Source organism: Chelmon rostratus, chromosome 1 (assembly GCF_017976325.1).
Source record: "Chelmon rostratus isolate fCheRos1 chromosome 1, fCheRos1.pri, whole genome shotgun sequence".
Classification (NCBI taxonomy): Eukaryota; Metazoa; Chordata; class Actinopteri; order Chaetodontiformes; family Chaetodontidae; genus Chelmon; species Chelmon rostratus.
Genome location: NC_055658.1, coordinates 27,614,044 through 27,674,487, shown reverse-complemented (window position 1 = coordinate 27,674,487; position 60,444 = coordinate 27,614,044). Strand labels below are relative to the sequence as shown.

General features: G+C 42.1%; 3 protein-coding genes across 8 annotated transcripts; 1 reads left to right on the top strand and 2 right to left on the bottom strand.

Moving 5' to 3' along the window:
• Window positions 1–1,496: 1,496 nt before the first annotated feature.
• On the top strand, window positions 1,497–6,069 carry LOC121606549 (40S ribosomal protein S17-like). Its single transcript, XM_041936936.1, has 5 exons — window positions 1,497–1,583; window positions 2,563–2,714; window positions 4,859–4,964; window positions 5,529–5,594; window positions 5,952–6,069. Exons 1-5 carry the CDS (start codon window positions 1,581–1,583, stop codon window positions 6,027–6,029), a joined length of 405 nt encoding a protein of 134 aa, XP_041792870.1. The 5' UTR covers window positions 1,497–1,580; the 3' UTR covers window positions 6,030–6,069.
• Window positions 6,070–8,884: 2,815 nt separating this feature from the next.
• Window positions 8,885–20,669, bottom strand: cpeb1b (cytoplasmic polyadenylation element binding protein 1b). 3 transcript variants are annotated; one of them, XM_041934985.1, is made up of 12 exons: window positions 20,652–20,669; window positions 20,231–20,402; window positions 17,878–18,099; window positions 16,178–16,407; window positions 14,262–14,517; window positions 14,017–14,130; window positions 13,101–13,205; window positions 12,387–12,523; window positions 11,717–11,915; window positions 11,175–11,269; window positions 10,822–10,902; window positions 8,885–9,604 (listed from the first exon to the last, which is right to left on the bottom strand). In XM_041934985.1, the coding sequence occupies exons 1-12, from the start codon at window positions 20,664–20,666 to the stop codon at window positions 9,494–9,496; spliced, it is 1,737 nt and encodes a 578-aa protein (XP_041790919.1). In that variant the 5' UTR covers window positions 20,667–20,669; the 3' UTR covers window positions 8,885–9,493. The 3 variants fall into 3 exon arrangements, with proteins under 3 accessions (XP_041790919.1, XP_041790901.1, XP_041790909.1); XM_041934967.1 differs by lacking the exons at window positions 20,231–20,402; window positions 20,652–20,669 and having other exon boundaries at window positions 13,116–13,205; window positions 17,878–18,162; XM_041934975.1 differs by lacking the exons at window positions 20,231–20,402; window positions 20,652–20,669 and having other exon boundaries at window positions 13,152–13,205; window positions 17,878–18,162.
• Window positions 20,670–27,225: 6,556 nt separating this feature from the next.
• On the bottom strand, window positions 27,226–38,245 carry LOC121606351 (RNA-binding protein, mRNA-processing factor 2a). 4 transcript variants are annotated; one of them, XM_041936610.1, is made up of 8 exons: window positions 37,779–38,244; window positions 35,205–35,282; window positions 33,763–33,801; window positions 33,403–33,465; window positions 32,202–32,352; window positions 31,001–31,164; window positions 29,001–29,073; window positions 27,226–27,474 (listed from the first exon to the last, which is right to left on the bottom strand). In XM_041936610.1, the coding sequence occupies exons 1-7, from the start codon at window positions 38,043–38,045 to the stop codon at window positions 29,008–29,010; spliced, it is 828 nt and encodes a 275-aa protein (XP_041792544.1). In that variant the 5' UTR covers window positions 38,046–38,244; the 3' UTR covers window positions 27,226–27,474; window positions 29,001–29,007. The 4 variants fall into 4 exon arrangements, with proteins under 4 accessions (XP_041792544.1, XP_041792552.1, XP_041792562.1 ...); XM_041936618.1 differs by having other exon boundaries at window positions 31,016–31,164; window positions 37,779–38,242; XM_041936628.1 differs by lacking the exon at window positions 29,001–29,073 and having other exon boundaries at window positions 37,779–38,245.
• Window positions 38,246–60,444: the final 22,199 nt, after the last annotated feature.

Sequence of the window (60,444 nt, the reverse complement as noted above, 5' to 3'; positions counted from 1 at the left end):
TTTTTCCTTGTTGCTGTACTGTAGAATTGTCTTGGATTTACTGTATATTTTTCTTTGAGGGAGAGGTTTAGGGTGACATTTACTGCAATATTGTGATGATTATTTGAAAATTGTAAATTGTACAGAGTTCACAATTATACTCTTTGTTCTTTCTGTTGGGATTCCATATAAAGTATGTATTCTTCGATTTTTTTTTTTTTTCCCTCTCAGACTGTGGAAAATCAAATTGTACAGCTCCAAGAGTTTATCCTCTCCTCGGCATTGTTTTTTTTCAGAGCTATGATTAAGAGAAATCTTAAAACTGTAAATAAATATTATTGTGTTGAAATATGAATGTCACTTCAAAAATGTATTTGAATGAGTTAGTCAAGGGCTTCAAGAATGAAGGACCCACATTTCTTTTTTTTATGGTTTCATATTTTTAATTTACAGAAGGGTAAAGGTCCTTTTATCTGAGATGCCTATGTTTTTTTTTTTTTTCTCTTCCTTGGATTCATATAATACAATGTTTCACACATGAACCTTATAAAATCACTTTTTATTCCCTCCACACCTAAAGGGAAACTCCAGTTTGCACCCTTTTTTATGTAAAATAAAAGATCTCTCCACCTTGTGGGAATGTCTTTTGTGAGATGATTTCATACAAATTGCTTCAGATTCTGTATTCTGACGTTAATGAAATGGCAAATATACGTACGTGTAGATGATGGGTCCTACTAGTTTACATTCTTGTCAGAGTAGATTTATGATTTCAGATTGTATAGACTGTAAAAGAAACCATCTTGTGAAGAACTTGGTGTTAGAGCAAAAACAGTTTTAGTCATTTTTAGAGGCCTATGAACTGCTGACCTAGCAAGTAAAAATAAATATTGATAAATGAATGAGCTAAAAAAGCATCTCAAGGCTGAGACAACCTTAGTCCCATTGAATTGCATGATGATTGTCAGAAATAAACCTCTTGTCGCTATAAATTTGTAGTGGAACAGGTTGTCTGGAGATACTTTCCATCCAGGAGTGTGACCAAATTTTTCAGAGGTGGATAGTTACTAAGATTTAGTTCAGTTTACTGTATGAAAGATCACTGTTGACTTTTGTGTTTCTGGGGTCCACAAAGAATGATCAACTACTTATTGTTACATATCATTTCCTACAACTTAATAGTTTCATTGTTGATTGAAACTTAAATTCAGTATAATTGTTGCCTCAAAATTGGTCAAATAAATACACATTCATTAATACACATTAGCTAATTCACATTAAATTAATGCTTTTAAAAAACTCACATATTAGATATTCGTCCACTCAATATACATAAAACTCATGATCAATATAACAAAAGAAGGTAAAGACATATTGACCTATATTCGTTTTTTAAAACGTCAATAATAATGAAAACATTATGTACATAGTACAGTCAGCCCCTCGAACGCAACGTGTTATTTGTGGCCTTTCTTCCCTGCACTTCACACCTCCCGTCGCTAGTGGCCGGTGTCGCCCGCGTGTGCGTGACAGCGGCGGTTGTCAACTATAAACTTCCTGTATGAGCATTCGGTGCCTCTCTTCCACCGGTCCGAGTCAACATGGTGGGTACACCGCAGTACACTTCAGATCACCAGCCCTCACAATCACACTCAATCCTTACTGTCTGTCCGCCCAGCAAGCGGTTACAAGCATGAGTCTCCACACAAACAGTATAAAGATGTCTGAAAGAAGGATTTCGAAGTAATTCAGTGGAGTTAAATATATGTAAACACAGGCTATATGTTCCCGTGTTACTAGCTAACTCCACCAAACGGCTAAAAACAGCTAGAGCTCACCGGCACAGACGTAATAAAACTTGTATTTCTAAATGTAAAAGTGCTGGTGTGGTCCGCTCTTTGTGATTCTCTGCTTTTTAACTCTCACTAGACTTTGTTGACGATAGTTGCAGAAGAAAGTAGTTTTAGCGCTAAATGTTAGCGGGATTAATGTTAGAAGAGGGGTCCTGGAAGATTGTGCCGTGTTGCTATGATTTTCGTACAGAATTCATTCAGTCTTCCTTTTAGTATGTCACGCTCTACTTGGACAGGCTTCATTTTCAAGTATTCTCTGATTAAATCACTCTTAATATACATTCTGGTTTGGCATTAAAAAAGATGTAAATTCTAACAATGTGAGCTGAGGAAACCTGCAGCCACTTTGAGTATCAGGACTGCAGTAAAAAGCCCTCTGCTGTGTAATTGCATTAAATTCCTGTGTTTATAAAATTGTGGCAATTAATAGATTCACGAAGAACTAGTGGAAATTAATCATTGATTTCAGGCTGTTGACATTTATTGTAGATACAGTGGGAAATGTGATCTGTGTTTTTACATGACAAAGCAGGTAATTAATAAGAATGATTTCTAAAACACATTCCCTGCTCAAAACATTTACTTTGACCACTAATATACAATCCAGTGTTACTCATCAGCTAAACAACATCATGTGACTTTCCTCCACACTCCTCCAGCCTTCTGGTTATTTGGGGGAAAGTTTTCTGACTGCATTTCTCAGCTGTGTCTCTGATTGGTTTCTCTTCAGGGACGAGTCAGGACCAAGACGGTCAAGAAGGCCGCCAGGGTCATCATCGAGAAATACTACACCCGTCTGGGCAGTGACTTCCACACCAACAAGAGGGTGTGCGAGGAGATCGCCATCATCCCCAGCAAGCCTCTGCGCAACAAAATTGCAGGGTAAGTGAAATTTGCTGATATTTTGTGTGCGTGTAGCGCAGAGACGTGCACTCCTGCAGGCTGGCGTTCACTTGTTGACAGTTTTATCAGCTGTTTATGATTTGTCCGGCACAAGTGATTGTTTGTTGGAGCCTGTTTGCACCTTTTCACCTCAGACTTGATGGTGTCATGAAAATTCTTCAGCAGCATGAAACAGGCTGAGCGGAGGAGTCAGTGTTACATGATGGATTTCTGTCATTTTGGAGCAGACCTGCAATGATTAATTGATTAAAAATCGAAAGAAAATTAATCGCCAACTATTTTGACAATCAGTTAATCGATTCAGTCAAGTAAAAATGTCAAACATTTGCAGGTCCAAGCCAACAGAAGGATTTACTGCATTTCTTTATGATTGGGTTTCTGTTGGTTGGACAAAAGAACAATATGACAAGTTTTTTGATATTTGATTGACTAAACGATTAATGTTGAAAATAATTGTTAGTTATTTGTGTTTTTTGGAGTACCTCTAGCAACAGGATGCAAAAAAATGAACATGTTGTTGCCCTGAGCAGTTTTATTTGGATCCCAGTAATGACTTACTACGAAGTAATTTCATAACCTGGTTGAATTCATCTGATTGACACTTTAATTATTCTGAATGGTCAGTTGTTAAATTGTCTCATAACAAAATGACTTTGTAAAAATCATGACTGCAGCATGTTGCTGGTTTAGGTTGTATTTATCGTACCTTCACTGACTTTTCAGCATATTTTATGGACTCCTGACATGTTAATTATGCTTGTTAACACTCTTGTGTTTAGTTTTTATTTCCCTCACAGTGATGAGAAATATCAGAAAGTCCTTTCCTGGTTTCGCAGTTTTATATAGTGAGGAGCTCCTGTCTTCTCCTGGTAACGTTTGGCCTGGTTCACATCAGATGTTTGGTTGATGCAGACGTGTCTTTTATTGTGATGCACATTGGCTGTTGTGCATTCTTGGCTCTTGTAATTTGTAATCCTGATAAGTCTTAAAACAACAGAACTAAAAATACACTAGCACCTGTTCTGCAACATGTAGTTTGTTACTGATGCTTTTCCTTATCGTTTAAAAGCTGCGAGGTGTGTGCTGTCGATGTTCATATCACTGATTGAAGAGATGAACTCGCTGTGGCCACTGTGTTCTGCTCACTCTGATAACGTCCTCAGTTGAAGATGAAGTAAATGCAGCTGTATGTCTGTCAGCAGCGTCCTCTGCTCTGCAGCTTTGAGCCTTCAGGGCTTGATGTCGGAGTGAAGACTCCCAGTCGACCGCTGGTTTGTTTGAAGCCGGTGCAGAGAAGTTTCACAGTGAGTCAGCAGGCAGCACATTCCCACAGAGACCAGACTGAGGTAGTGTCCTGCAGCTGTTCATCTGAATTAAACATTTTACCCCACTTTACTGGGGTTATTCTTGGCTTTTTCTTGAGAAACTACATCTAATTGGCGGTGAAGTAACAGAGGTGCTGGCTTCTTCTACGGCTGCAGTTATTTATGTGTTTTAATTGAAGTGTTCTTAAAGCTCCCGCCCTTTGTGTGGACCAGACTTTCATTGTGATCTGTGCAGTCAGCTGGAGGTCAGTCGTGTGAAAGCTCAGCTCACATTGAACGCTGAGCACTTTAGTTGAATTAAACTGTTCGAGGGTTTTTTTGTACACTCAGCCTGTGGCACACCACAAAGTGATTGTGGTTGCTGAGTTGATGGATTTTGTTTGCTGTATATTGATGTGAAATGTAGAATAAACTGGGTGGCTCATCGACTGAAAATAACAGCTTGTGGTTACTAATTGAAAGTTTTCCCATCGTATTCATCGTCTCAGGGAACGTGTCTTCTCTGTTTTGTTTTTTGACTGATCTGAGGATTATGAATTTGAGAGCAGTTGCTCTGTAACCACTCACAATTAGGCTCAAATTCCAGCCACAGCTAACAGATGTTTTTAATATTAGACCATGAATTGTCAGAAATGTTGTTCAGTTATTTATGACTGAGAAAAATGGTAGTGGTGGTACAGTAAATCAAAATTGTAATCCATCACATGTCTCTAAATTGTCAGTCAACCCGTCCTTGTCCTGTAGTCTTTGCTGTCGGCTTGTTTTCTCACACTGGTCGTGTTCCTGTTTGTCTCTCAGGTATGTGACACACCTGATGAAGCGTATCCAGCGCGGTCCAGTCAGAGGAATCTCCATCAAGCTGCAGGAGGAGGAGAGAGAGAGGAGGGACAACTACGTGCCCGAGGTCTGTTCACAATGTCTCTGTCTCATCTGTTTCATGAGACAGCAAACAGTTTGGACACTCAAATGCTTGGTGCCGTTTTAAAAGTGGGACGAGTCATTCTGGAGGAAGATTGTCGATTAACATCTTCACAATAATTTTACATGTTTGCATGTTAGATCTCCCCTCCCCTCGTCCTGTGCGCCAGCATGAACGCCGCCTGTTGCTGATTGGCTGTAATAGTGTCGTGTAGCCACTTTCTCATATCCGGAACCAGAGCTGTGTTTTGTTTTTTTTTCAGCAGGCACAGAACAGACAGCTGGTAGATAATGAGCAGATATTCACCGAATTTCATTCAAACCCAACAAATGTCAACAGTCTTCTACAGAATGACTCACCCTGCCTTTAGTCGGTGATTTGGTTTGTTAGTTTTGCTGCATCGGGGTCCTCAGGTTTGATTCGTCATGTCGCAAAGCAGCTTTGGTTTAACAGAGACTGAACACCTTTTTAACTTGCCGGTTGTTGCTATCAAACTAACTTCTGAAAGCTTGAAAACACAATTCTAATTTTTTAAATGTCATCCTCTAGATTTCTGCCCTGGACCAGGAGCTCATCGAGGTGGATCCAGATACAAAGGAAATGCTCAAGATGCTGGTAAGTGTAAACAGATTTAGCTGCTTTAATGAGCTTTTGTTGTAACCCTGAAGATTCCCGCTTTGCAGACAGTCATTAAAGCCCCTTCTGAATATTAATAGTAATAAGACAATTTATTGAGCACGGTTAAACACAAATACTGACCAAAGTGTTTTAAAGAGACATTTACATTCAGATAAAAAACAATGTGTATTGGACAGGAAATGCATTCTGGTGTTATCACATTTAATTTAGGCGTATGTATTTGGCAGCATATAGATTAACTTTTCAGACGTCCCCAGACAGAAGTAAATAACCCTGTGATGACTAAAATCCATATTCATCTACCTGAACCGTGAAAACATCTTCCTCTTGTAGGATTTCGGTGGCCTTTCCAACCTTCAAGTCACTCAGCCAACTATTGGAATGAACTTCAAGACACCACGAGGACTGTAAAATCATGTCATAATCCTCTTTAATAAAAGAATTATTAAGAGTTTCCCTCCTGTCCTTTGTTATCCAGAAGTGATTTCCTGAGCAGTTAAACAGCCAGACAGTTGTTATGTTTAAGATAAGTTCAAACCTGAAGTCAGCATAACTGGTTATGTCTCACATTGTCTTGAGTTTTTAAGGCTTAACACTTACTCAGCTTTTCACTGTAGATGTGCTGCGACTCGAGCAGCTGATAGTTGGGTTAACTGAACAGTTTAATTGAAAAGCTTTTACAAGTCATGTATTAAAAGACAATTAATTTTGCCAATCGATTATATTTACCGCTGTCTTTAGTTTTATAAGGTTTATTACTTCCTCTTGCTGCTCTGAGGGTTAGATTAAAACACACATTACAAAATGGAACTACAAATAAAATTTAAGCCTTTTTAGAATCACTTTTGTTCAGTTTTAAAATTCAGTTAAGAAAAATAAGGAAATGGTTAAATAGCAACTGATTTTAGTTAAATGCATAATTCAAATTAAAATGTAATCAATTGATGAGCAGTTTAAATCAGGTCAACTGTTAAATGACCACTGTAAGGCGTTTACAGCAGCCAGGGCTGTCAATAGACTTGCTGGGGCCTGGGGACGAGAGACCATCATAGGGCCCCCAACTCTAGCCCTAATTCTCTGGCTTCTTGTCCCCCTTTTAAAATCTTCATTTTTTCTCGTTCACCTCTATGATCTTCCTCTCTTTTTTCTTTTCTGCGCACCTGATTTATGACGACTCACCATATTTAGAGTTCATAACAATGACAGATTTAAGTAAATTTCCTGCTTCAGGGCACGTATGTAGCGTAGCCTTAAGAGAGCGGGGCCAAACCATTCTCTGCTAAGATGGGGGGTAGGGGTGTTGTGCAAACATAGGAAAATATATATATTTAAATATTTAATATGTTAAAGTTTTTAAGTATATGTTGAGTAGAAAATAATATGTAATTCATCAGGCAATGATTTAATTAAAAAGAAATATGTGAATGTAAAGTAAAATAAATTAAGGGTCATTCAGGGGCCCCTATGGTCCTAAGGCCCTGGACAACATACCCGGTTGCCCCCCCCCGTTGACGGGCTTGATAGCAGCACACTCCAGGCTCCATGGGCATTAGCAAACAGGTTTGCATGGCATATGTCCTGCATTTAAACCACTATGCTTCCTAAAGTGACCAGTAAAATAAAAACCCCCTGTTCAGGACCGTGTTTAACCACCTATGAACCCTGTACTGACTGCTCAAGTTCACTACGCTGATGTTTGAGTTCATCCCTGGTGCGTTCTGTTCAGTGTGGCGGCAGCACCACCCTGCACAGTAACTGTTGAATTAAAAGTGGCTCCGTCGCCTGATGCTGACTAAACAGAAGCCCAGCATTAGTGATGCAGGTGGAAGCTGACTGGTTTCAGGAATATTCAGGTTAGATTGCGTCAGTCTGGCTGCTAATCGACTGAACAGTATTAAACACCTTCAAGGATGAAGTCAAACAGCATCCACAGAGCAACCAACCAGCCTCAGTTCTGAAGGTTGTGATGAAATGTAGTATTTTCCAAGTCATCGGATAAAAGTTAAAATGACCTTTGACCCAACATCTTAGCACTGAAAGGGCTCCACCTCCAGATTTCTACATGCATGTCAGTTTCAGTCACTGGGTCGTTTGTAAGAGCAAATTTGAAACGCCACAAATCTCAAAATGAATTTGGAGACAAATTAAATTTTACAGATCTGATACACTATTGAGTTACATGAGAAGTGTAGAATTCAGTGTTTTTGTAGCTTTGTAGCACCTTAGTTTCAGTCCCTGTTAACACAACCGCTGTTCAAATATATGTAGTACCCAAATTATTCAAGTGATGTCAGTGTCCAGAGACAGAAAATAAACTTAATGAATAAACACAATGACTAGAAACCTGGCATGTACTGATGCATGCTGCAGTATCTCTTTACAAACTAGCCTTTCCCTTTAAGCAGACGGGTAAATGAGGTTACAGATCACCTCCCCTCAGACACAAGACTGCAAACATTACAAGCTTCAAAACTCCATCAGGCTTTCACAGGGCCAGGATTTGTAAAGAACAACCCAGTTATATGAATGAAGAGTCCAGACGTGGCCGGTAATGCTTAAACACCTTTATTGTGCCCAATCTGAACATACTCCACAACTGTAAGTAGCAGCAAACTTGGCAGACCACAATGAGGTAGACTTTCAAAACTCTAAAAAGCAGCTGGGCTAAAGGGACAAGCTCAGCACGACAAACCTAATGGATAAAGAAAAGACACTTTGTCTTTGGCACACAGCTTATTATGCATTTATGTCCAACTGGAACAAGAAGGCAAAATGGGATAAGAAAGCGTGGCGTCATTTACTGGGGTCTACTCAAGCTCTGGATAGATTGAATTTATCATCAGCTAAGTGGAAGTTCTTACATTCAACAGGAAACAAGCAGCTGTTCTAACATAGGCGTGTCCCCCTGCTGATGTACAAAAGTGATTAAAAACCACTGCCACCGCTCCAAATGTGCAAATTAAAAAGTGCAAAAAATCAAACTATGTACAATCAAACTTTTCCACTCTCAACAGGGTCCATCATCATGCGTGAGAAATGACGGACTGCCAGTTGAAGTGTATCCAGTACTATTGTTACACACATTTAATATAAGTGGACCAACAAAGCAAGTTTAAAGTAGTACTTCCAACATTTTGTGCCCAATCAATTGAAATCTGGGAGGGCAAATTAAAAAAAAAAAAAAAGGAAAAAATGGCCACAGAAAAATGTATGAGAAAGGAAAAATAAAAGGGGGTTCTCTCATAAACAGCCGCCTGGTAGAATTCTGTTCAAAATTTTCATGTCATGACTTAAAACCGTTTGTGTACAAATTAGTAAAAAACTGCGTAAAAATGTCTGAAATGCGATTGGTTAAATGAAGCCCAACATTAAACTCCCAAAAGTAAGAATCACCAGTTGGCTTGCACAGGAAAAACAGACGCCAACTGGGGGTAGAGGAGGGAGGGAGGAGGGGGAAAAATAAAAATTTAAAGGCACTGTATGGCATTTGCCAATGAACGGCAATGAAACTTACGTGATTGCTCTTTACTATGCAACACATGTAAACAAAAAGAAAAAAAAATGGCATTTTCATCCACTTCTTAACCTTAGGCTGACCATCTTTCTGTCTGGCCACAAGTCTGGGAAAATGCATAAGTGTGAAGGGCCCCTGGTCTCTCCCAACAAAGTCACTGTGCATAGTGCCACTGTGAACAACAGCAAAAATGTAGCAAGTGCAAAAGTGAACATTTTCTACAGTGATATCCCCAGTGCCTGGTGGAGTGCCATGGTGCCCTCGTACCGAGAGACGTCTCGCGTGCTCTCCTTGGCGGGCAGCCTCGCCCCGTAGAGAGGGGCTTTCCTCTGGCCCTTCAGAGTCTTCGGATCCATCTGCTCTAGCTGGAGTCGCGGTTCTTCTGGTTGCGCATGAGGGGTCGGTGGTTGCTCAAGATGTCCATGGAGTGCTGCCAGTGCCAGCAAGAGCGGCAGTAGTACTTGAAGCAGGCCTGAGTGTCGACAGACAGTGATGCTGGTGAACACTTTCAGGTAAGAGCAACAAAACGAGCTGATTCGGGAGTGTGACAGAATTTATGTTGATAAACTTTGGACCTTTTTTGCGTGATACGGACAGATCTAACAGCCTCACACAGCAGAAATAAACGCCGCAGTCGTCAGTCTGCAGCCTCTCTGCAGGGCTGAGCTGATCACACAGAGTGGACAGCAGCGTTAGCTTCAGAGTAGAGCTCACAGCGCAGGGAATGAAACGCTTTAGGATATATATTACTGGAGTCAGCGACGATAACGCTCATTATCCATAGTTAAGACCAAAGGGGGGACAGTATGATCAACTTAACACCTGTTGAACAGGCAGAACAGAAATGTGACGTCTTCTGCCCGCAGTAACCTGCTGCCTCTTCATCCACACCCGCTTTGTTTTGAACAGCCACAATTTAAGCTAAAGTGCTGAAAGTGAACTCATGTATTCCTCCAAAGCTGAGGAAATGATTGACATAAAAGGTAACATGACCTCAGTAACATGGAAGAGGTTTGGATATCTCAAAAGTGTCAACGAAGCACGAAGACGGTCTGCAAAACATACTGTTCGTCACTGACAACCAAGACGGAAACACAGCAAATCTTTATCACTGACAAGGTCCCATCCCTTAAGTTACAAGCTAACTTGTTTTGTTATTCAATACACTTTATCACAAAATATATTCTAATATATTCCAAGCTGTGTTTGCACAGTTAAATGGTTTCTTCAGACTTCAGTAACTATCAAAGTATATATCAGGATGAATATCAATATTGATCAATACGGAAAAAAATAGTGATCATTTTTTGGCATATTGCATGGCCACACTTTCTGGCATTTCACTGCGTTTTTACGTGTATTAAACAGTAACTTAGTTGCCCATTTTATTTAATTGTATTGTACTTTGTGCTTATCTTGCCTTAACCAGACTTTTGTCTGTTCTGACCATCTGATGAAGAGTTTTTGGAAATATTAAGGAAGCGATTCTTCATCCTGATCTGTGGTAGAATACAAACAACTTCCCTTCTTACATTCACTCCAGGGGTCAAACAGATTTCATTCTCCGGGTAACAGAAATACCAAACTGTCACGGAATCTGGTCCGGGGAAGGAAGTACTGGACTGACCGCCTGACCCCGACCATCAACCCCACAGGGAGCAGGATTTCATCGAGCAGGTTTCCACTGACCTGGTCTCTGCAGAAGAAAGGTCCAGGTTGGCGAAGGCAGACTTGACACATGGAGTCTTCCAGGTAGGGGTCAATCTGGACCTGAGGAAAGACAAAGCCTTGTTTTGGGGGGGGGGGGCTTACACAAGTGAGAACCTGCTGATTCAGCATCAATGACTTTCAATATCAAAGATTAATTTAAACAGGGTTTTAGAGCTTTACAAGCAGATTTACAATATTTTTTTATTATTTAAATTGAAGGCAGATTTAAGCCTCATGGATAGTTTCCAGTTAAAGATATTTAATGACAGTCACTCACCACAGCACAGATACTAATGACTGATGATAGAAAGTACAACAGCGTATCATCTTACCTTCTTTGTAAACTTGGGGGTTTTGATCTCCACAAACGCTGCGCACACAGCCTTCAGGTAACTGCGCTGATTGTTAAAAGTGACACGTCCAGAGCCTGCATGCAAGAAGAGCTCAAGGATTCAGTTTGGAGCCGATTCTTTGACCAGAAAAAAAAACATTCTGCACAGCCACTTCACATAAAACGGGGGTTTGAGAGTCCAAAACTGGACTGTTTCCTCAACCATCAGCACCTTAAATGATTTAATCTATGGCTCAAATCCTTGTGTCAAAGTGCAATTGACAAATTTTGCCTCCGTGAACAGGATACGCTGATCAAGCAGCTCCATGGAAACTGATTTTAGCCTGAAGTTGTGACTCTGCATGTATTCCTAATTGTTCTGAAAGCAGGCCGTTCATTCATGTACTTTACTTGACCCTCCAGCAGATTCCTGCATCACTATGTTGACCGATGCACTGAGGGTGTTTGTACTTTACAAGATGTCTACAAACTGCAGGAACACACCATGTTTCACGTAAACGAGAAGCAGGAAATCGGTCTCACCTATGGGGTACTTGTGCTTGTCCGTGTCGATGCCAGCGTACATGACGCCTCCAAACAGGTCGTTCATGATGCTGGCCAGCGCCTCAGCGTTCAGCATGCCGTGCAGCGCACCAACAAACACCGTCTTACTGGGGTCCAAACGCTGGGCGGGACAGCGCACATAGTTACTGTCAGAGATCACCCAGGGGATCACCTGCACCTGTAAGAGAAAAGGGTCCAGAGTCACTCGACAGATCACCTCAGCTCCTGATTGATACCTCAACCTAAGCAATTAACCGTTTTCTACAAACTTTTCATGTAACAGAAGCCTAAAATGATATTCAGTCAGTCAACATTTTGATTAAAGCAAAAACAAAACACATCTGATCTAAAGCTGCAACTAATGATTATTACCAATTTCTTCCATTAGTCCAAAACTGAGTCATTCAAAACATTATACTGAAAGGTGTTACACAGGGCATATTTTGCCATGTGTGAAGTATTAACTGCATTACTATACAACTGTCAATACAGTCAGTGGTAGGGAAGTATTCAGATCCTTTACTTCAGTAAACGTAATAAAACCACGACGCAAAAATACTCTGCAATGAGTAAAAATGCTGCATAGAAAATGTTACTTATGTAAAAGTACCAAAGTATAATCAGGAAAAATACTGTATACGATACTCACATCCTTGCATCGCATCCTGCGGCTGGACATCTTGAAGTAGTACTCTCGGTTGTCCTCGGGGTGAAACGGGTCCTGGGAGCAGGCGTGGAGCAGCGCCCGCACAGACTTGTCATTCTCAAACACCAGATACACATACCCTAAAAACATGGACAGAAAACATGGCGTGGGCCCCGGCAGTGTTCTGGTGTGAATTTAGAATCGGACATAATGACTTTCAAAGGCAGCGACTAACGTAAATCAATTAAAACAAGACAAACAAAGTCGTTAAGTCCCATAATGCAACAGTTTTACAGGCATCTAGCAGAATACGATTAACACTGATTAACAATTAATGGTTTTGTTTCTGCAATCAAGCCAAAAATGTCTTCAATAAATCACTGACAATGAAAATAATTAGACCATTCAGGCAGCGCTGATCTGTGAAGGGCTGCAGCTAACGTCAGCGTCAGGAAACATGAACAAGACGACGTTCAAACGCTGAAAATATTTGGGAGGGAAGAATAACAAAACAAAAACAGTGCAATGCATTGTTACGCATTGGTTTTGCCCACTCCCTTCATCTACCACCATGTTTTACACCACATTTAAGCCCCAGTATCATCACCCAAATATCTCTAGAGGCCCATAGTTAAACTCACCAGCATGCCATGTGCTCACCGCAGTGCCACCCTGAAGCCATGAAGAAAAAAAAATAGCCTACCAGCCTGTTGTTACCTTTGGCCACATTACCTTTGGGAGGACAGCGGGGGTGCTTTCCATCCTTACCCGGCCACTCCACAGTCAGAGGGCCGTAGCCACTGAAGGTGTTGATCAGGCCGGCTGAAATGAAGGATGAGTGAGTCTGATGAAATATACGTTTAGCAGCAGATAACTTAAGACATTACCAATGCGACATTATCAACATTAGCATTATCATCACTTTCAGTGATGCAGCTGTGCTACAGCTGTGCAACCAGTCCCCTCTGCATCAGGAGGTGAAGCCTCACGCTCTCCTCTAAAAGGACTAATACACTCATTTGATGCATAACAACTTCACTGTATACTTTAATTTTGCATTGTTTGCACCAAGTCCACCTCACTAGGTTTTATTTGGCTACCATTGCACATGTATACACAGCACGTACAGATACAAATCTTCCACTTATTCTAAGCTATTGATAAGTACCGTTTAGTTTCCACTGGAACTAATAAAGCACTCCATCAATAATCATAATACTCTGGTATACACTGTCAGTTGAGGGCAATCCTTACTCATATTTTGCAGCTACTACTCGCACAACTATGTCACTTTGCTTGAGAAGGAATGGCACCATTTGTTCAAGTGCCACACCAGTAGTGGGTACTGTATGTCAGATATAGCTTAATTCCTATTGCAGTTTTGAGTTTAACTGCACTCTATTTTATACACTTTATTTCTAACTTCTCCATTCATCTGTACCATTTCTGTCCTTATGCTGCTGTAACGCCCAAATTTAAAAAAAGGATCATCTCACCTTATTAAGTCTAAACTACACTCATGCAAGCATGGATTTAAGCAGAGCCCCTTAAAGGCTGCTCAGTCATTACACATCAACACATCCATTAAATCAAAAGAAGAGGTCTAACACTGTAAAATGAAAGCTGCAGTTACCTTCTGTGATGTCCCAGGGCACACCACCAAGAAAGACCTTGCAGGAGTACAGAGCATCCTTGTTGTTTCGGGGAGGCAGCTGACCACTCCAGGTGAACGTGGCCTCATTCACAGCTGGGGAGTCCAGAAAAAGGAGTGAGCAAAAATTCACAAAGCCACCATGTATATACCGTTAAAGCCGAGCTTTAAGACAATCAGAAAGGGCAGAACAGTGGATGAGTCAGATTTGAAGGTTTTAGTTTTACCTGCAGCCTGTCTGTGCAGGCGGGCCTCCCTCTCAATACTGAACGCATCGTCCGACTGGTCGAGCATGTCTGCGCCGGGCCACGGAGAGCCGCTACGCCAGCGGCGGGAAATGGCTGAGGAGGCGGGGCTGGCACTGGATGGCGGGGTCAGAGGAGAGCTGGAGTCCTGGGGGTCCAGACGGGAGCCCAGCCGCAGCAGATCCTTCTGCATGTTGGATGCGAGATAAGGCAGGGGAGGGGAAATCCGCAGAGTCGACTGCAGAGAAAGACGTCCAGACAGACGTACCTTACTGCTCGCGTTTGACATGCCTAAATCATGACGGTGTATAGGGTCTCAATCATAATCAGGGTTGGAAATTGGCACCCGACTAATGCAGGTGATTTTGTGTAGTGGTGCTCAACCTACTGGCCACAGAGGCAGGTAAATAAAAGCAGCGCAACAGTGCGATTTGTGATGCAGATTGAATCTAGAGTCGGCCACCAGCAACAGTGGCAGGTGGACAAAAGTTTAACCTCCAATCATGATGACTACAAATTTTCAAATGAAGCCACCAAGAACAAGACCAGCTGCCGAAAAAGACCAGGTGTAAAACATTGAGGGAGAAGTGGAACCTGTTCCTGCTCATCAACTGAAATACAGGTTATATTCACTAATGAAGTGGAGCTGCTGTTGGTGCTGCTGCTGCTGTTACTGACATGACACTCGTCTCACTGCAGCAGAATATTAAACGCACCTTTACGATCACGAAGGTGTACTGAGGCCATCGGCGCTCTGCTTGCTCTCCTGCTGCCACACCGCTCACGTGAAAGCTATGCTAATACTTGCTGCCTCTGATGCTGCTGCTGTTGGTACAGCACTTTATAAAAAGGCCCACCTCCACCCAGCATCCAGCGGCTTGAGTCTAGCTTTCCCCGAGAGCCTGAGCTTGGTGTTTTCTTGACGGGGACAAAAAGGGTCAGAGCCTGGGTGCCAAATAAACACTGTACATATTTAACATGCACGTAATCCATTTCACATGAGGTGGGTGACTTAGTCTGTTTTGGTTTTTTTAAGGGATTGTAAGATGAAAACATCTGTGCAGGAAAAGGGGTACTGTGTGATTGGATGCATAAATAGTCCACCTCCTTTCTGATTATCATCATTTTGCTAATTTAACAGTCTGCTTCTGAAGAGCGAGTGAGAGCCGCTAAGCCAGCGAGCAAACCCTGCAACACAAAGATCAGCAGCAGCAGACAGGCGGCGGGGACAAACAACGTGTAGAGCCAGAATATTTTCACATCCAACTCATGAATTAAAAGCTTATTTCAACCACACCTCAGTTGGTGATTTAACAAGGAAATTAAGCTCATCTTAGTTCGGTAAAAGAGAAACTTGAATTCAGAAAGTGTGCTGTTATATTTTTCTGTTTGTTGAGGAAAACAGTTGTGAGAATACTTCCTGTCTTGACATTTGAGTTTATTCTGTTTGTGTTTTGTTTTTGTCTGCAAACTCCTGTGCAAATATGTCAGCACTCACCGGTGGGAAATTTAACATATTGCACAACCTTAGAAGGGCAATTATCAGTAGCTTAATATACGATGGTGATGATTTCATCCTGTGGAAATGGAGATTAGTCTGAATTTATCAACACGTAAACAGTGTTGCATTAACAAACAGCAAATTAAAATGGAAGCAGATCAGGAGAGCGGGATGTCTAACTGGAATAGAAAATATATACAATAGGGAAAATTAACAATATGGGCCTGTCTCTAATAAAAGCCTGATTCAAATAAAGGTCCAAGCTACTATTTGATCATTAACAGTATATACGTGTCAGCATATTGTGACCTGGCCAGTCAGTCTCAATATTTCATTCAGGTTTCAGACAAATACTCCCCATAAGACAGGAGTTACAGAACACGTATCATGGCCTTACCAGCATGTCACAGAGGTGGTCTGAGCCAGAGCTGAAGCCGCTGGTCTCTGAGTCTTCGGGACTGCTGGAGCGAGAGTCCAAAAAGGAGCTCGAGTCCAGACGGCTTGCCATCCGAGCCATGCTGGGGAACTTCTCCAAGAAGTCAGCAGTCATGCTCATGGACTCAGTGGGCAGGTAGCCTGGGGGCTTTCCAAGGATGCTACTGAAGGGACTGTTCAGTAAACCTAGCACTGGAAAAACAGGACAATTACACCATTTACAGTGTTAGAGATGACTCAACTATTTCAGAGAAATCTGTACAAGTAGCCATGGCGATATTACCCTTTAGCTTGTCTGATGTCTGTGTTGCAAGAGGAAGAGCAAATAGAAGAAAATAGGATGTGTGTGCTGAATCTACAGAGGGATATTGATTTGTTAGGTGCTGAATCGCTTTCTGAAATTTGAATCTTTTTTGCTCTTTTAGGGAACTTGTCTTGCAACTGAATGAGCAAAGTAAAGAAAATTGGCTTTGTGTGCTGAATCTGCAGACCTGACTGAAAGGCTGCAATGCAAACCCAAGTTTCCAAAATTAGCATGTAGAAGACACTTGATGCAGCAAGCTGGAAAATGCCCGAGGAATCGATGCTCGCAGCATTTTCGATTTTACATTTGATGTTTTCTAACTTGGCCGCTACTAGTCTGAAACACAATCTTGTCACAGAAGCTACACGCCTTTCCCTTTAGCACGATTACTGGAGGTCAATTCATCTGACACCTTTCCCAAACAAAGTCCAGACACTGCTAAGCAGCAATTTCTTACATGTTAACCAGCGTCTTCCTTCCTCTTGATAACAAAGTGAGTCAGCTGGCAACTGTGACAGATATGTACTACGTGGCCTGTAACCGTGATCATGCAGCTCTGGGGGGGATTATTCAGCTGTGGGCCGCATTCAAAGCTCTGTCCCACTTTGTTGCAGGCCCAGTTTAGAAAGCTCTCAATGAAGTTATGCCTGGTCGGTTTGGACATGCGGCAATAAAACTACAAATGGGTCATGACAAGTGGGCCATAGTTATAGTCGGTACCTTTCCAAAGTCAGACGCTCACCTCAGAACTGTCTGACAGTCCAAATGTCAGCATCTACACCTTCAGTGTTCAGCCATGTTAAGCAAATTAAGTGGGACTGCTAGTCCCGTCTTCTGGTTTGTATCCTAACTAAACCTCTGGCTTAAAAGATAACATCCTGGCATCAGTTTGATCAACAGGTTACGGACTTAAATATTTAGAAAATGACTTCTTAGTTACAATTAACAAAAACTCCTACATCTTACAGGTTTGGGTAAAAGGAAAGTACCTTCCCTGGATTGTTTTTGTGCCTACTAGGTTGCTAGAGATGCAGCAAAGCAAAACTGCTACATCATCCTCCCTGGTGACGCTACAGTCTGTTCCCACACAGACTGCTGTTAATGACCAACCACCACATATTTCAACAGAAATAAAGGTTACACAGATCAAGGCACAAAACCTCATAGATGTTACAATATCTACAGGAAGGTCCAAATGAAAAGGAGTCATGGACACAGCTGATAAACTCTTGGGAAAACAGATACCAACACCCACCTCACTCCGGGACATAATGTGGTATAAAACAAAGACAAACTGCAGGTTTTGTTGTTAATAAATTAAGTCAAGTGAGCAAAAAAAAAAAAAATCTGGTACTTACTGGAGGGTGAGCTGGTCTGAACCTGGGAGGGGGAGGTGTGCGCGTCTGTCTCCTGGCTACTCCAGGGTCTGTCCCACCCGGACAGCCGGAGAGACTGGAGGCCCAGGCCCAGGTCTGTGACACCCGGTGGGCCCCTGGACGACGGCATCTCCTGTGAGCCGGGCATGCCACCACAGTTGGGGAAGAGCATCCTCCTGCTGCCCACCGCAGCCAGCTCCGACTCTTTTCGGTCCGAGATCCAGTTCAGAGATGTAGAAAAAGAGGGGAGAGGAAGTGTTAGACAGCTAAAAATAACTGTTGTTTCAGCCTGCGTTACATAGAAAAGGGCACGAAGAGATTCGTCACACGAAACCGTTTCTGTTGAGAAATCTCATTTAAAAACAAACAAACTTCCCTCATCACATCTCCCCCTACCCTGGCTGACGGGGGAGCTAACCTGCTGCCTCTGTGCTCGGTGAAACTGCCATGCATCTCCGTCCGCATCACTGACCCACCTAGCAGCATGTGACATGGCTGCTGATGCACTCGCACACCCCTGCTAATGACATCAGCTCTCCCCCACCTCCCTGCTTCCTTGCCTAACAACTGTGTAATGAAAAATTCCTGTCAGAGCTATTGGCTTGTTCATAGAAGCACTCCCCTCTCTGGTAGGCACGGCACGTCTCCGAGCCGGTGGGAAGACAGCCGCCACCGCTGCCACCGTTACTGCTGCTTACTCTGTGTCTAGCCTTGTTTCCTGAGCGAGCTGACAGAGGCGGGAGGGAGGGAGGGAGGGAGGGGGAGGCGAGGGGCAGAGCTACAGCGGCATGGTGGGAGGCAGCATGGGAGACGGGAGCAAATGACTCAGCAGACTCGATTTAAAAAGAACTTCAGACTTGAGGACGCTCAATAACCAAAACAGAAAGCTGGATCTAAACAACAATCGCACACTTTGGTGTGTTCTGATTTGTCGCACACAGTGAAGAAAGCAGGCACGGCCTCGCTGTAGCAGAGGCAGCTGACTGATCAGATGTTAAGGACGGAGCGATTTGCACTGCCAGCTCCTCCCTTCCCTCTCCAGGCCTGGAAAGCATCCAGCTGCCAGCTACAGCCCTGATTCAGCAACACCGAGCTGGGGTGGCAGGGCAGAGGCCACAGCAGAAGTTCAGCTCAGTTTGCGTCAAGACACAGTTCACTTCAGTAACGCTTAAAACTCACAGAACATTAACGCAGCGCTGCTGTTTCATGTCAAGCCGAGCGAAACCTTTATATTCTAACATAATCGCACAGATCGGGAGCTGCGAGTTGCAAGTGCGGACAGCCCTTTAGCAAATTAATTCAGGAGGAGAGGACAGGGGCAGTGTGCTGAGCTTAAATCTTGGCAAATCTCACCCTTGAGGCAAAAAAAAAAAAAAAAACACTTAGAAGTGCTGCAATGCTGCAGAGCAGCGATGCAGCATGAATCAGCTGCTGGCATCAGAATGATAATGACAAGGTGAAGCAGGTTTAGCTGCTGCTCACACTCCAGCTGAGAAAGTGAAATGAGGCTCCGTCTTTGACAGGGATGCAGCGTTTCACCTGAAAGACAGAAACTCCACCTGGTTCATAAACAACTAGTGCTGTTGTGGCTTGCAGTCGGAGTCATTCCATGGTTTTCTGGTCTGAATGTGTAGCTGGAATAAAAATGTCAACCACAGAACAGCAGCAGACATCAGACTCCACTGAGGACATGTCCTCTGTGTTTAAGTTTTCAGGAAACTGAGGAATTTACATTCTCATACAACTGAAACTTGCACATTTTCAGGCTGATTTGTGTATTTTTAGACTCAACATTTACATTTTGTGTAGTCACTTAAGATGAAAAGTGCTAGAAAATTATTTGCTGGCAATACTGAGTAATCAATTCAAAGCTTTATCTGGAACAAAATGGTAAATATTCTCCATTTTCAGCTCCTCAAACGCGAGGATTAACTTCTTTGCTTTATGTTATAATAACTGAAAATGAAATATCTTTGGTTATTGGACTCTTTGTCGGACAAAAATGGACATTTTAAGACCGTGAGGAGCTTTTTCCTGACATTTAACACTAAACGGTTAACAGATTAAAACATAAAGAGTTGAAGTGAGGAAAAGAGGAGTTGATTAACAAACAAAGGAAGGACCAAAATTGTTTTCTAGCAGTGTGGCCTTGAAACAGCATTTAGTCCCTCATGTGTAAGAATATACCAAAAATGAATGATTAAAATATCGGAAAATGCATTTACTCTTATATTCTGTGTGCTCTGAAGGGTTGACTTCAGGAGCATGTCTAAAACCTAACCTGTACCCAGACTGTGTCCACCTGCAGCAGAGGGAGGCTCAAACGAGACTTTACCACACAGCATGTCTGGCTTTCCCTTGGTGTTGTTGGGTGTGGTGCACACACCGGTGAAGTCCAGAGCGTTGCCCAGCATGGTGTTCATCCTGCGGAAGATGTCCGCGTTGCTGCAGGTGGAAAGGGCCGGGGACTCGGAGTCCGGGCTCTCCGGCCTGCGGGGATCGTTTCTCTGCAGGAGAAAACCAGAAAATAATCCTGCGTTCATGCTAGAAGCGAAGCTCGAGGTTAGGACGCACGAAAAAACGACTTTTAGACCGTTATTAAGCACTTTTGTTGAGTTGTTTTAGGCCGGAATTAAACTTTCCACATCCAGAGGAGAAGTCGTCGGTATTTTCATGTCACACAAGAGGTCAAACGATAAGGTTTGAGTTGGCCCAAACTCTGCTAACTCGCCTTTTTAATTTGTTTTTTCACTCACCAGGGAAAACGCCATGATGTGCACGAACAGTCGGTGAGAAATTCCAGTATAACAACGAGCTGCCTGCATTAAAAGGTCATATTAATGAAGTCTGCTAGCCAGCTAATTAGTCTCAATTTGGTGAACGTGCGCTCGGCGAATGAAGGCCGCGCTGGCGCGAGGGCCTCAGTCTGTTCACGTGCCCAACATCAAAGGGCAAAAAAATAAAAATCACTTGCCAACATGGCTTTTAATTTGAAAAGGTATATTTAAAAAAAAAAATCACACGGAAACAGGTCAGCTATAGATGTTAAGCTTTGTACATGTTTTATACTCTTGATATTTTCTATTTTGTACTTTCCACTGGGGAAAAAAATCCAAACATGCCCCCCCAAAATCCACTAATATACTAAACTAATATAATGTACAAGCATATTTATGTTTTTCTGGTATTATTATTAAAGGTATATTATTGCAACTGAAGGCTTTTCCCTTCAGTCACTCTTACTAACCTGATAATCAGACAGATTGTTTATTTCACTTCATTCATTTGTTTGAATTCATGAGCAAAGTTCATTTCAATACAGGTAATGTGGAGGTGTGTCACTGCCCTACAGCCTATGTTTTCACCTTTATTTATTCAGAAAGCTCCAGCGAGAGCTAATATTTCTTCTGCAAGAACACCCTGATCACTTTGGAGACATCTTGTTTGGATTCACGAAGCAAACGTGCAAATAGTATCACTGTTTGTAATAATAGAAGCCTTAACTGAACATGTCTTTTTTAAGCAGTTGCATCAAAAGATTATAATAACCTGACAAGTAACAAAGCAACTAAAGCAAATAAGTGAATAAGAAATATGTTAAATAAAAACAGGTATAAACAGAATGGAAAAGCAGGGCGTACACTGAGACTGATAAATTGAGTTATCTTGTACTCGTCTTGATACTGAATTCATCACAGGAGACAGATATTGTATTGATTGCATCAAGCTGCCTCAGTATATCTCATACATCTCATATAAAATTTAAAACTGCTGCTCGTCAGATCAGATCCCAGGACTGTTTAATTCTTGATTTCCCACAAATAAATGCGGAACTTAGAGGAACAACCTTCCAGCTTTGAAAAGGGGCTTTAAAACATTGAAAGCCCATCCCATTGGATGAATTTTAATTTTGGACCTTTTCAGAGATGTTTGGGATTGTTTTGGATGCTGGTTGCATGTGGTTGCATGTCTTCTTTCGCCTCACATTTCTTCTGCTGTTCTCAGGCCTTTCTTGCAGAACAGATTTCAACATCTCCGAGAGGACGCGGTTAAATGAAGGTAATAATCAGACTGGATGCTGCCCAGCACCACCCCAGTCTGACCTGTTAGCCTCTGAGCAGCTGGGGGTTCAGGTCTTCGTTTGAGGGGATCTCGGCAGTGGCAGCGAGGGAGGCTGCGTGCTGCTCTCTCACTTTCCTCACTGGAACTTCTCTAACGGCTTGCATCTCACGCAGCACTCCATCACTCTCCTTCTTGGTCAAACATCCCTCACACAGCCTGGAGGTGTGTTTATGGGCATTGTCCTGTTGGAAAACAAATGATGGTCCCACAAAGCACAAACCAGATGGGACCAGTCACGTTGGGAACCACACATGCAGATACCATCCGCTCACCTTCTCTCTGATGGAACTACGAAGTCTGAAAGTACGGATTTCCTCTGGTCTAATGTCCATTCCTTGTGTTTCTCAGCCCAAGCAATTCACTTCTTCTGGTTGATCTCCTTCTGTCGTGGCTTCTTCGCAGCAGTTCAACCATGAAGGCCTGATTCACACAGTCCCTTCTGAACAGATGATGTTGTGATCCTTTGGTCCTTTAACTCTGTGAAGCATTTATGTGGGCTCTAAACTGAGGTGCCATTAATTAGTGATTTCTGAGGCTGGTAACCATAATGAACGTATTCTCTGCAGGAGAGGGAACTGTTTCTTGTCCCGTGGTGGTTGCACATAAATATAAAGCACATTTAGCTTTTTTACGACATAATTCCAGGCGTTATTTCATAGTTTTGATGTCTTCAGTAGTTTAATCTACAGTGGGGGAAATAAAAGGTATGAGAAGGTGCGTCCAAACCTTTGACTGCATAATGGACACACACACAGCAGAGAGCAGTGTAGATAAAACATGAAAGGATTTAAACTTTCCAGTTAACTGTCTGCATTACGACCTGAATTTAACGCTGAATAAGATTCAGTTATTGATCCACGTGGAAAATAAAGTCAACGCGGCAGCAGCAGAATCAGTCCAGTGAGGACAAAGAATATTTGAACATGAGCACACAAATAAAAATATATCAAATCAGACATAAAATGCAGTTATGGAGAGTCATGTGGTTTGATAAAACCATGCTGGTTCCACTTTAAACGGATAATGCACACAGCATAGGCCTGGAAAACTGGAAATAATAATAATAATTTGATTTATATAGCACTTTTCAAACATCAGATCAGAGGATTTACAGGAAAAAAGAATCACATACGAATCACATGTCTGAAAATACAAACATTAAGAACATGAGGACACATATATCAAGCGGCATTGAGCCCATGTATAACAGATGGAAGTGCAAGTGCAAAATAAAAGATTGAGTCCACATAAATAAGTAAACTGTAGATAAAAGAAACGAGCTATGAATAGGCAAATTTAGAGCAAAGGGAAATAACCACATGAGATGATCCCACATAAGGCAGATAAATAATGATTTCATATAAAACAGAAGTGTAAAAAACATGGAAGTGCATGTAAAAATAATAAAATGATGATAATAAAACAAGCACAATTTAAATATATAATGCCTATAAAGTTCACATAGAACACCATGAAATCATAGCATAAGGAAGACATATTAAAGTGATGTTATAATGGAGCTCTTTTAAAAGGAGTCTGCTGACAGTCGCCCTCGGTTTTCTGTCTGGTCATTGGAACAATGAAAAGGTTTTGATCATCTAGTTTTAGGAGCCTGGCTGGACCGTGAGCGCTTAAAAGTTCTTTCATATAATCTTGTGGGTAGATAATACAATTTTGAAATGTCTTCTAAACTTAAAGGGCGATAATGATGATGCTAAAATTGGAGTGATTTGACAGGACCTGCTAGATTCACTTAATAATAGTGACAGGAGGAGAGATGGTATAAAGCATGTATGAGCTTTTCTGTGTCATTAAAATTTAGCATGTGTCTTATAAAACTTAATAAAACAAGCTTGGATGATATTTCTGGTATGCTGCTGTTATGCCACAGACGAAACACTGGCAGTAAATGAGACCGAAGATCAAAACCTCTGTTATGTTACTGTTAAATAATAGGACATGCATAAACCGGAGTGCAGTCTGGTTCGACTGTTCAGTCCATGTGGTTTAACCGAGAGGTCTAACTGTGGATCATCGGTGAACAGTGAAACAAGACGTTGTGTTGAATCACATGTTCGAGGGGTAACATGTATAGTGAGAGTAAAATTGGTTGCAGGAATAGATCTTTGGGGCAGTCCACAGGTGATGCTACCTGTTGATGATTTAAAACCCTGGATGGAGACAAAGAAATTCCTGTTTGTTTGTGGAGGGCTGACGAGGTTACTGATGGTATTGAATTAAGTGTGATAAACTGTGATAAGCCCTGACCTCGAGCATCCTTCACTTACCTATTGTAAGAATACAAAGATGTTGCTATGGCATAAACACACACATTAGCAGTTTGATCATGTAGAATATCCTGCTGCAAATATATGACAGATTATGACATTTCATTGTGCGATGCGTATGTTAAAATGCACATTCTGCTGTGTGAGTGCTGATGTTTTTGAGAGCACAGCTGACAGAAAGACACTTATCTGTACAGTAGATGCCCTTAACTTCCAGGACTGGTGCTGCTTTCTCCAGCTGCTCGTGTGGACGTTGGGTCAGTAGAGGGCGACAAAGTCCTGCAACAAAAAGAATCTCCAGGCGGCTTTGACAGCATCCTGCTGCTTTACTGTCGAACCAGAAGAAGCTGTTTTTCTTCTTATATTCTGCATATTCATCATTTTAAAGTGATTTCTTCAATTGCAACAACATGAATTATAGTGAATTTACAATCCAGTAGTTATGTAGATTAATGTGCATATACTGTACAAAGATGTGGATCTGATAGAATTGTTTGAAATATAAGAAACACAAATGAAAATGCCCTTTTTCTCCCACATTTCTCTGAAACTGAAGGACAAATAACTACAACCATTTTCATTTTCACAGGACAAAATATGGATGCTTAAGATTATATTGTACATTACACTGGGACCCTCTTCTTGGAAGCTGTTGCTGTTCAGCCCTCCTGTTGTAATGAGATGGAGGGCTTCATTAATTTAGACTAATTTCTTGCAAAAAAAAAAGAAGCTAGAAACAGATACAGTAATGCCAACAGTCATTACATAAATCAGCAAGTCTGTTGTTGTGTGATTTTGCTTTAACCTTTAAATTAACTGTTGATTTACTTGATGTGAACTTCATTTTGTACTAGACGCTGTTTTAATTCCTGTTGCAGCCTGGAAGGATGACTTTAGGATTAATTAATTTAAAAAGTATACTGAAATTGTGTTTTATGCAGACAAAAGACTCTCTGCAACAGAAGGGATTGTACAGTTTATGTTGAGGTTTATCTGATGCTGGAATATCAGCTTGTATCTGCAGAGAAAAGCAAACGTTCTGCCTTCCGGTCCGCAGCATCGCCTTCTTCACACTCTATTGATTTCATGTCAATCCAAATATTCTGTGAGAAAGTGATGTTAAATGACCCGTTTTTCCATCGAGGGTAGGTGGCTCTTTCTTGAGAAAGATTTGCTACTTCTGAGCTGCGTTGTTCGTTTGGGTTTAACTCAATATTTAAGTGATCAGTTCTCTATTAGTCAACATCCATTTATGCATTACAGTCTCCAATAGTCTTTGCAAATTTCTCTGATGGTTTAGTTTAGAAAATGACCAAAAACCATTAAAAATCAGTTTCTCAGATCTCAGTGAGGTCTTTACATGTTTTGCCTGACCGACAGTGTAAACCCACACATACTCAGTACATAATGATATACAACAGAAAAGCAGCAAACTCTCACATTTGAGAAACTGGAAGCAGCAAATATTCAACATTTTTACTTTATAATTAACTTATCAAAACTAGTCAATTGATCACTTGTCTTTGTTCTCCAATCTTAATTTTGATAATATCAAAAAATAGAAACAGAAATCAAATAACTCCTACTCATAAAAACATAATATTAAAGCTTTAACTTCAAGCCGTCACTCATTTGACGCTGTATAAATGTGCCACAGTGAAGCTGTCACTGGGAATTATATCAAGTGTTGTAAAAGGCAGCATTTGATGCAGTACCAACCCTCTATGTGCCATAACCTAATTGGCACAATATGGACGAATGTTTACAGTTAACCACCAGCACCGTCGCCACTACAATTAAGCAGCTGGTTGTATTGGGAAGAGTCATTTAAGAGTCCCTCGAGGAGCCGTCACGGTTGGTTGAGCCGCACATCTTAACCAGCTTATGAGGGCGGAGAGTGGAGGTCAACCCGCCGCATGATGCAAAGGGACACTAATGCAATGGTGCATTACAAATGAAAAGTTGGCATGAATTATTGATGTCAACATCTGATGTCCACACACACTTCAATTCTTTGAGCTGTGTCAGACGGTTTGTTAGTTCTGATTGGCCGCCGACTCGCCGCAGTGATAAATGACAGATGCAAACAAATGCATTCACTTCCTTTATTCATAAGATGGGAATATTTTTTACATCTTATGCACAGCAGATACAAAGACAAACATGTTCTAAACCACAAACTAAATTCCTCCATCTCTCTAATCCTGCTCCCCATTTCAAAACGGCCCCCCCCAAAAAAGCAACCCTTTACGTTTGTAGTCCAGTTTCACATTCTGACAAATCGTTTTACAGCAATCTCATTTGAGCAGAATGGCACGAGCCACGTTCAGAATCGCATTTTTTTGACAGATACCCACTTCCCCTTTAAACAAATTGCACTTTTTTCCTCTTTAAAACTACGTCAACAGGATTATAGGATCAAAAAGTAACACCAAAAACACAAGAGACGACTAAACATCCAACTTATACAGGTTCATTATTTAGTTGCACAAAAATGCATAAATATACATTACGCAAAAAGTACAAAAATATTTGTACTTTCCTTTGCTCAAATAATGACAGACATTGATATGATCATAGGGACTGGGGTTGTCATAGAACGTAGGGATGCATTCACAAGGTCCATGCGAGATAAGCCATTTACACAACAGCCTAGCTTTCACAGAGGTAAGACCAAGGTTCTACAGGAAAACAAAACATTTCGCTGTCTAGGCCAAGGTAAAGAGGCAACACAAACACTAAGAAAATCAGGATACACAGAAGTCTGCGTTCTAAATTCATGCCAAAAAGACTAACATGCAATGACTCTTAACGCTTCTAAACCTCCCAGGAGCAGCGGTCACCCCTGGAAGGACTAGCTTAACAACGGTAACTTCAATTTGTAAATTTTCCTCAGCAATTACGATCCATGGAGTTTGACTAGGCTTTGCATGAGGGTTTTTTTTTTTTTGAAGTGCTACGATGGTACCGCAATAGTTGCCAAGGATAAGCTCAGATTGTCGACAGCAAGATGGTTTCAACTCACACTCCCCCCAGAGACAATCGGGAGGAGATATAAATACTGTTTGTTTATAGTAATGCACATTTGTCCATTAAATAAACCTGAATAAAATAATGAAGAGCTTGGCAAACCTCACTTCAGCTGGACAAAGGTGTGGTTTCCAGAGGCCTGAAGGAAACGGGGAGAACAGGAGTTAGTCCGAACATGACAGATAAGCCTTCATTTCAAAAAACAAACTGGATAAAAAGGGTTTTATTCTATATTCTCTTGTCAAAAAACCCATGAAAACCCAAAACCAATGTGTTAGTCTGTCCCTACTGAAGATGAAAATCATTTTTAAAAAGGCTACCTCTTACTTCTATAGTTTCAGAAGTAAACAATGCATTTTTTGCAGACTATTTTCAGCTGTGGATGAGAACACATTTGGTAGTATTTCATGGCAGCAGGATGGTGAATGTGGAGTTGACTAAAAACTGCAGTTCCCAGCTTCATTGAAGTGAAGGAACCGGTCACCCAGAGCAGACCCAGAGAGTGTTTTGACTAGCTTTCGAACAACAATGGAAGTCTATATCATAGAGGAATAAGTGAAGCTGTCTTAGAAAAATATAGAAATCACAAGCCTACAAAGATGGTGATAACTCTGTATTTTTTCTTCTTTTCAATAAATCCCATGAAAATGCCAAACAAACAATTATTTGATCCTACTGTTTATTCACCTGTGCCATGGAGCTCCATTTGTCAAAAAAATGACTAAAAACAAATCAATGAGCCACACTGTTGGTGACATGTTCCTTCATTACCATGAATATGAGCATAAAGGTAATTTTGCACCAGTCCCACATACATCATCCAGCTGATGTAAATACACACCTGCAACAAATGCACAAATTACAGTGACCAGATGTTTAAGGGAACCATTTAACATAAAAAAAGGTATATAATGTATTCATGGCCTGTCTTCAAAGATTTGTCTTTAGATTCACAGAAGGTTGAGACACTATAAAACATAACAGAGTGAGATTTTATATATGCTCAATTGAAAACAGGACAAATATATTTAATGTTTGACCTCATCAGCTTCATTGATTTTTGTAAATATCTGTTTATTCTGAATTTGATGCAGCAACATGTTTCACACAAGTTGGGACAGGAGCAACAAAAGACTGGGAAAGTTGTGGAATGCTCCAAAAACACCTGTTTGGATCATTCCACAGGTAAACAGGTTGATTGGTAACAGGTGAAAGTATCACCTGAACACATGATTGTATAAAGGATGTTGCTACATGGGCTCTGGAACACATTTTGTTTGGAAATGATTGAATTCTGTTTTTATTCATGTTTCATAGCGTCCCACCTTCTTTGGAATCGGGGTCGTAGGACTTGGGGCTGAGCGCCACAGACTGGTTTTGGAAGCTGGAAAGTATTGTGAGGTGGACTAACACATTGTTGGTTTTGATATTTTCATGAGATTTGTTAGCAAAAAGAAAATATAGAATCTCACCAGCTGCATCTTTTAACACCAAATCAGTTTTTTAGGCATTTCACTTCTGTTGACACATGCTGCAGTTCTCAGTCAAACATTGTGTTAGTGTCATTATGCAGGTTTCAGTTTGCATGATATCAGGTTAGCAGTTGGAGGACAGTGGGTGGGGGTTGGCAAATCTAAAAACACTGTTGGACCAAAGGTTACTCACTAAATATCTAACAAAACTGCCGGGACTTCCATCCAGGCTGGGAAGTCTCAGAGGGAGTGGGGTACCAGCGCATCTAAAGAAACACAAACATAGTCATGTACACCAGACCAACACCAGGCTTCAGTCCTTCAATCCTGCAGATTCCTTCAATTAACACACTTTGAAATTTACTCGGCAAACAGGTTTAGGAGGACTGTCCCTTTAAGCTCTGGTCACTGAAGCCATGGGAATGTGGGTCACGTAGCTGCTCACTGAGGACAATAGTCCTCGAGTAATTATCGGGCATGGAAATGTGGAGAGCTGAACCTCTCCATGTGTTAAACATTTCCACAGGGTGAGAGCTGGTGTGCCTCTACCTTTTCCACACCTGTGACTAAAACCTTTCTTCAGTGAATTAAACAGGATAGAGGCCACGACTGCAGGGCCTACCAGCTGAAGACACTCAGGAGGTTATCAACAGCTGTTCAGAGACATTTAGAGACTCTTGACGTTGCAGTGCTGTGTCATACAGTCAGACTAACGAGGCCGAGAGTCAGTGGGAAGAGAACTGGGGGCATTTTAGGGAGCTTTCATCAGATTGCAATTAAAAAGGCTTTTCCCCCCTTTGTGTGGCTACACAGTCAGCTTATGTTCCAACAGGAACGTGGACAGTAAGTTGGCACCTCCAGAGAAGGCCATCAGCTCCAACAATTTCTCCAAGCAAATGCCTTACATTCCTGCGCCTCCTGTGCCCGACAAAATGGCCTATGTAATAGCTGCCCACTTGCCGTGTAGCACTCCCCCGTGCTCTTACATTGCAGGAAGAAGTTGGATCACAATGAACTTTAAATGACCCAACAAGAGAAATATTTTCCATTGCTATTGTTACCAAAGGCCCTGCCCACTGCACTAGTGCTGTAGCATTTAGACTGCTGATAGCTTGCAACGTAAATACTTTGCACACCCATGTCTCCCCCGTCTTGTTCATTCTAATTTTCAGGACATGATGGAAGTCCTGTTACGAAGTTTTAAATGAATATTTGCAAACCAGATCAAGAAATGATGAGTTAACTAAATTGATTTCACGGACTTAAACAATGTTGAAGATTATTATCACTTAAAGTGCAGCTGCAGTCTGAGTGCAAACCTTGTATCAAGTATTAGTTGGTGCAAATTTGTATTTTTCTGGACTGATTTCTGCTTCTTCAGTTTACACTGCAGACCAAAACATTTGATTTTTATCAGCATTTTATCAGTGAGAGAAGCTTTTATCCTCCAGCGCACGAAGACGGGGACACATGGAGCTCCATTAAAAGGAAAGATTTATACCTCCATGTCTGAGACTCATCCACAAGAAGGAAGCAGAGAGCCAAGAGCAGCCAGACGACAACCACAAAGAGGGATTTAAGGTAAGTGTACTGTAAGGTTACACTACTTCAAAGAATGTACGCATGACGTCCACTGATGGCAGAGCAGGAGTCAAGATATTTTCCATTTCAAAATGACACATCTTTTTATTGCAGAATAACTCATGGTTTTAACTTCCATTCACCCCCTGTTCCATAATATTAAGACTGGGCACAAGTTGTGCAGCCAACATTGACTTTAAGACTTGATATCTCTGTTGGCTTCTGCAGGTCTTTGTGCTGTTATTGTAATACCTCAGAGGACCACTGGGCTTGAGTCAAGAATCCAAACCTTTGCTTTTAGCAGTGCACCATATTATTCTCTTATTAGGCTTCATTAATCCTCTCCTTTGGTTAACTGTCAGAATTACACTGCCTCCCTCTCAAGAATCATCTTTGCGGCTGTGATGGACAAACTGAGCGAGACGAAACACGTGCACGCTGCAACTTTTACACAAATCATGCATTTAATGGCAGCTGTGTAGGATTATCAGTAGCGTCCCTGGGTGCAGGCATTCATTGCGTGCATCTATAAAAGGTTCCCTGTATTGTGAGAGCTGAACATGTACTAAAGAATGGTGTACTATAAAAAAAGAAGAGAAAAGAAACACACACCGGTTGGTCCCTCACCTGGGCGTGGAGGGCTGCAGCAGCGGCAGCGGCCGCCGGGTAAGTGAAGGCTGCGTGAGGGAGGCCGGGGGTCAGCTCCGTGGTGTACAGGGGGTAAGGAGTCCAGGCATCCGGAGATGCTGGGATCAGTGCTGCCCCTGTCAGGTCATCTGGGGAAGTACAGGGTCGGAGGAAACAAAAGGCTGACTGACCCACCCTTGAGCATGAGTGCATCACGTAAGCAACCAGTAAACTGGCTAAACATTTGAAATAAGAAAATGTGAAATCAAAACATGCTGCAAACAGAGGTTTTGGTACCGTTTGTGTCATCATAATGTGGCTTTTAGGTTTACAGCTAACCATGGATGAAATATTGTAGTAATAATTCACTAAAAGAATATAACTTTTACAATCTTGAAGGTGCAGTCAGACCAGATTTTGCTTCTCATTCATTTCCATGTGGAAGAGGTCGGGATGTATTCGCTTCAAGCTGTGAATCGACTCGCTTCTTTCCCTTCACACAGAGTTAAATCTGACTGGACTTGCAAAGTGCAAGACTTTCAGATGTCCACTCAGTCTGCGAGCTGATGAGCTGACTGTCAGTTAGGATATATTCATTACATCCTTTGTCTAATAGCTACATGGTGACACATAAGCAGACAAGAAAGGATGCTGTTTGGTCCAAGGACAGATGATAATGACAGGAAAATGTTTAATAAAACACTATAATTCTGAACAAGCTGTTTTTAGCCTACCAGCCTATTAGCAGGGCGCACGGCTTAAAGGTTTACAACCCTACTCATGCTGTTTCCTGTCCACTCCTGCTTTTTGCCACATAACCAGGCGAAATCTGGTCTGAACGCAGCTCAGCCCTGTTGTCAACCATCACCTGTCTAAACGAACGAATCCAGCAGGTGTTTAGGCAAAGGGAGCAGAGACGCTACTGCTGACTAGACCTTGCGATAGTGGAATTTCCCAGCTGGACAGAAGCAAAGCGGCTGTCTCAAGAGTCGAGATGACACATGCATGTGGAAGTGAGTTAGTCTTTAATTTGTTAGATACTGTTTTTAAACCCCTGCCCATTTGTCTTTAATGCCACATAATTCAAAGACAGCTTTAAAAACTGGTAACAAGGGCAATCGAGAGCTGGCATTGCCAAGGTGAGAGTGGATGAGAGAGCCTAGAGTGGTGCAGCCGTACAACTTACATGGGTCCCGTGCAATGAAGTGTGCTCCTAGAGCAGGGTGGATATTTGTGGGGTTCGGTGTGGCCATCAGCTTACTCTTTGCCATCTTCGTGTTGGCTTTAGCAAACTCTAAGCGCAGGGTCTGGGGACTTTCGGGGTCAAAACGGATACCCTGGGGGAGAGACGGAGGAGGGGAGGAGGGGGACATAGTATCGTAAAGGAGGTGGGCTGAGTTTGAGGGGGCTGTAGCTCAGCAGTCTCACATGGCCTCCTTTCCTAAAGCCGTGTTTCAATACTCAGGATGTATCCTTCAAGCTTCCCTTCAGCTAAACACTGCTCTGTCCTCCTGTGGGATGTTTAAATGCACCCGTCTCCACCTGACCGCTTTCACAGAACTAAAACTGCTCATAAAAAGGTGACATCTTCAAAAAAAAAAATGGCAGACTGAAGGATACACTCCTGAAATATTTCAACATGCTTGCATCTCTTTTTCCTCATGACGAAATTAAGAGCACAGGCGACTGGAGGAGGAGTTCACCCCGTCGCACGAGCCAGGAGGAGAGGGAGACGAGGAAAAGGGCCGATGGCGAGACTTTGAGTGTAATTCCTGTCAGGTGGTTTAACCCTGCTTGTGTTCTTGTGCCCTAAGCATTGTGCCCACATGCAGGTGAGTAGTATTTTGGTGTGTGTGTGTGTCTGTGTGTGTGACTGCTGGTGTGTCTAAGAGGTGATGCTCATAAGGAAGGCTAGCTATGAGAGAGAAGTGTTAGATACTGCCAATGTGGGCTACTGGGTGACAAAATAAGAGGTTACACTACTGAAGATGTGTCCAAATAACACTACAACATGTGGCTATAGAACAAGTATTACAGTAAAGCAGTGATATGCAAAATAAGGAAAGCTATACCAGACTAAGAAGGGATGTGTATCAAGGTCAAAGTAAACTACCGTAAGGCTATGGGATTCTGGCCTCTTTCCAAAAATGCCCCTGCCATTGAATTATAAAAGACACAATGGGTTGGCTTTGAGAAATTCAAAGGGAAAGAAGAATCTCCCAATCACTCTTTTTTTCCAGGTTTAAGCAAAGGTTAGAACAAATCTAAGAAATACAAAACATTTAATAAAAGGAGAGTAAAAGAAAGGGGAGAATCCAACTGCAACAGACTCAAAGAGAGGAAATAAATCAATAATAAAAAACAAAACAAAACAAGGGAATGCTTACATTTAGTGCATTTTTCGCAGCTTCAGCTCCAGACCGACTGTCAAAGGTTACAAACCCGACAGGCTGGAAGGTAAAAGGGGAAAAAAAAACATGCTGTGACAACCGACCCCCAACGGCAGACCTCCTTAACAACAAGAACCTGCATTTCTGTCAAATCTCACATTGATTATTTGTCTTAATTTCACAATATTCATGCTGTGGTGCCAAACAAATCACCAAGAAAAAAGGATAATTTATCATTTTTTTAAGATTCTTTAGCCAGCGTTGAAGTTACAAAGACAGCCAACACTGCCTGGATATTTGTATAGTATTTCAGTGTAGCATTAAAGCAATTCCTTCCACTGATGGAAGCCATCTCACCTGTTTTGATGTTAACTTAATCAGTGACCCTTCATAACCCTGCGGGGAAGAAAGATAGCCAATTATCCACCCAGGAGTCACATGCAGGAAGTCAGGCATGAACACTTCTCGCTATATCAAGAGGAACCTGCTTGCGTGCACCTTCAGTTTGAGCAGGACATCACGGGTCCTTCTCTTACAGTGCTTATATTTGTTGCAAAAAATGAGATAAAACATGCACATTTCCAACAAATGCAGCTTTCAGTACAGGTAAAAAACCTCAAAGATAAAAATAAGAGGAGGCACGTTATCAGATACTGTATGTGAGGGTTCTCTCTTAGTTTAAGCATAGATTAAACACGACTTTCCAATAAGGCCACTGATTGTAAACCAAGTTAAAAAAAAAACAGCACAAGCGTTGGTTAAAGCATGAGCAAATTCCTCAGAAACGAAAGGGGAATTTTGCCTGAGCAGACTATTGATAAATGGGATCTCTCCTGATCCTGATTTACAACCACGGAAAATTAAACAACTTTCACTGGCTGTGATAAATCCTTAGCAACAATCCAAACCAGATTTACCTTCAGTAATTCAGAGTTTAAACACAAGGCTTGGAGTCAGATAATATTGTAATATCAACAGGTTTCTCATGAAAAATCCTGGTAGAGGGAAAAAAGGTTTTTATTTGGATCAAGCCTGAACGTAAACCTTGAATGAAATCAGATTTGACCCCATTTCCACACACTGTGCTGTGTTTGCCCGCTGCAGAAGCTCAAGGCAAAAAGTGTTACAATGACTTATGAAAACAAAGCATTTCGGTGGTTTCACAATCTCCGTAACGTTACGGGAGGAAATAAAAATTTCCCTACACGGTGGGCGAGCTGGGTCACGGAGAGGGTTGGTTGGCCAATCGCGAGGGCTACTCATTTACACATTCCACAAGATCATCCATGTGCGAGGGATACCACTTCCAATTTGGTTAGTTAGGACACGGGTGGGAGGGGTGTTTATGGAACTGGAGCCCAGTCAAAAAAACAGAGCGATGGACAAACAATGATGTGGCCTCATTTCCATATATGCAAATATCTGGACTTCCATTAACGGGAGGATTGTTTTCTACAAAAAAAAAAAAAAAAAGCGCAGAAACTTCCTGCGTGAGCTGCAGCATCAAATGCCACATGCAGGAATATTACTGACAGATTACCTGCACGCTGGATTACACTGGCTCCCTCAATACTTTGATAAAATGTTTAAAGGTCGTCCTCCGAGTGCAGATAATTATTCTCTAAACACTTTCCATGACTCTTTTCCAGCACCTGACGCACAGCAGCTACCTTTGCTTCATTTCTAAGACAGGCGAGAGGTCAAATATTTTCCATTTACATACCCCAAATCACAAAACTTGCCTCACAATCTGTGCAACATGCAACATCCTCTTCTCTTAGAAACAGGCTGTAACTTACCTTAAAAGGTCTGAAGAGAAGGTAAAGTTCCCGTGGTTTGATGTCAACTGGTAGGCCACTGACAAACAGTGTTCGTACCTGCAAACAAAACGCTTTAGGTCAGATGGAAGTGACTAATATTCACTGTAATTTTATTCAGTATCTCGTCTTGAGTCTCCATAAACAGCAGCATGTGGGACAAGAACTGAGAGCTACAAATATATATATATAAAAATGCTTGGCCATGGTCCCAACACATCTCATTCCGCCTTAATAACCAACACACTTATGGATTTGGGAAAGCTTTCCACAAAACTGTACGAGCAGGACACATTCACAGTATCAAGTCCTGCAAAAAGAGAAAGGGAATGAACAAAAACTGATGAAGCCCAAGAGCTGAAACGCATTGGTTACAGAATATAGTGTTCGTTATACGAGTGCTTTTTCCATTTGTTTCCAACATTTGACTCTTCACACCAAGATGGTGCACAGCTCGTGCAACCTCTCATCAGTTTGCATGTTTACAGGTTGTGAGCAGTCCAGTGAAACAGCGATTATTCCCTCCAAGATGCTTTCATTTGAAGTTAGAGGCCTGAAAAGAGGTCAAATTATCCAGTAAGTAATGAAGCAAAGATTTGAGGAAAGTCTGAAAAATAAACTTGCAGAACAGAACTGTTTTTTTCTGTTTTATCGTTCCTTTAACCTTTTTCTGGCCTCTCAGGTTTATCAAGTGCCCCCTTGGCTGGGTCCTGACCCAGACAAGACCCGAGACCCAAACAGATGACCACCTGACGAAAGTGATTTCAAAACAATCCCTTAGAAGTGTCTCATTATCAGATCTGAACAATCTTCCATGTATGACTACAAACAGATATTTTGCTACTTCCTGTCATTCCTCCCACATGTTATGAGCTAAAAATGAACATGAGATGGTCTTCACCCTGCTGGGGACCCCAGGACCCCCTTCAAAGACCCCTGGACTGGCCCTGATCAGTGGATTTACAGATCAGTGTGGCCGGGGAAATAAAGTGTGCAGTGCGAGGCCCATTAGTTCCCAGCTAGTGGGGAGGCCCTCAGTACAATGGGGCTGCCAGACGAACAGCACTGGACAACAGTGCACAGCGTGACACCATTTCCTTCCTCTGACCCGAGGCCCCAACCCTGCCGGCCCGCCGGCATTTTTCAGGTGCTGCACAGCAGCAATCCTCATCCCTTTACAAGTCAGCACATACAGATATTCAAGGCCGGCTCAGCTGGACACGAGCTCAATGGAGATGTTTTAATCTGTCCACCGGCTCCAGGACTGCCAGTGTGGTGGAGTCCCGACACCATGTATTGGCCTTAATAAAATCTGCACTTAAAATATATTTAGCTGGATTTGCAGGAAAAAAAAAAAAACAGCCATTGATGATTAACAAGATCTTGATTTAACAGGTCTCTAAACAGACTCTTTAAATTAAATAAATGTCTGGTCTGTTTGCTTAATATTTGCCCTTAATTACAAGGTGAAGAAAATAAAAGAGCAAATTAGGCTAAGAAAAGTCAAGTATGGCTTTGTTGAAAGATAATGGGAACAAAGGAGGCCCAACAAAAGGCCCAGCGCTCCCCTCAGTGTCTCTCCATAAGGAGTCATTAAGGAGGAAATATAGCTGGCCACACAGAACTGAAGAGTGGCAGCTGTAACAAGTCACCACGGATTACTGGAGGGAACTCAATTACCCAGCTTCATTTAAATATTGATTTTAATAGTATTACATTTAAAAAATAAAAATAAAAATTTTGGACCCACAAATTGCAAATAAGGATATCGTGTAATTGCCTTTTATTCTGGGTTTCAGGTCCAACTCCTCACAAATCAGAAGAGGGAACACTGAGATTACAGATGCCAAACCTGCAGCGTTTGTGTGACGCATCTTATTTTGTTTGGCACCTGAACGCAAACAAGCGCAGAAAAAGTCACGAGAATTAACTGAGGATGCTGAGGGGGAAAAAAAAGACATTTTGACAATTAGAGGCTGCACAAGATATTTAATTTATATGACATTTTCTCTTTTTTAAGTTAATTTAAAGCGTTTTTCTTTAAAAACCCGAAATAATTTTTTTATCAGATTGCTGTTTTTCAAATTACACGTGAAGCTAACATAAAGCCTCATGAGTACTGACTAATTGCAGGAGGAAACAGTCACAAACATGAAGTAAAATATATTTAAAAAAGAGCCTCTAGCTCGGTTCATGTTAGTGGTTGCTTGCTGTAATTATTCCACACCTGCTGATGCACATTTCAACCTGCAGAAAGTGAACAAACGCATGTGGAAACAACACTTTGGACTGTTAGTGTCTCATGTGCTTTAACTGCCCACTGGAAAAGGCTTCGCCCCTTTAAACTGCGCTTCATTGCTTCCTTTTAGCTGCCTCGGGACTTCAGAGGAGAGCGAAAAAGCCGCTGTAAGTTAGCGGCACTTCACCCAACACGCAACATGCAAGCCAGCGTAGAAGGCCCGGGAAGTGTTTTATTGGCGTGCCGGTGAAGGTGAACGCGGCCGCGGCAAAGTGCGGCGCGGCGCGGCGGAGGAAGCAAACTTTAGCGGAACTCACCTCCTCCTCGATGGAAACGTTGTTATTCGGCTCTGCGTCAGCTTTGAGACTCATGTTGGCGGTGGCCTCGTCGGCTGCTGCACGGAGGATCAAGTCTTTCTTCGTCGAGTCGTATTTCCCCCAAGTGCGTCTGAAGCTGCAGTGGAAGTCCTGGTGGCGTCTGAACTTGAGGACCGAAGATGTGCCAAGGTGAGGTCGTGCGGACGAGGGCGGCGAGGTATCCCAGGATATGTTAGCAGCGGGAGAAGTGCTGCGAGAGAGAATCATTCATAAAAGGGAGGAAAAGGGAGGAAAAAGAAACACAGACACGCGCTAAACTAAAGGTGAGAAGGTGGATGTGTGCTCCGTGTGTGAGGGTGAAAGATGGGGGGAAAGAAGTGCGCGTAAAAACAGAAAGCCTCTGCGCTCACATCAATGCCCTCAGCTGTGGGACTGTGCGGAGGAAGAACAAGTAAACTTTTCTCATTGGAGCGCGTCTCTCTCTCCTCCTGTCTGCGAGTGCGCACCCCCCCCGCCCGCTCTCATCCACCTCGTCCTCCTCCCCCTTCCTCCTCCTCCTCCTGCTTTTCAATTAGGTCATCAATTATGTTGGAGTCCACTGTGAGCCGTAATCAAGCTGCAGATCAGGCTCAGCTGTTGCAGGGGGACCCGGCCCCTCCGCCGCCACATCACCCGGACAGCCAATGGTAATTTACCCAAAAACTCTACAATCTATATTAGAATCAGAGAGGACAAAAATTAGATTATGATTATTATTTTATGGAACTTTTGTTGTTTTTTCTATTTGTTTGTACGTCTGTATCAATAATTTTCCAATAATATTAGCTCTCGTGCAGCTTCTGGGACACGTTACCGAGGCCGACGCGTGACTTTATACTGACAACACATTTAATTTATCTCTGCTTACTTTAATCTATCTTTTTTATTTAATTTCATCCTTAATAATCAAAAAATGAAGGCCCATTCAAAGGCGATTTTATTCATGCAGCACATTTCATTACAGGTATTTGTGCTTTTGATCAAACACCAACAAGGATTTAAAGTTTCACTGTTGATGACATGGTTTTAATTTACTGCTGATATATAGTTATGTCTAACTCATTTACATTTGGGATGAATTATATCACAGCAAATTAAAAAAAAATTAAAACTGACAGTTTGTATTTTTCTCATATGTTTAGTAGTTCAATATATTGTACAGCCATTTGAAGTCAACTTGATAATTAACAGCAAATTGTGATTTAACCCTTTTTTTGTGCATAAAGAAATTTATTCTGTTGCAGCAACACACACACACACACAGGCACACACACACCAATGACACAGATGATGCAAAAAACATAATATAAAAATAATATATTTGATGTGATTAGGTGTACATTTAGTTGCTGAATTATTAAAAGAATAAGATGATCAACCTTATTTAAATATAAACTCTTTTAAAAATTATAATATCATTATAAATGTAAATCAATACATCGCATACTACTACTAATACTACTACTAACACTACTAATAATAAATCATGTTAAATCATCCTGTGTGTGTTTTAATCATTTGGGCCCAGGCTGGGGTGGGTGGAGAAACGGCCTGTGCTGTGTATTGAGGCTCGGCCCTGGACGCGAGCCCAGCATGCAGTGCGTTTCCTCACAACAAGGCAGCTCTCAAAGGCCAGACAGTTTCCTGACTTTGTATAGGAACACAATCAGGCCTGCGGGGCGAGGAGGGGGGGGCGGCCGAGGGGACGGACGTATTCCCGCCGTACTTCTTCAGTGATTTGATCTAAAAATAGTGAAGCTTCTGCTTTGTTTTCACTGCGTTTCTGTACACACTGAACACTAGTGGTAAATATATATACAGTACATGCCTATGGAGAGAGAGAGGAGTCCAGTATGAGAAGACGCACTGACTAACATGAGGGCAAAGCTTCAGCGACAGTGAAATATAACGTATTCGTCTCAGTGTCAGTGGCCTGTAATTGTGTTTCAGTGCAGTCATTCAGTCGATCGACAGAGAATTAATCCACAAATATGTACTCTTTTGATTATCAGATCATCTTTTAAGTCATTTTTCAAGGAAAATGGTCAAACATTCACTGGTTTCAGCTTCTCCAATGAACATATTCGCTGCTTCTCTCTGTTTTATATCATCGTAAACTGAATACCTCTGGGATTTGGACTGTCGGTCGGACAAAACAAGACATTTTCACAAGAGGACCATTTCAGAGAGCAAGCAGTCGATTAATGGAGGGAATAAAGAGCAGATTGATCCACAATAGAAATAATGTTTAGTTGCAGCCCTGCATGAAATCATGGGAAATGGTGACTTGTCCTGATTCATTTTACCAAAATGACTCTCTGCGCTGTGTATACGACTGATGTGTTTGTATGTAGAAGGGAAGCTGAAGGCCTCTTGGTGTTTAACATGTCTGCTCCTCATGGTTTTGACAGAGCTGAATTAATTATAATCTGTCCCATCAGCTAAAATGAAGGTCAGATGGGTGACGATGATGATTATATTGTTTTAACTGTTGATAACTGGGTTGGATGATGACAGCTGGATCCGGGTTTTGAGCTTGTGTGGCAGCCTTTAGCACATTTTACATATTTTTCGGAAATGATTTTTGTATTTTGTCATGTTTTATGTCCTGTGCGTGTGATGTGTTTCACCTTTCCTCTCTGTGACAATAAAGCTTAACTGGAATAAATAAACCAGAATATATGCAGAGATTTGACCCAGTTCGCCTTCAGTCAGAAGCTGTATTATGCTTGAGTTTTGAGGATCTTAAGGAACGACATATATTACGCTCTGTTTATCATTTTAAACACTCACTGCCTATGAAATATTGACTATGCTGCTGAGTGTTCATTAATTCATTCAGCACATACAGTTCGCACAGTCTGTACCATTAGGTTTTCGTGTACTTCGTCCACAGATTTAGGACCATTACATCAAACCTCATCCGCTCTCCTTACGGTCCACTAAATGGACACAGAGTTATGCATGAAATACGATCATAAAGCTGCATCTCTCTGTTTTGTAGGGTTCATCTTCATTATCATTATGACAGTTTCGTGATGATGTTATCATGTTGTACAAATTTCTGTCGTCTATGTCGGAGCCATTAAAAATGAGCGTTTCTGTGCTTTAACACTTACAAAGAATTTGATGTTTTGCAGTGAATGACAGTGAAACATAGTTAAAATACAGTTTATTTTAAATAGTAGTTGGGTTATTAAATAACTGCATATTTGCCATATATTTACATCAGTAAATATTGTTATAAATATCCAGATAATGATTTTAACCACTTTTTCCAGCTCTATTAGCTAAATGTCTCTTAATATTATGAGACCTTGCGTGAAACACAGGCAGATTAATCCCATCGTTTGAGAAGGCGTTAAAACAACATATGCTCGTAAAGAAATTCACATTTTTTAATCATCTCTTATTTCTGACAAATGAGGCCACTTATTAAATCACTAAAACTGTCTTTTAAGGCACGTTCTCTAAACTCGGCAGTCTGGAAAATGTTTTTGGATGCGTTCGTTTCGTGTCACGTCACCTCTCTCTGCTTCTTCCCACAACTCTTTAATGCAACTGTCTAAAAATGCCAAAATTCATTAAAAACAATCAGTGGTGTAACACGGGGATGCAAAGGGTTAAAAAGCAAAAATGAGTCACAGAAGCTCTGAACCTTTTATGCCCAAAGATGTCACTGCCCTCTTCACTGCTAAAGATAGTGCTGTATAGATGTACTGCTGAACTATGTCTTATTTATACGTCTCTTCGGCTGGATTTAAAGGAATGCTCGACGTCGTTTGGAGCTAAATTCACAGGCCTCTTCCCTCCTGCGTCGGCATAGAGGCTTTACATAATTGAGGGCTCAGACTTTTCCACTTGAAATTATCAAGAGATGTTTATTTTTTTAGACTAAATGGACTGCTCCAGAACGTTGGTGCCTTTTAGGCTGCTGCTTCTCATTAATTGAAGAAACAGGAGAATTGTCTTTTTTTGTGGACCTGCTGGGGGGGGGGGGGCGTATTCGGCTTTTACGTCACAACTAATCCCACATGTCTCAAACCTTGCTGTTGCCTTTTTGGAAACACTGGAGATGCACGGTAGATTTTTAAGGACTGAATGGTGTCAGTGCAGGAAGCTGTCATGTCCATAACATTGCATGAGATAATTCTTTTGCAGGCTCTCGTTCAACTGAATTACGTATGAATTAGTATTAGATGTAGTTGGACAACAGTCTTTGTCATTGGTTGCCATCATCTTTGACTTGTGACCCCTTTTCACAGGTTTTGATTTTAATAATTTCAAAGGCATAAAGAGGTGAAATAATCTAGTATTTCAAAATAAAATGAAGCAAAAGTCAAAGATGAGAGCAAACATGGATGTATTTTTCTTGTTTCCTTCTCATGTATTTAGCTCATGACCCCTTACATTCATCTTGTGACTCCTTGGAGGTGTCCAACCCCCCAGGCTGTACATATGTTGTAATGTATGATTCTTCTCTAAAATATTAAATATCATCAAATACCTGCAGTATTTCTCTGCAGAAGCAATGTTCCCTCTAGTGATCTGTTTCCTGTTTGTGTGTATGTGTCCTCCTTCATTCATATCTGTTTTATATTTGAAGTTTCAACAAAATCTAAACAATTTCTTCTGACGTCTTACAGACATTTTCTTTTGTGGCTCCTTTGAGCAGAAACATTTAACCTGTTAAACTCTACTGTCTCGATGGTCCGGTGGCCTGTCCAGACTTGCTTGACTGGGGTGGCATGAAGTATGTGCATGCACACGTTGAATTAGCATTAATTTATTGTTTCTCATATCTACTTTAATTACTACAATGCAGTAACTTAGTTTCTTACATTCCTGTGTTTAAAAGATAAACACAATTAAACAGAATGGCACCATACAAACATAACGTAAAGCTTCCATACTTTAAGTCCTCAAAAAGAAACTGTATCTCCAAAAGACTACGAAAACAATATGAACTCAAAGATGCTCTTCAAACCGCTGGTTCCCTCCTCTCAGTGGGCAGATAGCCAATCGTACCTTAAGATAGTGGTGCGGCCAATCAGATTTCAGGAGCAGTGAGTGACACCCCACCTGGGTGGGTCTGCCAAACACTGTTCAAACCACATGACTTTATCTCAAATTCTAGTGCAGATCCTAAAGTTCACAAAGATATAAATATGTTAGACTAAAGTTTGGGGAACACAGAGTATTTCCATTCGATGAAACGGCACAGCCATAAAAAAAAGTCCTGGGTTTGAATATTTCACTTGATGTGAAAATCATGTTGCAGTTGAAGCAGAATGTATGTGCAGGATATGATGCTGTCAGGCAGAGTGGAAAAAGATGACAACATTAAAGCTACTTAAGAGAAAATAAAAGTGGAAAACTGGATTTTATGGAGTTAAAGGGATTCTTCACGTTAACAAAAAACAATATATTTCACTGAATTACCCTTCATTGTATCCACCAGATAATCCAAACAGTTCAGGAGCATTAAATACGAACCCCCCCCCACACACTTCTTCTTCTACCCACAAACACCTGACAGAAACCGAGACTGTATAGCTCAGAGGCTCTGGGTAAGCCTCATGTTTTATTTGCGAAAAGCGGCCCCATTGTCCCATAAGTCACCTCGCACAGCACTCTTCTGCTTCACGCCACACTGAGCCCGTCCTACCGCGTTAGCGTCACCCGCTGCTAAAGCACTTAGCTTGTGTTCTCCGCGTCCTCTGTGGTACAGCCAAACATCCATTTGGTGGTCGTAGGAAACTTTGAAGCCTTTTCACCCACACACTGAGCGAGGGAGGCGCGGGGCGCATTTGTGACGTTTCGTGAATACTTTGTCCAATAAATATCCCTGTTCACGAATACATTAAAGCTAATCAACGACATGTGTAGCTGTGCTTTTCAGCCCAAACAGCGTGATGGGCATGAAATTGGATTCCCTCAAGTAAGGGATTTTATTGAAGTTTAAACCAATAATATCTGTAATGCCCTATTAGCGAGTGATAGCACCAGTTATCCATTTGGTTGCCACTTTTTATCCGATGCCTTTTTTTCCCCCTAACACTTGTCAGACATTGTCACACCTGCTGTGAAAGCCAGCAAGGACAGAAGGAGGGCGGGGAAGCTCCCACGTCTGCTGGAAATCAATCTACCCTCATATACTGCACAGCTGAAACATGCATCAGGCATAACCCTGTCTTTGGTGTATTTTGTTGGTATTACATGCATTTAAATGCAAAGCTGACATCATTTGTGTCTCAGCAGTGAGTGATTTTCCACTTTAGTGACAGAGTTAATAGGACCTGCAGTGCAAAGACAGTTGTTCCAGCAGACGACATAAATGACAATTTAATGCTTTGCTGTCATTTGATGTCGCAGCTGCCATTTCCCATCAGCTCTTTGTTGCAGATGTGGTATCAAGAGGGAATCTTTCAAAGGAGACATGTTTTTAATCGATGACTGTTAAGAAAATGGACCAAGTGGACAAGTTGTTTTCGTTAGTTTCTGAGTAAATTAACACTTAACCAACGCAACACCAATAGCCTTCTAGCTGCTTATCGGCTAGTTAAATTATTTAAAATAGGATTTTGTGCAACTAGTGGACAGGAGAAGTCCAAAACAAACTGACAGGCTTTGTATCACTGTAAATTTGCAATGCCTATTATTTCATACCTCATCCTGAAGACACAGAGCAACGTTAGCATTCATCTGGAGGTGTGTTACATCGCTGTCCTTTTAGCTCGGTTTTGGTCTCCACCCACCCCTGAAGAGCGTCCGGGTAGTTGTTTCACTAGCTCGTCACTAACAGGTGCCTTGATGCTGAGCAGGAAGGGCAGCGTGGCTTTATCAAAGCTTGTTTCCTGCAAAAGACAAAATGTGGTTAATGTGAGCGATGACACTGAACCACGCAGCACGCATGTGCCCCATAAAACCAAAACAATGAGCCGACATGTTGAATCATCATTAGTAAAATCAGTTGTGTTGAAAAACTGTGTTCTCCACATCATGGGAAGCGCTATCACTTCCTTGCCTAGCTTTAGGTTAGGAGAGCGAAGGGGCTACCGTTCTCATATCTATGCTTTAAAGCAACGTTTGCAGTAATTTGTGTTTTTTGCGATTTAGCTTCCGTACAGTTTCGATTGCAACTCGCTTAAACACCACTGTCATAAATATGGACAGCTGTACATGTGCATTTGTTAAGATTACATCACATCTGATTAAAGTCTAGTGAGTGGACAGCTCCCGGTCCGGTCCAGCGAGAGTCAGCTAGCTGCACAGCTGACAGAGCTAACTAGCAGCTACAGTTAGCAGCAGTTATCTGTACATCAGGAAACTACGTAAATCATCGGGAATTGAGGCAGAGCAGCCGGAGAACATCACAGGGAAAACCAGACAACACTTTTTCTCCATAAAAAAAGTTTCACTGAAGTATTGATGTGTGCGTCCTGCAGCCGTAAAGCGTTCTTCTCACAGGAGATCGTAAAAAAATAAAGACTGGAAACAGGTTAACATGACTCAAAACCTTGATACTAATGTGCACATAATGACACTCTACATGCTGTTTGACTGCGGCCTGCTGCTGTGACCTCTCAGAGTCTTATCGTCAAGGTGAGGTTGCCAGGCAACCAGCAGAGATGCAGCACAGAAGTAGATACTCCCGCTAACCAAAAATTCCTTTTGACATTCCTGTTTGTGCACAGATTAAACAACGAGATACGGCATGTTAATGAGTGAGCTGTAGAGCTGTTGGTATGTAGATTTTTTAGGCTAACTGTCCTGGTTTTGATCTTATTCAACATGTGATGTTTGCGTGGGACATTTGGTTATTCACATCCCTCATGATTCTAACAGTATCCTGCTTTCTGATCTTCTGTGTGCAAAAGAATGTTCAGAAACCTGGATCAGGTGTTTACATGCCACAGTATCCTCACTGTACCAGAGTACTCCAGGTAGTGATATCATGTTTCCATGTGCAGCAGAAGACTCTCAAAAAGAAACCCTGACCACAACCATGATACTAGTGCACATGTAGTTAGAGCACATTGTTTTCATAAAGCCATGAATGTTTGTTTAACCCTGACCAAAATGATTTATTAAACACTTGCATGATAAACAACATTTACACTAATCCCACAGACCTTTTTCACAGCAGACAATTTGAAATGTAAGTTAACAAAATGACAGAAAGTGTGAATAAATGCTTTCATGTGGCTGCAACTAACAATCATTTTTATTATTAATCAAATTAAAAATCAATAATTGTTTTGTCTATAACATGTCTGAAAATGCCCCTCACAATGTCCCAACATACTTGGTTTAATATCATCTATCACATTTCAGGGGAACCAGTGAATATTTGGCATTTTTGGTTGAAAACTGACTTAAGAAGTTAATCGATTATTAAAATATGTTGACTAACTTAATTGATTAATCATTGTAGCTCTATTCTGTAATGACCACTGCTTTCATGTAGGTTTTTCTTACTGGTAAAGCTTACTGGCGTGTACGTTTCCCACTATGACAGGTCAAGATGTAATGTAATAGTAATAGTAATCGGCCTGTGAAAACTACTACCTGTCCAATACAGTAATGGTGGAGCAATTCTCATGAATCAAATCATCATTTGTGTTTTAATAGTTGTTCTCATTTTTAGCTTTATGCACCAAACCCCATAATGATCTGACCCTCAATCAGCTGACCTGGGAGTCATGACCTCTGCGCAGCAGCTGGTACAGACCTCCTGGTCCAGATGTACACCACTGACTATCTATCATGCCTCTGAGTGGCTCGCTATGAGAAACACCTCACAGCTTCACTGCAGAGGCCTTTGAATGAGGTTTCTCTGTGACACTGGTTACGTAAACCATCACACGCATGCATGCAGGCTGTGTTTGTGTTTTGCACATCAGCATTAATCATTTGTAAAGGAAACAGGGTCTCGGCTACATCAGAACTTCTAGGCTCGAAATATATTCTGTCATTCGCCTTGCTAGCAGTTGTCGAGCACAGTAACCCCAGTTCATTGCCTCCACCACTCCTGGATCTCAGGACTGTTATGTTTTCTACAATGACAACAGAGTCAGTGCCAGCAGCGACTGTGTTTATTGTTTCATACAAAAAAACAAAACAAAACCTATGAGCTAAAAAATGTTCCGAAACATTTGCCAGATCGAGGGACTACTGTGAGATTGTGTGTTGCATATTGTTTGCAACTCAGATATAAAAACAAATCTTTTTTTCTTTCTGGCAGTCTGTGTCTCTGTCTTTCTCACACGCTTTTTTTTTTTTTTTTTTAGATCTTGGAGAAACTACAAGATGATCTTGTTCTTGATTTTCTAAGTTGTTGAAACAGACTTAAATCAAAGTATTTCCTATTACACTGAAACACTCCCACTCTGAGCATTCCAAACAAGAGGAAATGCTGAAGAAACAACCCACTGGGACCTTTCGAATAGTCATTTTCTCATGAATCGAGCAGAGATAAAAAAGAAACTCCACTGAGATTTTCCTCAACATGGGAAAAACATGCGAAAAAAAGGTTCTGAATCACATTACTAAAGCACAGAGCATGCAAAATGAAAAAAGTCATTATTTAAAGACATTTTAAGTGGATAAGAACTAAATGAACACAAAAAAACATCTGATTTTTACATATTTCAGAGGTGATGTATATGAAACGCAAAATAACTGTGAACTTGGTGAAAAATAAACACTTTCACAACATCCCCCCTCAGCAATAAGGTCTTCACTTCCTGTTTGTGTATGGAATATGGGACGCAGAGGGTTATGCTATTTAAACCAAAGGGCAGCAGATTCCCAGCTAGCAGAGGCTGGTGGGATCTGAAAGTCTGCTGCCAGCTTCTCAAGGGGACGTAAAGTGGGTGGGAAAAGCAGGAAAAGAAGGAAAACAAGATAATCATGCAATAGAGAATGGAAAAACGGGATAATTAGCCAGAGGAGGGGGGTTGGTGCTTGGTCATGCAACTGTGAGGCAGAAGACACGACATGATATCAAATCTTTGCAGGAAGAGGTCTTTAAAAGAAGCTTCAGCTCTATAGAACAACATGTCCTCAGTGTCTCTGCAGGGGCTTGACGCTGTTATCAACAGTATTTATCCACTCACTATAAACTGAGTATGTAGAAAAGCAGTCTGTAAGTAAAATGTACTATTTGGCACTTTATTATTTATTATTATTTTACATAGCAATATGTTTCTTTCTAAATTATGTGGCTCACTTAGTCTGTAAAGTGAATATTGCTTTTAGAATATATGTTTGTGCTCGAGATCTGTCGTCGTTCCTGCAATTTTACTGTTGCTAAGAACAGGAAATAAAAATGAACAAATTCCTCCTTGATAAAAGGCCATTTAAAGAAATAGTTCAAGCTCTTTGCTTTCTTTCCAAGAGATGAAAAGATAGATCTGTATCTCTACCTCTAGTAGCGCTATGGAGCATTCTTTCAATGAGTGGGTCCACATTTTGTTCGTCTCATGAACCAAAAAACTGCCTTTGAAAATGCGGACAGAAATGATTTTAAAAAATGTTTGTTAGACTGCAAAGATACACACGGTGTTTTTGGGTGAGCAACACTGTATGTAAACACAACTGTGCAGGGCACTGGAGTCCGGATGTGGTTAGCCTAGCTTAGCATTAAGACTAGAAACAGCCAGCCTGGCTCTTTTCAGGCAAAATTAAAAAAAAAAAAAAACACCTTTAAAGCTCATTAAAATGCACGAGTCTTGTATGTTTAGTCCACAAACAAACAGGAGGGTACAATTTGTTTTTTGTGGGGTTACATGATGTGACTTTGTTATCACAGGGAGGTTTCCAGGTTTGGCGCCATCGTGCTCCTGCAGAGGCCAAAACCAAAACGTGTGCTCACCAACTGTTTCTGCAAACCTTTCCAATTAAACAACTGCTATACAACATGTTACATGATGTACTTCAGAGGTGCGCAGAGCCAAGCTAGCTGTTCCCTCCTACTTCCAGTCTTTATGCAAAGCTAAGCTAACCATGTCCTGGCTGCTGCATAATGCTTATAACACACATACCGTGTACCATCTTTCTTCTAATGATTGAATCTCTAACAGCATTAAAGAAGGACTAAAGAAACAAACTGTTCCACTATGGCCGAGCAAACCTCGAAATTTGTTATTTTAGAAAATGTTTTGAAATGCATGCCATTGTAGGCCATTGTGGAAGAAGGGTGTGATTTCTTTAAGTAAGTGCAATGAGAAAACAGCATAGTTTTTCAGAAGGGTTTATCTCATCATGTGATCCTTAAAAAGTTCCTGGATCTGCACCAAAACCTTGTTTCTTGACTTGTTGCCCAACTGGTCCTGAAACCTGTAAACAACTTTTTTTTTTCAGATAATCTGCTAAACAAGAAACTGATAAACAAAAGCAAACCTCCCCGGTGGAGATAAGTGAATGGAAAAAAGTCACGTGAAAAGCAGACCTCAGCGCTGAAACCTGCAGACTGAGGAAAGACACGTTTAACTGAACCACTTTAAAGCTTCCTCAATCCAAGATGCCTCATCTGTAAATAAAGTAGACGCGCTTGATGGAGCTGAAATCTCTCCAGAGAGCAAAAGAAAACGTGAAGAGGAAAAACTGGCTGACTTCTTTTGCTGGGGGCTTTAATGTGAACACTCTCTGCTGTGTTTGCATTTAATATGTAAACCCATTATGAGGCTGGTGTGTAGTAGCCTGTAGATATTCAACCAGGGCACCGATTTCAAAGACAGGAAGGCCTGTTGATAACAATCAGAGCCACCAGTGCCTGTGCCGCCCTCCGCCTGCAGGCACCGAACACACCACCCTCTCCAGTACACTTAAATGATGTTTGGACACTTTCTGCTCAGCTGTGCTGGTTGTGTTGTGTTTTTGGGCAGCGCCTCTGGAATGTAAGCTAGCCACTCATAAACACAGATGACTTCATAACAAATGTGTGATGGTGTGAAGCCTAATTAAATACAGTTTCACAAGCAGAAACATCACACGATTAATCAAACGAATTGAATTCTACACGATTTGGATTCAACTCAACAATAACAGTCATTACTGCTGCTGGATCTTATTTCTCATGGGGAATTCTTTCAACGAACCGTGGTCACTTCCACTTATTAGATTAGCAGCGTGTGTGTATTTGTGTTGTTTTTATCCACACAAACGTTGTGTTTGCGGTCATCGTTCGACGCAGATGTGTGTTTATCGAGTTGGTATGAAGATGATGTGTGTCGTGCTGTAGGCTGAAGCCACCGGACGGATCCAGCTCATCTTTTCTCAGCATACTTTTCCTTTCTGCTCTTCGTCTGTGTTGTTCGGACAAATTCGCACCACATGTTTTGCATATTTCTGCAGACACCTCACGGTGATTAAAACCAAACAAACCGACCTCAAAGTTCAATTTCCTGCAACTGTCTGAGGACATGAAAAACAAGTGAGGATTGGAAGATCGACAAAATAATCAACTGAGCGTCTAAATCCTGAGCTCATAAATGTTGATTGTTGCAAGAAAATGCAAATGTGCTCCAAGACCTAGAATACCACTTTGCAACAGAACTACATCATTCTTGACTTTTTCTATACGGAGACTTAATGTGGACAGACTGTAAGAGGCTTTCAGCGCAGTGATGACAGCCCGACATGCTTCTGTCTGCCATCAGTGCCAGCTGAGAGCTGCAGCGTGCTATTTTTGTGGCGTGAGGTATGAGGCAACAGCGGAGGGGATATTAAAGTTTCATTCAGTTTCATTGCAGACTTTGACCTGTGATGTGATGCTTTACATCCAGCCAAAATGTGAGAAACATGACAAATAGAGCATGACGCTTAACACGTGTGTGGAGCTGACACAAGATACTCTTCAAATTCTATTCAAATGTTAGCCGAAAACAGAGAAAATAAGATGCACATTCACTTAATAATAATCTGTAGCTCCATCTAACATTGTTGCAGACTTAAAAACCTGCTCATATTGTCTGATGATGCTGGCGTTGTAGCTCAGGCCATCACATTTGTACATTTCATGTGTATCATACCAGTATTTCTATAATAGGTATCAAAGTGACAAAGAGCTGAATTTCTCATCAGCCAGGTGAGATCATCCAGCAGCAGACCGCTGTTCAAGCTGTGATAATATAAGATGGGTATTTTAAGCCAAAACGTGATCTTCTCCTAACCCTAATTAAGTGTTTTTTGTGCCTAAACCTAACCAGATCTTAACAGCAGCATTGTCACAACATAAAACTAAAAAGGAAAGAGGCGTAAAGTTAAAATGTGATGAAGCAGAAGTTTAAACATACTCATGGTTTGCAGTAACAGACGATACCAGCGTTGATTCTGGTGACTGGGTTTGTGGCTCTGTGGATGGTGATGTCTGTGGGTCGGTCAGTCGCCCCACCACTTTCACAGACTGAAATATCTCAGAAATCAGAAATGGATGGCCATTAACTTTTTGACAGACATTCATGGATGATGACTTTTTCCTGTAACAGCACCATATCTCGACAACCACTGGCCATGAAATCTGTGACAGCCGTTAAAAGCTTCCCTTCTGGATTAATTGTAGTGACTCTGGTGGTCCCTTAACATTTCTCATTAAGCTCCATCATCAGGTAAGAATTTCAACGTGTCCAATAATTTGGTTGACGACCAAATAACATAAAGACATTCCCATCAGCCTCTGCTGTACTTTGTGTGTAACATTAGCATGCTAACAAGCTAAACTCAGATGATGAACCTTGCAAACACTGTGCAAGCTAAACATTAGCATGTTAGCATTGTGATTGTGAGCATGTTAACATGCTGATACTAGCTTTTAGCTCAAAAGATGAAAAAGATAAATAGCTATAGTGTTGCACAAAGTGCTGGCAAGTACAAACATGCAAAATTAAAAATAAAATGACATTCTGTGCACTTTGATATTTCTTTGCAATACATCAGTGGTAAATAGATATAATAAACAGAATGGAAATCACAGAATTTCATCCAAAGCCCTGCAACTACAGCACATCTTAAACATGGCCTTTCTGCACATGCATCACTCTCTTGTACCTAACGTTAAGCTCGTCCTGCAGTGCGACCTCTCTAAGTGTTGGTATGTAAATCTCACAGAGCATCAATCACTGGACTCCAATCCAAACACACGTTAAGAGCACATTGTTCCCTCGCTGCTCCGCAGATTCGAGGCATGGCTCTCATCTAACGGACAATAACAAGGCAGTTAATAACAGCAGGACATAGTTCAGTCCCACTCAGAGACACTAAATCAATCAGTTCCAAATAAACATCAGGCTTTTACGCCACTGGCTCATCCTGGAACCAGAGTTTGGACTGTGGCATTTCTAATTTATTACAGTCTAGCGAGAAACAGATGAAGACGTTTTCTACCTGCATAAAATACAGTTTGTGTGCTGCTGAAGTAAAACATCTTCACTCGTCCCTTATATTTCTGCAGCTTATCATCAATCATCTGTCTGGGCTGTGAAATCGAAATATTCCTTCCTGCATTTAACAGGAGCCATTTCAGGAATTCTCTCTTTTTATATTTTCCTCTTTCTGTAAACAAACAGAGACACTGTCAAATTCTGATTTTACACAAGTGACTCCGATTTTTTTAAAGGCAGTTTAATAATAACTGCCTGTATGTCATGTTGGAAATGTTGGAGCTGACAATCACACAACCCTAACCCTGGTTTACAGTCCACAATGTCCCCTAAAAATGATGTTTATATACTTGTAATTTGCAACAGAACTCATGTGTTGAGAGAAATGTTATGCCTCCTGAATTAAGCTACTGATCAATGTAACAAGGGAACATTTTCAATGAACGCACCTGCCAAAATCTGCATCAGTCTGCAAAATGTTGACCAGCAACAGATTTAATTGATTTTTCCTACCATGTCGTAATGATATTTAAGCATTCACAGCACTGGGTTACGGTTAGGAAAACATTTCGGTTTGGTATGATACTGAAAAACTGACTCGAGGCATGAGACATGACATGTTTGCTTAACCAACGAGCTCCTCCCGATGTAGCACGTCCAACGCTGGAAACAACATCGCCACTGAAAATAATCCAGGCGGCGATTAAGTTTCTTCTGAAAAACTATTTGGAAAGACAGATCTATACTTAAACATAATTTCTAGGAGACAGGGTTGACTATACAGATTCCACTGCTGTAATCCAAAAATAGTTTTTAAATTAAAAAGCTCCACAACACGGCATCTTGGAGCTGTTGCAAAGAAATGTGTTTATCTGAACACAGTTTTCTCTCAGGAATGTGATATATACAGGTCATGTTCATTTCCTGACGGACAGAGAACGACAACAGTTTCATCAAATCACAATCATCGTTCTAAAACTGTTACAAACAAGGCGGATTACCAACCAGCCAGGCCGACCAACTGGCCCCAGGGCCCTGGACCCCTCCAGGCCCCAAGTTTACCATGTGGCAATTAATTTATGGTAAATTAATCAATGGAAAACTTGTCATTACTGCATGAACCAGTAAAGCAGAATATAAATTGAACTGTTAAGGAAACACCTGCATTATTACCTTATTTTGAGGTCCCGTCATGTGGAGGGCCCCTGAGTTTACGTCTAATCTTAAAGGCGCACCACTTAACTGATGATGAGGAGAACTACCCAGCCTGTAAACGCAGGTGTATGAGGTTACCTTTGGCTCTAAAGGGGCTTTGCCAAGTCTGAGAAAAGTACCCTGATGATGTCATGATGATGTCATCAGGGTTATCTCCTCTTGAAACAAACCTGCGCTAACAACTCGGGATGTAGTTTTGAAGAGGGTGGAGCTTAAAGGGCCGGATTACATGAACTGCATCATGGGAATTGTAGGATCCAGCATTTTTCTGAACTTGACTCATTCTAGACTCTAAAAGTCAGATTATCTCTGCAGCAGCAACTTTTAACTGTATTTTTTAAAATCTGTCCATCAAAGTTCACCAACTTTGTGCAGTGCTACGCTATAAATAAACTTGAGCCAAAGCAAAACTCAAAACTCAAACTATTTATGAATCATTAACTGCTGCACAGAGAGTGGGAGAGCCCGGGGGAGGGGCCCCACAGTGGGTTAATCCAGCCCCTGTTATAAATCCCAGTGATACGACACGTGGTTCTACAGTCATACAGCACCGTTCAGCACTAACCGTGAACTAACTGTGGCCTCAATGTATGAGGAAATTACTTCAGAAAAAACTTGAAATAAATGATAACATCTGTATGAAGTCCAAGATACTTTCAGACACACTTCAATCTGTGAGTTTATACCAGAGGCAGATTTGCTTTGTTTAAACAGTTTAAAGGACATTTGAGAGGATTAAGCAGCCTGTGGTTCAGTTAACGTTCTGTATTTTGTTGCTAAAACTCATTTTTAGTCCTGTGTTGTTGTTTAAAAGTCCATTTATTCATTTATTTCCATTTATTTATTTCTGCCTGACAAACTGTAAAATATACCTGAACTATCCCTTTAACAACTTTGGCCCTCTTCTTGCACAAACACATATTTACTATTTCAGAAACCTTGTCTCAATCAGCAGGTTGAGTCTGTGTCTCGTTAAAGTCACATATTTAATATGTTCCACAATAACTAACAACTCACACGCAACAATGAGGCTGCTGCTACAATCCATATTATCTGAAGGTAAAATTTCCTTTCCTTCACATTGTCACTCATTACACGCGAAACACACCAAGCACTAACTGAAGATGAACGTTCAGGCTGCGATTTACTGCTGGAGGCATTCAGCAGAAGTAAGAGTGCAGAAGCAGCGAGCAGAACTAATTTCATCAAATATTAAACTTGGTTAGGAGACTCAGCTGAGCAGCGCTGGATTCCAGGGGGATTTCCCTGCAGTCTGGCTGCATGAGGGGACCTGGAGGATCATGGGACATTTCTACCTGGTGGCAGCCATTTTGAAAAATAATAAATACAAATATTGTGACATAATATCAGATCTGGCTTCCTCTACTTTACCACACCTGTGGAGAAATCCCACATTTAAAAGTATGATATTTTTTAATCTCTGCTAAATATTCTAAAGTCAAGATTCACTTACAGGCTGTTTTAGGAGCTTTTTGACTGTAACCCACGACCTTCTTCAAAGATGTGTTTTGTGCGTTCAGGTAATATTTTGCCTCTGGAAAATCTTTATTCTTTTTCAGAGCTGTGTCTGTGTAATGTGCTGCTAATGCTAACTCGTCAGTTAGCATTTGAGTATATTTCTATTATTTAAGCACCATGCATCTTGTTCCCGATGTGCTATGAAATGCACAGCTATGTATGACAGCGTGTAGTGTTCATTTTGTCAGATATTTTCAGGTTTAGTCTTAATCCTGAGAGCAAAGTCCATGTTAGCTTTAGTCATATTCAGCAAACCTCATCCTTTTTATTTTAAGTCAACTTTTAGTGAACTAAAACTGGACATTTTAGTCTCGTAGTCAAAGAAAACTTGAGCATTTTAGTCTAGTTTTAGCATTTTAAACTGCAGTTTGCATGTTTCCTCTCACTAGAAATCCTTTTGTTCCTCGTATGTGCTTTTGTGTTTAGAAGAAGTTAAGATTAGAGGTTAAAGTGAACTTGCCAGGTAAATAAAAATGCCTTATCTGCCAAACACAGTGGATCGTTCGGAGGGGAATGCATTATGAAAGATGCGGGATACCGAGTACGTGTTGAAAAATATCATCAAATCACATGACTACACTTGCAACAAATGAAAAAGCAATAAGAAGTCAGAAAAATCAGAAATCAGAAAACCGAAAGCAATGAAGAAACGTGTTTGAACAGGTGGATTCATTCAGTAAACGTGCAGTCTTTGTCTTTACTGTCAGTGGGTCAGTATGGTGTGAACACAGCCCACCAGAGCGGCATGTCCAGGACACGTGAACAGAGGCCGTGAGGTGATTTCTTCCTCTGTTCTGAAAAGTTAAAAAAGGTTTGTGCCCGGTAATAACATGATCTCTCAAGCAGTCGCCATTAATCTAATACATCTAAATATTAAGAGAGGAAGTGACACACGGTCTTTTTTCAGTTTACACATTCAGAGAAAAATTCTTTTGAACCTGCTATGACTCATTTTGTTTTGTCAAGTCATGCTGCCTCATTTTCAGTTTACTGGAGAAGTCTGTAGGATTATAAAAACAGGAAATAAACGGAATGTTTAACCCAGTAAGAAGAGTCTTACAGAAGAGCATGAGTAAAAGTAATCCATGAAAGATGAACAGCCGGCAACTGTCTGCACATACTGAAACACAATCATCATAGCATGAACGCTAAGAGACGATGATACAAGATAAACGTCACTGATTCCAGAAGGGAAATTTAATCTGATTTACTTATTAGGAGAAAACTTGTGACGAGGCTAGGGGGCTGGACCCAAATGCAAACAAACAGACGTTGGAAAGGTGACTAGGTGAAGGTTTATTGAGGCTGCGGTGAGGAGGGAAGCGTAGGTAGAGGTGGTGTCTCCAGACACAGGGAAGACTGGGGAGGCAAGCAAGCAGGCGGCGAGGGAGGTAGGCCGTGTGGCACAGCGATGGCTCGAGCAGACTGGTACAGGTGCTGGGTGGCTTGAGGGTAACGAGCTGGATCCTGAACATAGAAAACACAGGTAAGTATGGGAAATCGCAATCGAAAATTCTTTTGAGCACTAGCATACGATCTACCACAAAGCGGTGACAATCTGGCAGCGAGAACACAGGCAGGCCCGCCTTAAGTAAGCTCCTGATGAAGATCAGGCACAGGTGTGTGCAGCCAGCTCCTCCTCCAGCCCGCAAGCCACACCGATACTGTCAGAGAGAGCACACACAAAACCCAACCCCCAGCCTCACCTACACACACACCACAGTACCCCCCCTCTAAATGACGCCTCCAGGCGTCTTCCCAGGCTTATGGGGAAACTCACGATAGAAGTCCTTCAATAACTGTGGGCTCAGAATGAGTCGCCGAGAAATCCAGGATCGCTCCTCCGGACCATACCCCTCCCAGTCCACGAGGTACTGAAAACCGCGCCCCCGACGTCTCACATCCAAGATCTTGTGCACCACGAAGGCAGGATGGCCATCAATGATCAGGGCGGGGGGAGGGGGTTCGGCCGGAGGGCTAAGGGAGCTGGAGGATACAGGCTTAAGCAGAGACACATGGAATGTCGGGTGAATGTTCATAGACTCAGGTAACTTCAGTCTCACCGCAGATGGGTTAATAACCCTCTGAACTTCAAACGGACCAACATAGCGGGGTGCGAGCTTCCGTGACTCCACCTGCAGGGGGAGGTCCCGTGTGGATAACCATACCTTTTGCCCAGGCTGATACTGAGGAGCTGGGGAGCGATGTTTGTCTGCCAGCAACTGGTTGCGCCGGATAGAGCGAGTAAGTGCTGCTCGGGTGGCTTTCCACACCTCTTGAACTCGGCGGAGGTGAGCACGGACCGAGGGCACTGCTACCTCACGCTCCTGGGTGGGGAACAGAGGTGGCTGAAAACCATTAGCTGCCATGAATGGTGACATACCTGTGGCCGAGCTGACGAGAGAGTTGTGGGCATATTCAATCCATGGCAGCTGGAAACTCCATGAAGCGGGATGTCTGGCAGAGACACACCGGAGGGCTGCTTCCAAATCCTGGTTGGCCCGCTCTGTCTGGCCGTTAGATTGAGGGTGGTAACCAGAAGTTAGACTGGAGGTCGCTCCGATAGCTCTGCAGAAAGCCTGCCACACTTGAGAGGTAAATTGGGGGCCTCTGTCAGAAACCATGTCCACTGGGATACCGTGAATCCTGAAAACTTGTGACACAAGGAGGTCAGCAGTCTCGAGAGCAGTGGGTAACTTAGGGAGGGGAACAAAATGAACAGATTTAGAGAAACGGTCTACTATAGTGAGGATGACAGTGTTACCTCCAGATGGTGGTAGACCAGTGATGAAGTCCATGGCAATATGTGACCAAGGACGGCTCGGGATGGGTAGAGGATGTAGCAGACCAGCTGGAGGACGATGAGAGGCTTTACCTCGGGCACAGACAGAGCAGGCAGCCACAAATTCCCTAGTGTCCCGTGTCATGCCCGGCCACCAGAAGCGCTGCTGGAGGAATTGAAGGGTTCGCTGAAACCCTGGATGGCAGGTGAGTGTAGACGCATGTCCCCATTGCAACACTCGGGAGCGAACTGCCTCGGGAACAAATAGACGATTAGCCGGGCCACCACCCGGATCAGGGTGGGTCTGTTGGGCTGCTCTGACCACGGACTCAATCTCCCACTGCACTGCTCCCGCAAAACAAGAGGAGGGAAGGATGGGTACCGACTCTTGTGAAGATGAATCTGGGGAGAACTGGCGAGAGAGAGCATCAGGTTTGAGATTACGGGAACCTGGACGATATGAGAGCATGAAATTAAAGCGGCTAAGGAACAGGGACCAGCGAGCTTGACGGGAATTGAGACGTTTGGCAGAATGAAGGTAAGCCAGATTCTTATGGTCTGTCCAGATGAGAAAAGGGTGTTCAGCTCCTTCCAGCCAGTGTCTCCACTCCTGTAATGCCAACACAATAGCCAACAGTTCCCGATTACCAACATCATAATTTTGTTCTGCCGCAGAGAGTCGCCTGGAGAAAAAAGCACAGGGATGAAGTTTGTTAGTCTCTGGATCTCGCTGAGAGAGGACAGCCCCCACTCCTAATTCTGAGGCATCCACTTCCAGCACAAACTGTCTGGAAGGATCAGGGTGGAGGAGCACCGGAGCACTGGTAAATAATCTCTTGAGTTGAAGAAAAGCCCGTTCAGCTTCAGCAGGCCATGTGAATGTGACATTGGAGGAAGTGAGTTGGGTCAGAGGGACTGCTACTTTACTGTAGTTTCTAATGAATCTGCGATAGAAATTGGCAAAACCAAGGAAGCGCTGAAGTTGTTTGCGAGAGGTGGGGGTTGGCCACTCTGCCACTGCTCTTATCTTGGCTGGATCTGGTTTGAGCTGACCTTGTGCCACAATGTAACCCAGGAAAGTGACTGCCGACTGATGAAATTCACATTTCTCTGGCTTTACATATAACCTGTTCTCCAGGAGGCGCTGCAGAACGAGGCGGACATGCTGGATGTGATCTTCCTGTGTGCGAGAAAAGATGAGAATATCATCCAGATAAACAAAGACAAAACGGTTTAGCATGTCACGGAGGACATCATTGATTAGGGCTTGGAAGACAGCAGGCGCATTGGTGAGGCCGAAGGGCATCACCAGGTATTCAAAGTGGCCTAATGGGGTGTTAAATGCCGTCTTCCATTCATCTCCTTCACGAATCCGGACCAAATGGTAAGCATTGCGGAGGTCGAGCTTGGAGAAAACTCGGGCATGACATAACGGTTCAAAAGAGGGATCAATAAGGGGAAGAGGATATTTGTTTTTTACAGTTATGTCATTTAACCCTCGGAAGTCAATGCATGGGCGTAGAGTTTTGTCCTTTTTCTCCACAAAGAAAAAACCAGCTCCAAGTGGGGAGGAAGAGGGACGGATTAGACCAGCTGCCAGAGAGGAGTTAATATATTGCTCCATGACCTCTTTCTCAGGACGGGACAGGTTGTAGAGACGGCAAACGGGGTATTTGGCACCGGGGAGGAGGTCTATAGCACAATCGTAGGGTCGGTGGGGAGGGAGAGACAGAGCCAGATCTTTACTGAAAACAGCTGCCAGGTCATGATACTCAGGTGGAACATTAGATAGATCAGGAGGAGCTGGTGGGGGTGACTGGGGGGAGCTGGAGGTAGGGACGGCAGCGTGGAGACAGTAGGAGTGACAGTGTACACTCCAACTGATGATGGAAGAGGTCTGCCAATCTATATGGGGGTTATGAAGTTTTAACCATGGGAGACCTAGAACCACTGGCGTGATGGGAGAGGGCAGAACATGCAGCTGAATTTTCTCATGGTGGTTGCCAGAAATAGTTAGCGACACTGGCTCTGTGCGGTGAGTCACCGTGGCTAACAGCTTGCCATCTAGTGCATTTGCAATTAGGGGCTTGACCAGAGGCTCGAGAGGGATTTGCAACTGAGTAGCTAATTCACAGTCAATGAAATTTTCATCCGCTCCAGAATCCACCAAGGCTTGGAATGGGAGGGTCACACCTACACAGGCAAGAGAGGCAGGCACACTTACTCGAGGAGGAGAGCTGTGCTGGGACGTCGTCTGGCTCACCAGGGCGCTCTCGATCACTGGTGAGCCCGGCCTTTTGGTGTCTGGGGGCAAGAGGCGATAAAATGTCCCGCCAGGCCACAGTAGAGGCAAAGTCTGGCTTGCATCCGCCGTTTACGTTCATCCGGGGTTAGACGAGCTCGTCCAACCTGCATGGGTTCCTCAACAGAGAGAGAGGGGACTCTGCCAGGACTGGAGGGACTGACTGGGGAACTTGTAAGAGCCAGAGATTGGGGAGGTGGGGGGGAGGGGCAGGCACTCACTCGGGCCTTGCTGGTTCTCTCTCTGCTTCTTTCCCTCAGCCGGTTGTCTACCCTGATAGCCAAGGAGATAAGCTCGTCTAATGAGTTAGGCTCATCCCGAGTAGCTAATTCGTCCTTTACATCATCGGAGAGTCCTTTAACAAAAACTGCTTGTAATGCCCTGGTGTCCCACCCACACTCTGCG

Coding starts and splice junctions, on each gene's coding strand:
- LOC121606351 (XM_041936610.1), bottom strand. CDS start 38,045: ATGATTCTCTCTCGCAGCACTTCTCCCGCTGCTAACATATCCTGGGAT. Junction 33,802..35,204: donor TTCTCTTCAGACCTTTTAAG/GTAAGTTACAGC, acceptor TCTTCCCCGCAG/GGTTATGAAGGGTCACTGAT. Junction 33,466..33,762: donor TTAAGTTAACATCAAAACAG/GTGAGATGGCTT, acceptor TTTACCTTCCAG/CCTGTCGGGTTTGTAACCTT.
- cpeb1b (XM_041934985.1), bottom strand. Junction 16,408..17,877: donor TCAGACCAGCTCACCCTCCA/GTAAGTACCAGA, acceptor CTGTTTTTCCAG/TGCTAGGTTTACTGAACAGT. Junction 12,524..13,100: donor CAAAGGTAATGTGGCCAAAG/GTAACAACAGGC, acceptor CCATGTTTTTAG/GGTATGTGTATCTGGTGTTT.
- LOC121606549 (XM_041936936.1), top strand. Junction 2,715..4,858: donor CTGCGCAACAAAATTGCAGG/GTAAGTGAAATT, acceptor TTTGTCTCTCAG/GTATGTGACACACCTGATGA. Junction 5,595..5,951: donor AGGAAATGCTCAAGATGCTG/GTAAGTGTAAAC, acceptor TTCCTCTTGTAG/GATTTCGGTGGCCTTTCCAA.